General features: G+C 39.9%; 1 long non-coding RNA gene across 1 annotated transcript; it reads left to right on the top strand.

Annotated features, from left to right (window-relative positions):
• Positions 1-34,546: 34,546 nt before the first annotated feature.
• LOC134296167 (uncharacterized) lies at positions 34,547-59,039 on the top strand. Its single transcript, XR_010002748.1, has 3 exons — positions 34,547-34,961; positions 38,022-38,151; positions 58,753-59,039. It is a non-coding gene; the product is annotated as an uncharacterized LOC134296167 (long non-coding RNA).
• Positions 59,040-72,089: the final 13,050 nt, after the last annotated feature.

Raw genomic sequence — 72,089 nt, 5'->3', positions numbered from 1 at the left:
GCACCAACGCACCCTGTCAATGAGGTTGTTTATAGCTCTTGAAATTCTTTAAGTAATGATATCAGAGGCAGAGGTTTAGAGCAAATGTGGAAAATTTTTGCTTACAATAACTGGCCAAAATAGATGATCCCTAGTTACTCAAGGCAAAAGGCTCTGGAAAATCTAAATGTGTTAGATTTTCTTTTTGCTATTTCACTGATAAAACCTGTTTAAAAACATAAACCATATTTTGATAATTTAATTAGATTTTAAACTTTGCTACATGGTGATTTTTTTTAGCTATGTTTATTTTAACTGTTGCAAGCCAACTTCACTCCTGAACAAGAAAAAGGGTAAGCTTATAAGCAATGGAGAAAGAGATGGATCATGCCTGTGTCACTGTCACTACCAATCCTAGCAGGCCACAAAGCTCCGTCTGAGCTCCTGGCTGTTGCAGGCACCTCTGCTGATGTCAGAGCAGGGTACTGGTGCCAACTTCTTTGCTATTTGTGTGGGCGCTGATTCTGATATTTGCAGAGGTGTCCACAACAGCCAGGATGTTAGACAGACCTCTGGAGCAGACTGAGTGGTATCAGCAGAGGCACAGACCAGCACCTTTCCTTGTATCAGGGAAAGGGTTGTGGTACTAGTGTCCTGTCTGGACATTGGATCTGTCTAAACTGGACCCATTTCCACTATCCCGACTGCTTTGAAGCTCCAGGGCACTCTGGAGTTTCCAGTATACTCTGGATATCCTCCGACTTTGCTAAAAGTGGAATAAAGTAATGTGTTGTCAAAGGCTTTCATGGCCAGGATCACAGGGTTTTTGTGTGTTTTCCGGGCTGTATGGCCATGTTCCAGAAGTATTCACTCCTGATGTTTCACCCATATCTATGGCAGGCATCTTCACAACCCAGAGGTTGTGAGGATGCCTGCCATAGATGTGGGCAAAACGTGAGGAGAGAATACTTCTGGAATATGGCCATACAGCTTGGAAAACACACAACAACCCTGGAAGAAAGTTTAAACCCAAAAAAAAATCACTCCACAATACTCACTGAAATATACTGTGTGTCATGAAGACAGCTAGCAGTCTATTTGGGTGAGTTCAGGATTTTGGGTCATGTAGACAACATTTGAGTCTCTTTCAGATGGGAGATGAATTGGTTTCAAGACTTCTTGAGTGATTTCTCATTGTGATCTGTAGGGCTCTTTATCTTATCTTGTTGACCAAGAGGCCAGTCTTGGACACTACACACAAACATTAGCTACCAGACGTCATCATCTAGTACTTCAGCACAGATATGTCAATTTACAGAGAATGTAGAGCTGCCTGCTATTGACCTCTATTTCATACAGTTTCAGTTCGAAAGACATTTCACCTAAGTGTGCCCTTTCTGTACGATGGGTGTAACTGAAGTCAGTGGTGTGCTGCTGTCATTTCAGTCAATAAACAAGATGTTTGGGCAGACTGACCTGCAACACTTTAGAGGCAAACAAGTGTATCTAGAGAAGCACAAGGGCAGGGAAAGTTTACAGACAATAACAACAAAGACTGGCATGTGATGACTGAATCTGTCTGTACTGGTGCACATGGATGTATGGAACTGCCTTGTATTGAATCAGGCTGCAAGTCCACTTAACTAAACAATGTCTCCTTTTGACCAGCAGAGATTACTCAGAGCCTTTGATTACAGTATTTCCATAGCATGGTATTTGAAATCACTTTAATTCAAAAGTTCAGTTAGAGATTGAACTAGAACACTGATGTGCAAAAAAGCCCTTCCTTATTCATCTTCCCTTTCTTTCAGATTGCTACTCTTGTCAGTTCAGACTAATTCAAAACTAGATGAGCATGTCCATTTTGCACCAGCATTGGGTAGTAGTTTGAGCACTTGACTATGATTGTGGAGACCAAGGTTCAACTTTCAGTTCATCTGTAGAGACCTGCTAAGTGATGTGGGACACCCTTTCAGCTTCAGGGGAACACAAAGGCAAATCTTTCCAAGAACCTTCATCTTTGGGTTTTCATATATCATAGTTTATTTGAACACACAACAACAATGTCCATTTTCAGACTGGTTCAAATCTAGATAGATATGTCAATTTTCAACCTGATTGATTTGTTTATGTTTTATGGGGCAATGAGGACAATTCTAGTTGGTTTTCCTCAAGTTCTACAAGTAATTTATCTATAGCTCCTTGCTGGCACTCTTGGATTCACACAGCAAGGACAGCAGTGACATATTAACTGGCCCCATCTCCACTGTCACATTTACATCCCCATGCCCTTTTCGGGCATCAGAGAAGTAAGTCACAAAAGCAGAAGAGCCATGATGGACCAATCCAGCATTGTGTTCTCACAGTGACCAAGAAGCTGCCTATGGGAAACTCTCAAGAAAGACATGAACACAACAGCTTCCTCCCACTAATGCTTCTCAACCCCTGGTAGGCAAAGGCATATTGTTTATAGTACTGAAGGGAATATATTTCCACCAGGATTTAGAGACTGGACATGTAGTGTTGATTCATCACTGGGAACCTTCAAACTGTGAAGGGCACCAGGGCCAGATGACAGAAACAGAACAAGGGAAACCAAGTATTATATCCTTGTGCAATTCTAATCGTGTGACAATTTTAAAGCTTTTTTGTGCATGTTATACAATAAATTCCTTTTTTCAAAAAAACCAACCAAATATAAGAGTATATTGCTAAATGGTTAGAAAATTATAAATGAAGACAGAGAAAGTCCTTTTGGTATATGAGAGTCACAGGTGTATAAGAAGGATGCCATTTTAAACATGAGCTGAATGAGAAACTGTGTGATCTCCTATTTTAGATCCAAAGTATTCCTTGCCCTGCTTCAATCTGTCATAAAGGGGGAAACACAAATTATATTCATCACAATATTGACCAAACACTTATTTATTACGATATCTACTGGTAGCTGAAAGTGCCCCTTCCCAAAAAAAGAAAGAAACGCTTTTCCAGAGTGCAGTATCGTGCTATACTCTAAATTATAAAATTCCATTTTATGCAATACTGCAGGAAAAAAGTGGACAATGAAAAATTATCTGACTGGGAGCTTAGCAATAGAAAGCCATAAATCTTCCTGGCAGTTATACAGTTTTATTGTGAGGTGATGCTTATGGGAGCTGCTGTTAAGTAACAGATGCATACGTTTGGCATGGCAGGTTTGAGAATCTTGCATCTGTAGGTGTGCCATGATTCCACAGCATTACAATCTTGAGTTTAGAGTCTCTTGTGTGGAAAAAAGACACTGATTTAAACAACAGCCATTCCAATGTCAATCTAGGACTCAACCAAGGATTTAAAAGATATGTCCCATGTGCTCAAAAAAGAAGCAGCCAAAGACAGCAAGGACACAGAGAAATATCATTCTGTTAATTAAAGCATGTGTTGCAAGCCAGTGAGAAAAGTATAAGAAATGAATTCACAGAACTTCACTGCACAGAAATATAATGGGTGATTTTTTTTTTCTTTCTCTCTCTAGAAATTTTATGAAGCAGGAAATGAGAACACATTCTGAGATCCTTTAAACTCCATTAGGCTACACAATTAAAATTTTTATGTAAAAAGAAATAAACCTGTTTTCTCTCTACCTTGGTTATGCTGCAGTTTTGCTTGCTTAAATCCAACACTGCCCAAAACAAAAAACAAAAAAATAATTAGCTATACAGGATTTTAATGAATATACACGTGTACCTACAAACAAATGCATTACAATAAATTTAAGGAGAAACTCTCAAGGGTGTGCTATTAAAAGTGATTGCTTTTCAGTAACCCATGAATTAGGAGCAGAGGGTTCCAAGGGGACCTAGACCTAGATTCTATATATGGAAATACACTGTCATGAATAGATTCATTTCCTGGCTCTGGACCAGTACATATAAAAGAGTTCTATAAGATGAAAAAGCCCATATACAGGAAACAGGGTTATGATGTTTTAAGGACCAGAAGCTGGCTAGAGGAATGAGAGATTTCTTTGCAGCTAACTTCATGCCAAAGTAACTTCAAACTGTCCTGAACAATAATGGATAGCTTTTTGGTAACTGCCCATAACGTGTCTTCAAACTCATGTTTAAAATTCTTCCCAATACTAAGGGAGTGTCACTACATTATAAATTCTAAAATTACAAGGATTATTCTTTCAATGTTTCTTCTGTTTCGATACTGAAAATCAACTGCAATAATTATATGCAGAGGTTAGATTGCTTCTTTTCCTCTTTTCCAATCTATCTATCATAAGAACATAACGACACTAGCTGACCCTGGATCATATCAAGATGGCAGCTGATTTTGGACTGGGTGGAGCAGTGCCGGGGACTGCCTAGGAAATACTGCCCCGCATCCAGTTCCTGCCTGGCGTCACCACCCTACAAACTAGGTAACTTCTTCATCTGGGCAAAGCTTCCTGTGCTCAGCTCAGCTTCTCTAGCCTTGCCTCCAGTCTGAAATCTCTGCTTAACAGTAGACGTGGCAATGACCATGTCTCAGTCACAAAGTGGGCAGAACAAGGCTGATGGTCCAGTGCTGGAAGCCTATAATGCACAAAGGGAGACCGAAATCAAGAAGGTTAAATGAAAAAAGGAAAAAAAAATAGTGGTCAAGTGAGTGAGGGAGATATAGAAGAACCATAATAGATAATAATAATATAACAATAACACTTTATTTGTATTCCGCCCTATCTCCTCAAGGGAACTCAGGGTGGATTCCAGCATACAATGGCAAACATTCAATGGGACATAAAGTCCCAGAGAAACCCCGCATATGAAAATAACATTAAAATCTAACATAAATTTAACATCAAATTAAAGCCTAACATCAATAAGCTAAACTACACATAATCAAACAAAATTATATAATAGCATAAAATCTAAACAAACATCCACATCAATTTACAACAGCCAACTAGAGTTCACAAAAGAGTGCGGGTTGGTTGTGCAGTCAAATGATTATCATTGGGCCGGCGTGGACTAAGAAGGTCCAAATATGATATAGTTCTCAGCCAGGAGCCCGGTCGTGATCTCTCATTATCTAATCCTCCTCCTCTACATATGTTAGTGAGAATAAATAGGTCTTCAGTTGTTTTTTGAAGGAGAGGAGGGATGGGGCCAGCTTTATTTCTTTAGGGAGGGAGTTCCAGATAAGGGGGGTGACCACGGAGAAGGCCCTTTCTCTTGTTTCCACAGATGGAAGGAAACAGGATGGCAAAGGAGAAATAGAACCTGAAGAACTGAACACAGAGTAAGAGGATGGAAAGGGTGGGCAGAGTGGTGAAAGAATGGGACAGAAATAGCAAAAAGGATCTAGGGGGAAAAAGTGTTGCACGTCATGGGAGTTCCAGATACTAATAAGCTTCAGTCCAATTATTTACATTCCTTTATGGTGAGAACTTTGCTTATTTGTAGTCTCTTTTTAAAAGCCAATATAGTGTAGTGATTAGAACATTGGATTATGACTCTGAAAACCAAGGTTTAAATTATGCTTGTGCATGGAAATCTACTGGGTGATCTTGAACAAGTCAAACTTTGTCTTTCTTGGAGAAAGGCAAAACTCCCTCTGAACAAATTTTGCCATGGTTCACCATAGGATTGCCATAAGTCAGAAACAACTTGAAGGGACACAGAAATAGTATGCAGCAGATTTCTGTATACTCTTACAGTTACCAGTAATCCATCCTCTTGCTCCATTAGTGCCAACTCTACTCTTGAACTTTTTGCTAAGAGACTGTATGAAAAGATTTTTAAAATTCAAACTCTAGAAAGAGGCTGCATGCTAACAGAAAAAAACATTTCTGTTATTTTAAGTTGCCATACAATTTTGGTCTATTCTTCTTCCCTCTGCAGCTACCCTATGCCAAATCTGCATCCTTCTAAACCTTGAAGGCTGAGGTTGTGATAAAGGACTAGTGATGGTGAAAAAGTTAGAAACACCTTCATATAGCATGTTATGACATTATAGATACTTGGCTGTAAAAACTCTACAATTCCACAGCAGTAATATAACTGATAAACATTAAAATGAAAGCATATGCATTTTTATTGATAAAACACAGTTTATACTCTAAGATGATATGTTGCTGCAACCAACATTTCTGCTGAATTTGCATCCTTTCAGACCAAGTGCTTTCTGTGCCACAGAAACCAAAATACTGACACACCAAACAAGCAGCTTAATGATTCTCTTCTCTTTCTGATCAGAGGCTTCTAAAAAGGAAATGATAGCTCTTTGATCTCTTTCCTATTTTACAGACCCTTAGCCTTTGATTTCAGTAGCATAGCTGACAAGATCCACCCTATTACTAGCAATGGGCATAGGTGAAGACATCAAATTACAGACCACTCATTGTACCTTTGACAAAAGTACAGTGCATTACTGCAGATAAATACAGTGCATCCAGATACCCAGTGACCTCTTGAAGAATACAATTAGAATGATGGCCATGTTCTGTTCCAGCAGAGGTGTTTGGCAAAGGGTCTGGTATTTCCTTCCTTTCTTCCTTTCTTCCTTTCTTCCTTCCTTTCTTTCTTTCATTCAAGGTTAAATATAATATTCCATACTGCATACATTCAACCTATATTAGATTTCCTTTGCATTGCATTTTGACAGATTGATGCAGGTTTCCCACTTCAAACACATTTATTCAATATGCTGTGTATCTCCCCCCCCCCCCAACATATACACACATGCACACGCATACACACACACATTAAGGAAAGTAGTTTATTTGGTCACATAGATAGTAGTTTCTTTGCCTATTCATCAAGATTATTTTTCAGATTCTTAAAAAAAAATCATTATTTCATCCTATATCACCCACACACAATTCTTTATTAGTTTATACTCTAATGATATTGGCCTTTCCTTAAGAGTGACATTTCCTTGAATATGAACTGATGCCGTGCTATACCAGTGATGTTTGTAACTGGGCTGGGTACATCTTGTGAAAAAGTCTGAGATTATATCTATGGGTCCCCAGAAAGAGCTGACAGGGACACGACAGAGCTTTTTTTACATGATTCCATCATTCAAATATTTCCTTTGTGGTGTGGGATTCAGCCACAAGCAAGCTGCAGTCATGAAACATTGGTAACATTTAGATCAAGATTCATGGTCTTCCCACATGGCTGCTTTTTATATCCTGTAACTCTCACAACCTCTCAGTGCATTGGTGGCATTTTCAAGAGCACACTTTCTTTCTATTAAATCTGTCACATTTCCTTGCAATACTATTTTCATCTTTGCATTATGGGTCTTCATAATTCCAAGCCTGGAGGGTAACAACAGAAAATCATTGCCACTTTCAAAAGCAGTATTTATACCAAACCATTTTGGAAGTCTGGAGTAGATAATAAATTGGTGAGTTTCTGTTTTCATCTGTAGGCTAAATCCCACAGGTATAATTACTTGTGAAATACATTTTAAAATAATTAAGTATGCTTCTCATGCTAATTCACAAACAAAAGTGAGAGAGAAATTCTGTGCTTGATGTGGTGTATATAGCCTAAGGGCCTGCCTATAGATTATAATAGGAGCTTCACAATATAGACAGCTTTAACTGGCCTTGAGACTAAAAAAATATCCCTAGTTTCTTAATTTGCCTTGAAACTGAAGACTAGTACTAACCTACTCTAAATCCTAACATTTCGCTGTCAGTTGCCAAAAGTTGTGCTCATATCAAACTGGAGGATAATATGGCTTCATGTATTCCTGTAGCACATGTTGGGAACTTTGACTACCAAATACTAATGATTACAATAGACAAAAGTGTATTGTATATAAATTAGCAAGGATGTATCCACACTACACAGCACTGTAGTTCAACGTTGCCACACCACCATCCAGTGTGTTCTTGGACATGAAGTTTGGCGAAGTGCTTAGAAATCTATTGTGCTTGCACTCTACTAGAGAGTTATAAGTTTCTATATGATATTTCTAAATCTGTAAATGGTGCCATGGCATTGTAGTACTATAAATGTATAATATAAATACATCCCAGTTGCCTCATAATAGGATTTTCCGACACATAGTTGCTTGGTCATCCATGTTATAACTTCATCTGAACTATATTTTTCTAGTACGCATGCTCTTTATTGGTGAATTGTAGGGTGTCTGTTAAGAGGCAAGGTTCCCCAACTGGTTATCTGTCTCTTTAAAATAAATATGGATATCATGAATGGTTGTACAGTGCTCTCTCAGGGTCAAGCGGGGAGAAAGTAAACATCAATCATTTGTCCCGCTGTAATTCTTTTCTCACTACCTGTATCTGTCAAATTATAAATCTCGTCTTCAGGTGTTCCACAGTTGAGGTCTACCTGGGCAAACTGAAAGTGCACCAACCAAGTCCTTCCTATTCATCATGTTCTGGCATGAAGTCTCTTGATGGTTTCTGTTCATTTGTCTGTGGGCTCTGAAGACGTGGAGAGTCTGAAAGGCAGAGTGAGAAAGGTTAATTGGTTTTGCTGACCATCTGTTGGTGCTGGGAGTAAATGCTGAAAATAATGTGTAATAAATGGCATCTACAAAAATTAAATAAATCAGTTCTAGAGATTAGCCTATGGATTGTGTTAGTGGAGAAAGAGTCTGTGTAACAAAAATCAGTCTTAGTTAGCTGGGAAGGCATTGACCCTGGAAGACGATATCAAATTAGACTTTCCTGGGAGTACCAAGGTTACTTTTTATGTTGCTTTATTTACACTTCATGCCTATCATTTTATACTTCCTTTAATGAGAGATTGCACATCTATAACTAATAACAATAATCCACAGACATGAGTTGCTAGAGTTACACAAGAAAAGCATTTCCTAAAAGCTTATGTGTGGGTCAGAACCCAAATATCCTTTTGATTCTGTGGTGCTCAAAATTTTAAAATGCAATTATATGTTTTAAACATGTTTATACAGTTATGTGTTTTATGACAAAATGTGTAGAAAGGGGGCACTTGTGATTAAATGGGACAAAATAAAGTTAAAAATAAACATATGCAGAAATGGCATAGACTGAAAATAGTCTGATCTATCTGTATCTCATTTAAAAATTGATATACTAGATTTTGTCTGATCTTGGAGACTATGAATGGTCAGCAGGAGACAGACCATCAATAAATACCAGGTGCTGTAGGCTATATTTCAGGAGAAGGAACTGGCAAAACTGCCTCTAAATAATTCTTGCCATAAAAACTCTATCATATTAATGGATTTACCATAAGTTGATAGTTGACTTAAAGGCACATACACACAAATATATTAAATGCATTTGCCAAAATGTATATCAAGCAATTATGCAGTTTATGCAAACATAGTAAAGGTAAAGGTTTTCCCCTGACATTAAGTCCAGTCGTGTCCGACTCTGGGGATTGGTGCTCATCTCCATTTCTAAGCCGAAGAGCCAGCGTTGTAAATAGACACTCCAAGATCATTTGGCCGGCATGACTGCATGGAGCGCCGTTACCTTCTTGCCAGTGTGGTACCTATTGATCTACTCACATTTGCATGTTTTTTAACTGCTAGGTTGGCAGAAGCTGAGGATAAAAGTGGGCGCTCACTCCGCTCCCCAGATTTGAACCTGTGACCTTTCTGTCTGCAGGTTCAGCAGCTCAGCACTTTAACACACTGCGCCACTGGGGGCTCATCATATGCAAACATAATGGGGAATAATCTTTGTCTTTCTGAAAAGAAATCCCTTTGATCTGATACACCGCTAATTGCTTTCAAAATACCTACAAGTTATAAAAGTGCCCTGTAGTAGTGGAGAAGGGAAAGAAGGGAGAAGAAAAAAGGTGCTGATGCAAATTATGACTTTTTCCAGATAAAGACCTAATGAAATTAATAAATGAACCTAGTTTTAACATTTATTAAATAGGTGCAATTTTGTGTGGAGTGGTGTGTGTATAATGTTTCCACAGGGCTAGGGGCATATTGCACGGGCAAAGGAAAACTCCATCCTTTTACAAAAGCAGCCACTTTTCAAAGCAAATATATTTATTTATTTACAATATTTATATCCTGCCCTTCTCACCCCGAAGGGGACTCAGAGTGGATCACAATGCACATATAATGGCAAAAATTCAATGTCATTGAATAAACGACATATATAGACAACCATATATAGACAGAGACACAGAGGCAATTTAACACTCCAGCTTTTGGCTTTGTGAGGATATCCTCGATTCCGGCCACAGGGGAAGCTGCTGCTTCATCATCACCTTTGACACTGAGTCCTTTGATGGAAACGTCTTCCCCTTTCCACATACTGCTGGAGATTTTATGGCGTCATAAATTAGTTAAATCTCAAATCTCATAAATTAGTTTATCTCAATTACCTGACATGACTCACCAGTTTCCTCTCATTTCATTGGATCGATTCCAGCAGGAAGGGCCTCAATACACTAAAGCAGAGTTTCTCAAACTATGCTCATCCAGATGTTTTGGACTTCAGCCCCCACAATACCTAACAGCTGCTAAGCTGGCTGGGATTTCTGGAAGTTGAAGTACAAAACATCTAAAGGAACACAATTTGAGAAACACTGCTCTAAAGACATGAGATCATATCAGATCTTGGAAGCTAGGCAATGTCACCCTGGTTAGTATTTGCATGGAAGATTGCTAAGGAATGTTAGGTAAGGTAGTGTATATTTCAAAGAAAGGAACTGGAAAAACCACCTCTGAGTATTCATTGACTAAGGACCTCATCACATGGGGCTTTTGCCCCATTGTAGGATGCTTTCAACACAGATCCTGCTAGAGCCTATCACATGATGTAGTGCTACTTCCAGCAGGGCTTCGTGCTGAATTTGTGTTGAAAGCATTCTGGGAGGAAGAATTTCAGAGCACAGGTGACTGCCCATGTTCTGACTGAGCAAGTGGGGGAGAGTGTGGGGGAAAGCTGGGCAGCAATGGCTTCTCCCAAGTGATGGGGAAGGGAGCGATGCAGGTAATGAAGAGTGACGGTTTCCTCCACTGCTCCACAGATTCACCACACTGCCCCATGGAATTCCCCCACTGTTGCCTGGCTTCAGGACCTCAATGCAATGAGTTCCTAGGAAAACCCTATGGAACTAATGGGGACACCACAAGTCAACAAGTAACTTGAAGACACATACACACTAGGCATGTGCGATTGATAGGAAAAAAATGTTTCAAAAGTCATTACAAAATTAGGGGGCACTGGCATTTCATTTCTAAAGTGCTTCTAAAGTATAGTTAGTAAAAATTTCATTACTATAATAAAAGTAATGAAATTTTTGTTACTTTTTGTTATAGTAATTGTGCATAATTACTATAATGAGGAAGCTTTAGGGGCTCCTTTCTCCCTCATTTTTACAGCTATTGAGGTGAAGCTTGGTAGAACAATGGTAGAGCCCCTGGTGGTACAATGGGTTAAACCCCTGTGCTGGCAGAACTGCTGCCTTGAACGTTGGGTTGCTGACCTGAAGTTGCCAGTTTGAATCCGGGGAGAGCACCAATGAGCTTCCTCTGTCAACTCCAGCTCCCCATGCAGGGACATGAGAGAAGCCTCCCATAAGGATGGTCAAAACAGGAAACAACGGGCAACGTCCTTGCAGACAGCCAATTCTCTCACAACAGAAGCAACTTTCAGTTTCTCAAGTCACACCTGACATGAAAAAAATGGTAGAATACATTTACCACTGTTATAACACATGGTAGAACACATTTACCACTGTTACCACCATCAGGTTTCAGAACGTTTTGCTTATCCTTGGATTTTTGGGGAATTTTCAAAGTTTTTATAAACAACATTTTATAAAAACTACAAGAGCTATCTCCTTGAGTTTTCTATACAGTGACACAAGATAACAGGGGATCATTCCCCCAACTTTCAAAAATAGTTACTAATTTCAATTTTTTTAAAGTTTTGACAAAAACATTTTTCTAAAAAGCCACAACAGCTATCGCATTGAATGTCTCTCATATTAACCAATAGAAACCAGTCTTAACCAATTCTACATTTTCATAGAATCCCAAAGTTGGAATAGACCCCCACGGGCTATCTAGTCCAACCTCCTTCTTCTAGGCAAAAAGACACCATCAAAACTCTCCTGACAGATGGCCATCCCACCTCTAAACTAATTCTATGACTCTAATTAAATATGCTTCCCCTATTGAGTTGGAAGGGAACCCCAAGGGCCATCCAATTAGGGATTTCTTCCCAGCCCAGCACAGAAATTTACTTACTAGAAGTATCAGTCAGTCCTCCTCTTTGCAGATTCAACAATTTATTGGAACTCTAGCTGGCTGCTGCTACAGAGGAAAAATAGCTCTCCCCTATCCTGATTGGGGTTTCTCAAGCGAGCAAAATTCTTGGAAATTGTGATGCCTCATGGGCCTTGTAGTCCTGCTCCCAGTGCCATTGTGGCTAATGAAGACGAAAACATGGGGTTTTCGCCGGTTCAGCAAGAGCCGGAATCTTTCCAGATGCCTGATGTTGATGTTTTTGCCCAAGAACCCATTAAAACAGACCTTGAACAGCTCTCACCCCCTTTTGCTAGGAGACAGTCCTATGCTGCAGACAGGGGAGTGAAGGAACAGATTCGCAGGAGTTTGAGAATTGCAGCTAAACAAGACACTGATTAGCCATGCTTCCCTTGGGAAAATCTAGGGAGTCTCACATCTGGAGAAAGCTGGGTTTCGTTTCCTGTTCTCTAGGGAAAGAGAAAGCTGGACACCTGCTTGGCAGGAAAACGAGACCCAGATATAGGTGCCTGGCATGGTAGGTTCCGTGCGGAGTCAACGGAGCAGCTTCAGGAGTGAATTCATGTTTCCAGCCTAGTGTGGACTTCGCAAAGTCCACAAACCCAGTTACTTTGCCTTGCCTATCCAAGTATTCAGGATTTGCCTTGCCTTGTTCCTAGCCACGGACCTTGTTCATAGAATCAAGTTTTGATTCCAGCCTTGTTGTGAAGTTACCTTGGACCTTGAAAGACTGAACATTTTCCCCACACTATTGCTTGGCAATAGTGTGTGTTTCGGTTTATTGGATTCTACTTTGAACTCTAATATCATTTATTGGACAAAACATTTCTGGACTATAATTGACCTCATTTGATAGGTCTGCTTCTGGACTACATTTTCTACTTGTTTTTATTATTCTTATATATTTCCTTAATAAAGATATTAGATAGATATTGGCCTCCGTGTCTGGTTCTTGGTGCTCCGTTGCCACGGGCGTGACAGAAATGTAGTTTACGGCAGGATCTTTTGAATTCTCTGGCATAGGGGTCCTCGCCTTCCCAAACTACATTTCCCAGAGTTCTGTGCTTTCTCAGTCTTTTCTCCAGTGAATCCTTCTCCCTGCTTTCCCTCTCCTAATGGTGAAAGGCCAAAAATTTTAAAAGGAAAGGCAGCCATTTTGGCTTTGCCTTGCTTCCTTGCGCTGAAATTAAGCTCACTTTAGGAGGCTTCCAAGATTTACAAAACGCAAATGAAAAAGTTTTTCGCACGGGTCGCGCCCACATGTCGGATATTGCCTCATAAGTATAAATTTAATGAATTTGATCTGACTCCCAAGGACTAATGAAAAATTGCACACCTCTAATACACACCCATAGTAGGAACTACCACAGTAGAGACTACCAAGTGGACTGACACCAATGCTAACAACAAAACAAGGAGTAGGGCTAGCAGTCATATACCTATTTTAATTCCTCACATATAGAGCTTAAATGGAAGGAGAAGGATTGGATGGATTTCTAACACTAATAATCATTCTGTTCTAGGAGGCTTGAATTGTATTACTTTTCCTAATCAAAGCAGACCTATTGAATTACTGTGATTCCCCTACATGTTGATTCTTGGGGGGGGGGGGGCTGATTCAATGGCTCTATTCTAATTAGGACTAACCAATAGAATTCAAGCTATTTCTTCTTTCTTTCAATATTCTGTTGTGGTGGTGATTATTATTATTACTATTTGGCTTTTGACAACAGTTTGGGGTACAGAAATGTTCCTGAAAATGATTTCATAGCATGGGAAATAAGTATTTTTTATTGTTTGCATATAAAAGACATTGGAGCAAAGTGTTATTTTAAAAGTTGACAACAGCTGATGACCACAAATATTTCAAATTTTCCACATATTTCCATTTTGCTTACATTTTTTTAAAAGAAAAAAATTAAAATTAAACTTTCATACATAGTGTTTTAGTACAAATTCTTAGCTTCAGAATTCTAATTTTGGTGGCATCTTTGGATTGTTTGATAATAAGTAAATAATTGAATCTTACCAACTGTCTTGTCAAATACTAACTATCATTGTATGTTGTCTATTAAGAGGTATCAAAGACTAAATGCCTGTACAAGTTGTTATCATATAGTGTTAGATTAAAAACAGATTCTACAAAACACAACAAAAGAAAATATGGGGAGCATTCCAAGATATATTTAAAGTTTACAATGGGAGAGAGGAGGATGTTACTTGAACTGAATGTGAATCCTGTAATATACCTGTCATGCAGGAAATCAGTTAATAACAAGGGATGGGGTGTTATAAATACAATTTAAAATTGTATCACACTATTAATTGCAATTCATTATTACTGCTTTTCGGGGGGGGGGGGAATGCTAACAACTCATAGTAATGTAGCCCTATGAATAGAGAGCCCTCCAAGTTGCCCTGCTAGCAATAGCCCTGCTCAGATCTTGCAGAGGTTGTGACATCTTTGATCTATTCAATCCAACTGTAGTGTACTCTCCTGCTTTTCCTACTGTCTTCTACATTTTTTAAGCATTGTCATATTTTCCAATAATGTCTTGTGATGTGTCCAGAGTACAACAGCATTATTTCAATCATCTTGGATTCAAGGGAGAGGTCAGTCCTGATCGGATCATGGACCCATTTGCTTTTTCTTTTTAGCAATCCATGGTATCCACAGAATTCTTTTCCAGTACCCTATTTCCAATTATCTGATATTCTTCCTGTTCACTTTTATCACTGTCCAGGTTTCATACCCATACAAAAGATCTGGAAATACAACATCCTGCAAAATACTGACTTTAGTATTTAATGATACTTCAGCAATGTATAGATTTTAAAAATTACACATCTAAAAAAACAGTTAAAGCTGAACCCATAATCGCATTAAAAGTGAGTAGTGGTAACATGAAAAAATACTCATCTTAATAACCAGGGATCATGAAATAGAGCAATACTGTAAGAACAGCATACCAAGTCAAATATTTACGATAACAAAAAGGCAGTCAGCAGTCAGCTAGTACATTTTCAACACTTTCTGTATTTGTCAGCATCATCCAAAAAGAAATACTGTTGTATAGCAGGTATCAAATATTGATATTGTAATATCAAGGAAATTAAAATGCACAGTCAAATATTCAGGCAACAAATATTCATACAGTGAAGGATATCTAGAAAATATTAAAAACCAAGATTCATAGGAAAGAATTCTGAGAAGGACTTTAGAAAGCAAAAAAAAAATCCATTTTAGTTCTACAAAGGCAAACTGGCAATGGGATTGGAGCCCTACCTGCCATTCTGCTCCTCTGTCTTTAAGAGAGAGAAATTAAACAGAGTGGAGATTTTTCTCACTGCTTAAACACAGACCAAGAAAACACTATCTTCTAAATTCCTGTATAAAGTAGGGGAGCCGTGGCTTAGTGGTCTACGCAAGAAAAGAAAGACTAGCAAGCCTACCTACCAGCCACCTATGACTTCACCAAGAGTTTCTAATGTACAGTGTTCCCTCTCTTATCGTGGGGGTTACATTCCATTACCACCTGCAATAAATGAAAATCCACGAAGTAGGACACTATATTTATTTTAATATTTATACCTTATTTTAGTAGTTAGGTGTCATGGGACCGATTCCAAGAGCTGAGTCTGCAAGCTCTTGAATCGGAGCCATAACAATTCGCACTCCTCTGTAGTTCCTACGGACACCTGGCAGCAAAGCATGGGAAATTCTGGAGTGAGAATCAAAACAATTTTAATGAGTAGTTTGTGTTGTAGTGATGATAATGATTCATGGGGTGGGGTTTGGGTGATGATATTTACGTGTGGTGTGACGTTGTAGCAAAGGTAATAAAGATGATTGTATGTAAACATTATGTCATTCTCAACTTTTCCAAGTCGTGTGTTCTTCAATAAAGATTGGTTTTGATAGCAGCTGCCTTTGGTCTGTGTTCATGCTGATCGTTTGAAGTAAGCGCGACATTAAGTCGAGAATCCTATTCTCACCCTCCTGCGGAGCCGCAGTGAAGTGAAAATGAGTGGAGGGGGCGATCGGAGCCCGAGGGGGGCAGAGGGCCCCTTACCAGATGTCCGGCCGCTGGGAGAGGAAACGCTACAGGCCATCGCTTCCTCCACCGGCTACCCCAGACCGAATGGAGTGACCCAGAGGATCCCCAGAGGAGGGAGAGGAGTCTCAGCGGCCGCGGAGACCAGTTGGGGGTCCGGGGGAAGTATGCCGGAGACCGTGGCGCTACAGTTGTCCATCTTAGAGACCAACTTGTCACGGCTGTCGGAAACCGTGGGACGATTGGTGCCGTTGTTGGAAGAGAATCTCCAGAGGGAGCCCACCCAGTACGGCACCGAAAGAGGACCGGGCAAGGATGAAGCCTGGAGCCAGAGGGGCCAGCGCGCGTCAACGCAGAGCCCAACGGCAGTAGGCGGTGATGGAGACGAGGAGTATTGGCAGGAACTGGAGTTCCGAGAAAGGATGGCGCGGGAGGTGGATCGCCAGCGAACCTTGGGAACTCTGAGGCCGCCAACCCCAACAGGACTCCCAACCCCCCGAATTGGTATCGGAGTCGAAATACCGCTAGGACCCGGGATCGGGTCCAGTGGGTTGGTAGAGGAGGGCGGAGAGGAACCGGAGACTCACGGGGACGGAGAGGATGCGCCATCCGACGACGGAAGACGGAACGAAGGGGCTACAGCAGGGCCTACCTTTAGGTGGATGGAAGGGCCGACGGCAGCGGCGGATTTCCGAGGACCGTGGGGGGCGACCGCCGGACTGGGGCGCGGCGTGGTCAAAGGGCCAGTTCAGGGGAACCTGATGCAACCCCTCCCCATGCCACCCGTTCAAAGGCAACGTACCGCAGAATGGATGCCTAGGAGAGAGGAGCTTAAACTGGAATACGGAGGGGAATCATCCGAACTGAACTTTTTCCTCATTGGCATCAGAGGATACATGGAGGATAACGCGCATACATTCCCCTCCGAAGGAAGCATGGTTCGGGCCATCGGAAATACCCTCAAAAGGGGGGCGGCCAGCTGGTATGTACAATTACACGCCAGGCACGACCCGTGCTTGAGATCAGTGCCCCAATTTCTAGCCGCGCTGGAGAACCGTTTCAGAGACCCGCTGGAGCAATTAAGAGCTCGCGACCAATTAAAAGTCATAAAGCAAAGGGACAAGACGGTACCCGAGTATGCAGAAGAATTCCTCCATCTTGCAGAAAAGGTACCAGAGTGGTCCGAAGTGACCAAAGTGGAGATATTTAAAGAAGGACTGCGCCCTGAGATATTTAGCTGGGCGGCGCACAGAGATGATCCAGAGACGTTACAGGGTTGGATTCAGCTAGCAGGGCACGTCGAATCTACCCTGTCCCAAGTAAAGCGCTTTCGGAGTGGCGGCGCCCAGCAGCGACCGGCAGCGAGAGGTCGTGGAGAAACAAGGAAGCAAGAGCGACCGGGGGGGGGCGGCCCGGGATCCCCTCCAAAGGCGAAGACAACAGAACCAAGCCAGGATGCTTTGTGTGTGGGAAGACGGGCCATCGGGCGGCAGAATGTTGGGCCCGGAAGGGAGAACCGCCCAAAACCACGAAACCCACGCCCGCAGCCGGGAGACGAGCAGAGGAGGAGATGCAAGCCCCAGAGCATCCGGAGCAGCTGGTGAGTCAAGACAAACGCATGATGGTAGTGCCAATCTGCTTATCGGGACTAGAGAATCGAGCCACCTGTAGAGCATTCGTGGATTGCGGTTGCTCTAGGAACATTATAACTCCAGAATTAGCGGAGGCGCTAAAATGCCAGCAGACTGCACTTAAAGTTCCGATTGCGTTCTCACAATTGGATGGATCGGTTGCTGCTGGGGAAGTATCCACGAAGGAAATACAGGGGATCCCATGTAAAATAGGCAAATGGGAGGGAAAAATACCCTTTGTAATAGCCCCTATCGCCACGTATAATGTCATACTGGGGATCCCGTGGTTAGAGCAGGCAAACCCCGAAGTAGATTGGAGGGGAAAGAGCATGTCTTTTAAAGAACAACAAACGGAATGGGAGATAGGCAAGATAGCAGAGGAAGAGAGTGAGGGAGATGAGTCGGAAGAAATAAGCCAAGAACTATTGCCCCCGGAATACAGGGACTTTGTGGATGTGTTCAATCAGAAAGAAGCAAGCAAATTACCTCCCAAAAGGAATCTAGAAGTGGGAATCGAAATAACCCCAGGGGCAAACTTACCAAAACCCAAAGTTTACCCCATGTCTGTTCAGGAAAAAGAGGAATTGAGGAAATATATTGATAAAAATCTGGCACGGGGATTCATTAAGCCCTCCAGCTCCCCTTTGGGGGCCCCCGTGTTATTTAGGAGGAAGAAAGACAATTCATTCAGACTATGCATTGACTATCGAAATTTGAATGCAATTACGAAGGATAACAAATACCCTATGCCCTTAGTAAAGGACCTAATTACCGTGTTGAAGAAAGGGAGCATATTTACCAAGCTTGATTTGATCGAAGCTTATCATAAATTGAGAATCAAGCCCGAGGATACTTGGAAAACTGCATTTTCCTGCGCTTTCGGACTTTTTGAATATTTAGTTTTGCCTTTCGGATTAAAAAACGGCGGCTCCTGCTTCATGCAGCTCATAAACGAGATCCTACGCCCACTGTTATATCGGGGAGTATTTGTATTTTTAGACGATATCCTTATTGTGAGCGAGGATAGAAAACAGCACACTGAATTGGTCCGGGAAGTCTTACAAAAACTAAGGGAAGCTAAACTATATGCAAAATTTTCCAAATGTGAATTCAACAAGACACAAATTGACTTTTTGGGGTATCGAATATCTTCGGATGGATTAGCTATGGACCCGTCCAAAGTATCGGACGTAAGGGAATGGGGAGTCCCTCAAACAAGGAGACAATTGCAATCGTTCCTAGGATTCGCGAATTTCTATAGATCGTTCATAAAGGACTTTGCCCAACTGGCTGCACCCCTTACCGAACTTTTGAAAACAAAAGGGAAAGGGGAAACGGCAAAAGTAAAAGCCCCTGGCGCTAAACTAATTTGGACGCCAGAATGCCAAAAAGCTTTTGAGACTCTAAAAGGACGCTTTACGGAAGAACCCGTCCTAAAGCACCCAGACATGCAGAGTCCTTTCATAATACATTGCGATGCTTCGGACTGTGCCTATGGGGCAGTATTATTACAAAAGGACCAAAACGGGAATTTGAAACCATGTGGGTATTTATCACGGAAGTTTAGTGAAACTGAAAAATGTTGGCCCATATGGGAAAAGGAAGCGTTAGCTATACTGAAGGCATTAGAATGCTGGAGGCACTTCCTCGAAGGAAGCAAAATCCCATTCGAAGTCTGGTCTGATCATAGAAATCTCCAGTACTTGAAGTCCCCACGAAAACTATCTCCCAAACAAATTAGATGGGCACAGTACTTCAGTAGGTTTAATTTCCAATTGAAGTTTTTCCAAGGGAAACAAAACATTCTGGCCGATGCCCTTTCTCGCATGCCTCAACATGAGAATATAACCGCAGCAAAGGAAGGAACTGTATTTTCCGAAAAACAATGGGGGTTAGCAGTCAGCACGAGGGCACAAACGGAAAGAGAGAACTCTGCTGCAGTCAAAATTAGCGAAGGAGGCATTTGGGAAAAAGAACTGGCGCAATCATACGAAGGGGACCAATGGATTTTATCCAACGCAGAAAAAGGGGAACAAAAGGGGGGATTATGGTTTGTGAAAAGGAAATTGTACATTCCTGCGATACTAAGGACCAAGATTTTGCATCGTTTTCATAATAACCAGAGCGCAGGACACATGGGGATTACAAAAACGACGAAATCCGTAGCGAAACATTGTTGGTGGCCAGGGATGAGAAAGGACATAAAAAAATTATGTTACCCAATGTGACGATTGTGCCATGAATAAATCGCGGGGAGGGAGACCAATGGGACTATTGCAACCTGTGGCAGAACCTACCAGACCTTGGGAATGTGTAGCCATGGACTTTGTGGGGGAATTACCTGTCAGCAAGGGGCATCGTTATATATGGACTGTATTAGACTTGTTTTCCAAACAAGCTCACTTTAAAGCACTTGCAAAGCTACCATCAGCAGAGAAACTAGCTGAATTATACATAAACCACATTTACAAGCTACACGGATGTCCTAGCCGGGTGGTCAGTGACAGGGGTGTCCAATTCACAGCAAGATTCTGGGAGAAATTCTTAGAAATATTAGGAGCAGAACGGAGCATGAGTTCCGCTTTCCACCCTATGACAAACGGTGCGGTAGAACGTACCCAACAGACACTTGGGCAGTTCCTTCGCATATACTCTAATAAAAGACAAAACGATTGGTCTAGGTGGCTAGCATTTGCTGAACTAGCGTTTAATTCTGCAATCCACTCCGCAACTAACAAATCTCCATTTGAAGTAATTTATGGGTACGAAATTCAGCCTTTACCCCAATTGCCAAAGTGGCCGGAGAATGGAGAAACAGGGGCGGGGAAATGGAAAACTCAGATGCAAGAATGTTGGGACCAAGTAACTGCGTCCTTAAAGGAAGCGCACAAAAAATACAAAACCTTCGCAGATCGGAAAAGAATGGAGGGCGATAAATTGGAAAAGGGGGACTTAGTATGGCTAAGCACAAAAAACATAAAACTAGGTCTGCCCTCAAAAAAGCTGAGCCCCAAGTTCATCGGACCCTTCAGAATACAGGAAATCATAAACGAAGTGACATTCAAATTACAATTGCCAAAAAATCTAGGGAAAATACACCCTGTGTTCCATCGCAGCTTATTAAAAAAGTATATGGGTACTTTGGATAAAATGGATACATAGTGTTCATGTCTATTTTGTTTCAGAGTCAAGGCGACCGAGGTACAGGAGAAGAGATCGGCGAAAGGGGGAGCACCATGTCATGGGACCGATTCCAAGAGCTGAGTCTGCAAGCCCTTGAATCGGAGCCATAACAATTCGCACTCCTCTGTAGTTCCTACGGACACCTGGCAGCAAAGCATGGGAAATTCTGGAGTGAGAATCAAAACAATTTTAATGAGTAGTTTGTGTTGTAGTGATGATAATGATTCATGGGGTGGGGTTTGGGTGATGATATTTACGTGTGGTGTGACGTTGTAGCAAAGGTAATAAAGACGATTGTATGTAAACATTATGTCATTCTCGACTTTTCCAAGTCGTGTGTTCTTCAATAAAGATTGGTTTTGATAGCAGCTGCCTTTGGTCTGTGTTCATGCTGATCGTTTGAAGTAAGCGTGACAGTTAGGTGGCCTTTCTCTCCTTCGCAAGCCCATTTTGCACTGTAGTTGTTTTAATTTGGCGAGGCAGGCAGCAATTTGGCAGAGAAGGCTGTAAACCTGCAACTCCCAGGATTCCCGGGGAGCCAGTGAAGCCTTCCTGGAAGAGGGAGCGGGGCAAGAGTGCATGTGCAAAAGGCAGGTGCCACTGCAGCCGAGTCCTCTGTGAGTTGCTTTGTGTTGTTTAATTGGTTAGTTTGATAGATACTACTTTGTGAACCGCGAAGTAGCGAGGGAACACTGTATTTGCAGAAGGAGTAGTCTGCCATTATTTCAAACTTGCATGCAGCGTGGCTGATAAAAATCTGTTGATTTTACTTTCTTGTGCCTTCAGGTTTGGATTTTTAAACATTTCAAACATAAAAGCATATGTAACATTACTTTTTCTTAGAAACAAATGGAAAGGAAATGCACTTTTGCACTGATCAAGTTCAATAGGTATAACTTGGAAAAACATGTTGTATAATAATTATGCTGTATTTATGTTAAGGATAAAGAGCCTCCCAGGAAAAAAGTAAAAAACCTCATTTAGCACTAACATCATCGAATGTGCAAGAATTTAAAGCACAGACATTTAAGAACGAAACAGTCAAAGCCCTGCATTTGAATGTGTAAATCTGTCAGATTTGAGCCATTCTATATTTGAAGACCTTTAAACTTTCAAATACTTACCATCCTACATGTGAAAAATTTTGATGATTCTCGCCAAAAGTGAAGCAAAATTCTCCCGTATCGCTCACTTCTTTTCAAATAATGTGCAGAAGGAACAGGTGAGGATTTCATTATTATGATTTCATCCCAGGGCCCTTCTACACAGACGGATATCCCAAGATGAATTACAGATTTACCTGAGGTGTTCAAATGATGCCTCAGGTAAACCAGGATTAATCTGAAGAAAACTGGGATATCCCAGTTTTTTCCAGATTAATTTGCCAGCTGCAGAAATCCGGGCCTTAAACTAAGGTCCAGATCTTTGCAGGTGCTGGATCTGTGGGGATTGACTCCAGAGACTGTTTCCGCAATCCCAGGGGTCAATCTCCACAGCCATCCTGGTTCTTTGGGATCCTGGAGCCCAAAGGAGCAGGATGGCACCCACCCCTCTCCCCCAGCCACCCAAGAACTGGGTTAAAATAACTACCAGTGTAAAAGGGCCTCCAGTTAAATTGTCCTAATTAATGGGGAAATACTCAGGCTATTGCTTAACAGGTCAAAATATTATTGTCATCATCATCACCATGCACTTTAGGAATGCAGGACACTACATAACTATTAATCCTCTCTACAGTCCTATATGATAGGGTTATTGTATGTCCTTCTTTTCCTGAGCAATTCCTCTTTTTTCAGAGCTATATTTTCTGTTCATATAATTTTCTTTTAATGTCTGCTCCTGCTCCCTAACACTGTCTTCATATCGGCAGCTCCAGTAAGAACTCCACTTGGAGAAGAAATTAATATTGACCTGGCACATTGACACAGAGAGAGGAAAAATATTGACAGAGAGAAAGGGAGGGAGAGTGGGGGAGGAGAAGAGGCACCGATCTAAAGGGGGAAGATGAGTTCAACTTTATCTGAACAAAAGCAATGGAACAGGGTATCTTGGTGAAATGGATGAGGCAGCTCTCAAAAAAGGCGGGAAGAAGAGGGCAAAATTTTTATTTAAATACAACAAAGCTTAGGAATATTTCTCATAGCAATTATCACAATTTCAATGGTAGAGGTTTTTACAGTGAGGGCTATCATAGTGACTAGTGATTTGAAGCAGTCAGTTCATATATGTGCTCTCTTTTTCACATTTCAAAAAAAAGTAACCCTTCTACAAGGCAGTTTTACTAAAAGAGAGAGAAATGGCTCAAGAATAAATTCCAAGATCAAGAAAGATTTGAACTTTGGCCTTTATATTTTAATTCTAGCACTTTAAATAATACATTAAATAAATGGTATCAAATCTGAAACATTTTGACAGAAAAATATAGCGATTCATATAGTTAATTTGTGTAACTGGGATGCATAATTAGATTGGGATCTTTAAAATGAACATAATCATAATAATTTGCATAATATGCAGATTATATGCATAGATTTGAGGAGCGGGAATAGGGCAACCCTAGATAGTTATCAAGATTACTGACTGAATCGTCTTATCAGTATATATATAGAAAGCATACAGTGGAGTACCAGCGTGGTTTGAGCATTGGACTATAACTCTGGAGTCCAGGGTTTAAATGCTCTTAAAGACATGGAAATCCATTGGGTGACCTTGGGCAAGCCATACTCTTTCAGTCTCAGAAGAATGCAAAATCTGAGAAAAATCTTACCAAGAAAATCGCTTCTTATTTTGCCTTAGGGTCTCCATAACTTTAAAATGATTGAAAGCCTCCATAAAAACAGTAGTAAGGTGGCTGCTTTGGCCAAAAATCATTGGTTTAATGTGAGTTTCCATCAGCATGTTTAGTAGCACATGGAAGATTCTCTGGCTATACCTTCCCGAGGAGGAAAGACCTCTATGGCTTACATCAATTGGGCAGACACAAGGGAAACTTTATAAGCCAATAATAGCTTTCAGGGTTAACAAAGTCTGACAAGTTTAAGCTAAAAATTAATGTAAAACACATACACTCCATGCATAGCTAAATCATATACACTTCACATCTAACTATAATAGGAGCCCTTCAGAAGCAAAACATCTGTTAACAAATCTCATGCTGCACTTGATGAAAGGAACCCCCACCAAAACAAAACTTCTGTGCCCTACTAAATTAATTGGGTTGCCAACTTACACTACTGAATATGTTAACTATATGTGACATTGTAGGCAGACTTATTGAAAAGAGTTGTCAGGTTAAATTCTGCTGTGGCAAAGTAATGAAAGAAAAGTGCATAATCAGAGCTGATGGGATTTTTCCAGAGGCTGACAAAAATAATAATTATGGGAAACACCAACCAGCTGTACGTATAGCAGAGCTTATTTTGCAAATTAACATGATTACTATTCAGAGCAAATGTAATTTTTTATTTAAAAGCTCAGTTTCATGATATGGTTTGAAGCTTGTATCTTGTTCTTGAATTTTTCTAGGCCATTTGTTGTTTTTAAATACTATGCATAGCACCTTGAAATCTTGAATACTGAATGCTCCATGATATTGATGCATTAATGTAGACATCAAACTCATATTGTAACCCATTGGAAGTTCAAATCATCCCCACAAAATCTAGCAATATTTTAAGGTATGTTTTCCCAAGGAAATCCTATTGTTCATCATCTTAGTTTCAATCCCTTCCCAATCTTAAACACATAGCAACACATCTCAATCCACAGAATCATAGAGTTGAATGTAGTCTTATCAGCCATGTTGTCCAAACATTTGTTCAGTGTTGGATTTTCAGAGTTAAAACATCCTCATAAGGCTGACAGCTGCCCAGTCTCTGCTTGAACACTTCCAATGAGGGAGAATCTAGCCTCTTTCTGCCAGGTAATTGAATCCATTGTTTAACAACTCATACAATTAAAATATTTTTCCTAAATATTCCACTGAAACCTCATCTCTTCTAGAGCATGCATCTGCTAGACCTTTACATGTTGAGTCCCAAGGTCTGAAGGAAGTCTGTAATCTTACGCAGCTGAAAGTGGTTACAAAGCTCCTGTCAGTGAGAACTCTTTCATGATTGGGTTCCCTATGTATTCATGTTCAGTTGAACATAGTTGCAGCAATCACTTTGTACCTTTTGCATTCAACACAAGAATGTCAAACTTACATCTGGGTGATTGAGACATTGGATGTAGGGTTTATATCATATATTGTTATTTTTGGTTTCCAATATTAGCTTTACACATGATCAGGCAAATGTATGAAGACCTGACAAAGTCTCTTTTCAGGCAAACTTCAGGTAATTTCCCCAAACCAATTTTTTGATCACTGAAGATCAGACTGTAGACCATAGACGAAAATACCATAGCCACCGATCCCTATGAGACTGGAGTCGCCACTGGTTTACACAGTTGAACGTTTGTATTTACATAAATACATTTTAAAAAATATTTATTTATTATTAATAATAATAGTAATAATAATAATAATAAATTTATTTTATACTCCGCCACCATCTCCCCAAAGGGACTCGGGGCGGCTTACATGGGGTCATGTGTCAGAGTTTTATATTATTTGGGTCATTTCTTAAGTGAAAATGAATAAGTGTTTGCAGGAATCATGTCCCATCTGTGTTTGACCAGCAGCAATTAAGTCACCTGCTTTAGATTGAGGGCTATTAATAGAGTCTGAGTAAGTCTTATTTTAGTGTTGTGGTGTGTTGTATGGTGTGTCGTAAAGTGCAGTGTTGTAGTGTGTGCTGTGATGGTGGCAAAGATGGTATTGCTGCTGAAGAGCTACTGAAGTGGAACCGAAGAGAGGTTTGAAGACTGAGAGTCCAGAAACCGGAGAGGTTAAAGCTTCAAGATAAGAAAGCTTTGTGTTTGCTGCTGATAAAAGCAAAGGACTGTGTTTTGTATGTTTTGTTTATATAAATCTTTCTTTACCAAAGGACAGTTTTGTTTTTGGAGTTATTCTCCTTGGACGAGGATGCAACTTCCGCAGAAGGGGTTGAGAGTTTGGAACCCAATTGGCTAGCTGCGACATCATGCCCAGGTAAAAACAATAACAGAGTAAAACACATCAAATAAAAAAGTGCAATTATACAATTTTAAACATCAACATATAGAAATAAAATAGCAACTTAATAAAACATGATTGAAACACAAAACTTTAAAAACGTACTGGGTAAAGTGCACCGTATAAATTTGTAGACATAAGGTAGCTGACAAAGTGCTGTAGATTCGTGAGAGAGCAAATTGGGATGGGAATAGGCCCTATGGCTATATCAAATTGACAAGGTCAGAAAAGTGCAATTGATGAGGAAATGGTCACAGATGCAAGATGCAAGATTTATCATGGAGATGGGCAATCCTTAACCAAAGGTCTGTGTGAAGAGCCAGGTTTTCAAGCTCTTCCTGAATGCTGCCAAGGTAGGAGCCTGCCTAATCTCCCTGCGGAGATTTCTATCCTGCCTTTCTCTACCCTGGAGGAGACTGAAAGTGGCTTTACATAAAAAGGCAGCTATTCGATGCCTTAACAGCAATACAGCGTTAAAAGACATTTAGCAAATCATAAAATTCAAGTTTTTAAAATTCAAATTCAATTTAAAATCACAGTCATAATTAATCACATGATCCATAAGCATAAACCAGGCTGCAAGGATCATTCAGACAAAAACAAACAAGACACACGAGTGGCTTCTCAAACAGGCAGGGGGAAATCTCTCTTTCAAAATCCCAACCACTGCCACCATTAAATGTGGGACACCTTGCCCAAAGCCCCTTTTCATTTAGGCTAAGGGAATCTTTTCTCAATATCCCACACCTTTGCCACGCCTTTTTAATATGGGATCTCTCAAATCCCACTATGACAGGGGGCAATCCTTCTTTCAGGATCCCAGCCACTGCCAGCTATAAAACTTGAGTCTGTGCGTATGTATGAGAGGATGTGACACACAGAAGTCTTTCTTCTAGCTCCCCTTGCTAGAACCTGAACATACAGACGTCTTCTTCCTAGCTCACCGGCTAGAGAACTACCATAACTGAACCCCAGACACACACGTCTTTCCTCTAGTTTCCCTCACTAGAAACATGAACATAACTCCTCAGACTCACACAAATCTCTCCTCTAGTTTCCCTCACTAGAAACAAGAACATAACTGAACTCTTTTTAAAACATTTCCTCCTTTTTTCATCCAGCTAGCTCCGCCCCTTTCATGCTAGCTTCGAAATGGTTACATTTCTAGAGAAGCAGCTACGTTACCATGGTGACACATAGCCAATCATCAGTATCTAACTCCTGCCCACCTTTATCTCTGAATCAACATTAAATAACATAGACAAAAATCACCAATAAAATAAGGCTTTCCATTACATAGGCCATTCCTATAGTATAACATATCAATCCATATATGTTTGTTTATTGCACAGGTTCTCTAAAGGCTTGGTCACAAAGCCACGTTTTTACTTTCTTGCAGGAGATCAAAAAGGAGGAGGCTGATCTAATGTCTCTGAGGAGGGAGTTCCAAATCCGAGGGGCCACCACTGAGAAGGACCTGTCTCTCATCCCCACCAGTTGCGCCTGCAAGGAAGGTGGGACCAAGAGCAGGGCCTCCGGAGATGATCTTAAACTACGAGATGGTTCATAGAGGGAGATACGTTCAGACAGGTAAGCTGGGCCAGAACCGTTCAGGGCTTTATAGGCTAAAACCAGCACTGTGAATTGTGCTCAGCAGCAGACTGGCAGCCAGTGGAGCTGACACAATAAGGGGGTTGTATGCTCCCTATACACCACTCTGGTGAGCAATCTGGCTGCCGCTCGTTGGACTATTGGAGTTTCCAGGCAGTCTTCAAAGGCAACCCCATGTAGAGTGTGTTGCAGTCATCTATTTGGGATGTAACTAGAGCATGGACTACCATGACCAAGTCAGACTTCCCAAGGTATGGGCACAACTGGCACACAAGTTTTAATTGTGCAAAAGCTCCCCTAGCCACCCCCAAAACCTGGGGTTTCAGGCTCAACAATGAATCCAGGATCACTCCCAAGCTGTGAACCTGTGTCTTCAGGGGGAGTGCAACCCCGTCCAACACAGGCTGTAACCCTATGCCCTGTTTGGCCTTGCGACTGACAAGGAGTGCCTCTGTCTTGTCTGGATTCAGTTTCAAATAAACAATATTTCTGTGAAAGCAGATATTTTTAAATGGAAGCACACTAAAATCTACTGGTTTCCATCTTACCTGCAGCACATGCATTCATTCAGAAAGAGTTTCCATGTTTTCCAGTGCCATGGCAACGAGGATTATGTCAATCCATTTCACAATATTTTAACTAATTTGCACCCATCTACCTCACATCATCTTTTCAAATCCCATGAGACTGATGAAGCATTGACAAAGCTCTAAAGTCACAAAATTTAAGGTGTGTTATAATGCTAGAGCTATGACTAACACATTCATGCAACAAAGCTTCTAAATGGCACTACAAAAATCATCATGGAATTCTGTGGTGTAATTCAGTGCTTCACTAGCTGTCTAATGGAGGGACAAGAAATTATTGTTCCCCAATGTAAAATAATTTCGTTCTGTATCTTTTAATATCATTTAATGTTATCTGTTTATCAGTAATATAGAACCAGTATGGCATCATGATTTGAGCATTGGGCTATGTCTCTGGAGAACAAGATTCAAATCCTCACTCAGCCATGAAAAATCCACTGGGTGACCTTACCTTAGGCAGCTACATACTCTTCTCCTCAGAAAACCCCATGATAAGTTCCCCCTGAGTCAGAAATGACTTAAGAGCAAACAGCAACAACAACAACAACAACAACAACAACACAAACTACACATGTTCTTAGGTAAAGGTTTTCCCCTGACATTGTCAATTCATGTCCAACTCTGGGGGTTGGTGCTCATCTCCATTTTTAAGCTGTAGAGCCAGCATTGTCCAAGGTCATGTGGCCAGCATGACTGCATAGAGCACCATTACCTTCCCACTGGAGTGGTACCTATTGATCTACTCACATTTATTCAAACTGCTAGGTTGGCAGAAGCTGGGGCTAATAGCGGGAGCTCACCCTGCTCCCTGGATTTGAACCACTGACCTTTTGGTCAGCAAGTTCAGCAGCTCAGCAGTTTAATCCGCTGCGCCACCAGGGGCTCCACACATTTCCCCAAATAAAAACAGTTTGACTTATACAGTAGAGTCTCACTTATTCAACATAAACGGGCTGGCAGAATGTTGGATAAGTGAATATGTTGGATAATAAGTAGAGATTAAGAAAAAAACCTATTAAACATCAAAATAGGTTATGATTTTACAAATTAAGCACCAAAACATCATATTATACAACAAATTTGACAGAAAAAGTAGTTCATTACATATTAATGCTATGTAGTAATTACTGTATTTACGAATTTAGCACCAAAATATCATGATATATTGAAAACATTGACTACAAAAATGCATTGGATAATCCAGAACGTTGGATAAGTGAGTGTTGGATAAGTGAGACTCTACTGTATCATTATATGTCTGTGTCTGGTTGTTAAGTTTATCTGCAAAACAGAAAATAAATAAGCCAGCAAAGTTAGTGGAGATCACCCAGCCAGCTTCTGTTTCTCTAGCTAAGCCAGAAGACTGCAAAGTAATACAAGCACCTCTGTTCCCTTGCAACCATGTATCCCTTCCCTTGCTATTGTGTATTCCTCCATGTTTTGTTGTTTTTCTTATTCTTTCTTCTGTGAATGTGTGCATGAGTGAAGGAGCCAAAATATAACAAATCGCGCCAATGGCCCTTCCAGCTGCTGTGTGACTATGGCAAAACCCCTCTTCCTCACCCCTTTCTTTCCCCCTCTATGAATTATCAACACAAAGCAACATGCCAAGTCTATTTTCTATTTCTATTTTTTATCCGTTGTTTAAACCTTTCTATAAAATGAAGGCAAATGGACATGAATCGGTGAACTCTAGTAACCACTTCTGAGTCGCTCCAGATTCCACCTTCCGCACCCAGCCTAAGAACCTGAGATGGGACATAATCTCTGTGACAAGGGCCTTCCCCGACCTCAATGGGGGTCCCGATACCAGCTGCCTGTCAGTTCCTCTTTGGATCTCCCTGCCATCCCATGAGACAAAGGTCCAAGGCAACACTGTGATTATGATCCCATCACCAAAAATACATCTTGGAGACTCCTTCTTTGTCATGGGACAATGTCTGGAACAATAACTCCCACTGTGACATCTACATAATCCTGTCAAGTAGGCTCTGGGACATCCCTTTGTTTACCACATTCCATCATTGCCCTGGAGCTCCCTCCCTCCCTTGGACTGCCTCTCCAGGACCATTGGGAGCCTCGAGGCTTTCCTGCCCAGCAGGAGGAGATACCCAGCCATGTCATCAGCGCTCCCACCAATCAGAGCAGAAGCCAGCTTGACCCTGCCTCCCACCCAATCAGAGACCGAAGGGGCGATGACCAGCTTATTGGAGCTGGCCAATCAGGGGTGAGGGAAGGAAATTTTGGAACTAGACCATAGTGGTGAATGGAAACGTATGTTTATAAAAATGTCTATTTTACAAACATGCTTTACATTTTGTACTTTGGATCACCTCTGCTGTATGAGTGTCTTTTTTGCACAAATACAATAAAGCCTCTGTCATTTGTCTTCATCCTGGTAAGACTCTCCGTTTTTGTTTTCTGATGGATTTTCCTCCGTGGTTAGCAAAGCTTTCTATGGGACATAGAAATCCTCCAAATTTGGCATCAATAACAGCACCACTTTGCTTGCTGGTGGTTTTTAAAATATATTTTTACAGAAAGCTCCAAACTAGCAATATAAAGGGAATGGGAAATTGTTCCCCATCCCCAGTAAAGTTTCCTCCAATGAAGATTACCTTAATGTGAAATAAAAGGGTACAATTTAGAACAGATTTGGGCATCGGTGGACTTAACCTTCCCTTTTCACTCAACACTTCTGCCTTGCAAACATCAATACTATCTACTTTGCCCCCAGATGAAAATCTAGTTGGGATGGACAATCTGGGGGTTCTATGCAAGCCTCAGTTAGTTGTCAGCAAACCCTGAAATACTGCTGTTATCACTGCCACCAAATTTCAGCTGTCTTGCCAAAAAATAATAAATAACATTTCTTTGGCAAAATAGTGCCTTAGTTTGGAGCAATTCTCTAAAACAAGGTGTGAATCATTGTTGAGTAGAGATGTGCAATTCAGCCAAAAAGCATGCTGTTTTGGGGTCCATTGTTCGCTGACCCCTCATTCTGTTTACTGGGAACTTACTTAAAAGGGGAGGGATTTTGCTGTTTTTATCCAGCAATGATTCTGCCCATTAGCTACAATGGAAAACTTTAAAAGCCGAATACTCAGCCATTTTAAGGCCTATCTGGATGAAACCTAACTCAGTTTTAGAGTTACAACTACAGGCCTGCCAAGTTTCAAAACAATTCACCAACCTACTAATTTCTTAGAATTATTTTAAGTTTTAACCATAGCATTTTTTAAAATAAGACAAACTGCAAGAGAGGATTCTGGGAATTGAAGTTGCCGGTTGTGTCCATTCTCAGCCAGTCAGAGCATGGACACTACCAGGCTTTTTTATTGGCTTAGAAACAGAAAGAGAGAGGTAGAAACTTCAACTCCCATCATGCTCTCAATGCCCACCCTATGCAAGTGCTGCTGGGAAAGCTCCTCTGGAGGAGGAGCCTAGGGAACTTCAAAAAGAAATAGATGCTGCTGCTGCTGCCGGAAGAGGAGGGAGAAAAGAGGGAGAAAAGATGCATAGCTCCTCTTCACTGTACAAACCGATATAATCTGGCTTCCTCAATCCGTTTTGCCAGGCTTTTCATCTCCCTCCACCCCATTCTGTTTTTGGAAACTAAACAAAATGACCCACCAAAAACTACAAATCATTTTCATTCAAACTGATTTGGGCCCAAGTCTATTGTTGACTAACCATAAGTGAGTTCTCTTCCTGATTCCTGTTGCTATAAGACTGCAAAAGGCCACCGTAACAGCAGGAAATAGGCCTCCTGACCAAGGAAAATTGTCTCTCCCTGTTCTAAAGCTTGCTTGCTGAAGTCTGAAACCCAAGTTGGGCAGCATTGTTAATAGCATTCTCAATGCAGTGAAACACTGGGAAAGCTTATTCAGGATGCACCACTTGTAGTGTTAGAACAGTCAAAAAGCAAATTCTATGTAAGGATTCTAATCCTCTTTTATCTTCTGCAGAACTTGCTGTCTAGCAATCAAGCTATTCATTCCCATGGCATTGAGTATACTTTCAACACTTTCTATGATGACTTGCTAACTACTTTCTCTAAACCCAGTTCTGAGTCACATAAGTGTTACAATTTTGTGGAAATGACTGTGCAGCTCAAGATATTTTACATCAGATATATACAAGCTAATCAAATCACTGCCAATCCTCTATGCCTCTTTTGAAAGCAGCTGCCATTGCCATTCATCACTAAGTCCAGTTAATTCAGGCAGTCTTTTTGATCCATGGCCTTGCAGACCCAATTTTGATATTTCATATGCTGTCGGATTATTTCCCTCTAATAATGGCTTCATCCACTGAACATTTGGAGAAGAGGAGATACATACATTTTTCAATAATTGGAGTTTCCCCCATTCAATTAACTCCTCTCCCCACCATCAATGAGAACTGCTACTCTGGAAATACAATCATCTCTTGATGCATCACAGGAAGGATGAGGGATTTCATTCAACTCATGTTTCCCTGAATGGCCTTATTCGTAGCTTTTCTACACACACACACACACACACACACACACACACACACACACACACACATGTTCAGGAAAAACCAAGAGTGGAAAGGTGTGAGAAAGTGTTTGAAGACCTTCCTTCTTTGCCCAACCCAGAAAATGTAACACCCTCAAATATATCTACATCTTAAATATAAAGTTTCATCATCCATTCGCCATTTCATTTATTTCCTTTTTTTATTTTGTGGGCCCAAAACAGACCACCAAGAGGTGAAACTGTAGTTAAACTACCTTCATGTCCCCTAGAAAAACTTTTCAAAAATATGTTGGGGCTGGATACTGTAGCCCCCTAGCTCTGAATATTTGTCTACCCCTGTGCCTGGGCAACTTAAATCCCATGTTTAATAGGAAATAAACTGAAGAAAAGCTCTCTCAATTCACTTGGATTGGCCAACCTTTAGTAGTTGCATGCAGCCTACAGCTTATGAAAAGACAGCATAGAAGCATTGACTGACTGTTGTTTTCAGCAGATTTCCCCTCTCATATGCAACTGCCAACCTAGCAGTTCAAAAACATGCAAATGTGAGTAGATCAATAGGTACCGCTCCGGCAGGAAGGTAACGTCGCTCCATGCAGTCATGCTGGCCATATGACCTTGGAGGTGTCTACGGACAACGCTGGCTCTTCAGCTTAGAAATGGAGATGAGCACCAACCCCCAGAGTCAGACATGACTGGACTTAACATCAGGGGAAAGCTTTACCTTTTTTACCTATGCAAATACAAATCAATTGCATACCTGCTCACTGTTTTCTAAAAGAATTTATTAATAGATCACCTAAGGTAACAGATAGTTAGAAGAAAGAAATTACTCTTCCTCTTTCAAAAAGTAGTAGGAAGGTAGCTAGTATAGAACAAGCTCAAACTGCATGAAACAAGTCTGTTTTCCAAAGTCTTTTCATCATTATTTCACAGTATAGTTGGGTTCAAACCTCTGTGATCACAGGTCAATGGGCTACATATTTCCCCTCCGAGCCTGCAATAGGTTCTGCCTCACTCAATGGCAATTCTGTGTAATATGATTCAAATCATGAAATATCCTGTTAACATGGCAAAAAGCATGTTTGTGAGGTAATCTAGACAGACAGAGAGACAGACAGACAGATACAGATAGATAGATAGATAGATAGATAGATAGATAGATAGATAGATAGATAGATAGATTTTTTTTCGTATCAGGAGCAACTTGAGTCACTTCTGGAATGAGAGAATTGGCCATCTGCAAGGATGTTGCCCAGGGGATGCCCGGATGTTTTGATGTTTTTACCATCCTTGTGGGAGGCTTCTCTCATGTCCCGCATGGAGCTGGAGCTGATAGAAGGAGCTCATCTGCACTCTCCCCGGGTGGGATTCGAACCTGGAAGCTTTCAGGTCAGCAACCCAACCTTCAAGTCACTTAGTCCACTACACCATCGGGGGGCTCCGATAGATAGATAGATAGATAGATAGATAGATAGATAGATAGATAGATAGATAGATAGATAGATAGATAGATAGATGATAGAGGGTCTTTTCGTACACTTGAAGTGATTTCAGCTAAGACCAAGGATAAGGAGGTCCATGCTCGGCAAGCTTCTGCTAAAACAGATCACCCAGGACAGAGAACAAGCACTCTGGGTTGAAGACAAACTGAAGAGCTTCATTAGAGTTTGGCCAAAAGGTATGCAAGTACCATCCAATGCTCGAAATATACAAGTATAACTCTATAGACAAACAGAAGGCATTTTATACACTGTTAACAGCTATTCAGACTTCTTGTACCTCCTCCTGATTGGCTGAGAAACCATGCCGGCAAGGATCCATGCAGGGATTGGCCAGAGGTTTCCCTGGTGTCACTGACAGGAGGAAGAGAGCCTCGTAGCAGGAAGAGAAACTGCTGACTATTGGTGGGTTTAAAGGTCCGGTTTATTGCAGAGATGCCACATTGGAGGGTGTGAAACTGGGGGAAATGATTACTTGGGTATTCAGATGATTTCCTGATTGACTTAAGTGTCCAGTTCCATGGAGACAAAGGTGCAAGACTCAGGAAACAAAAGGTAAAAATCTTGGATAACCAGAGGCTTGCCTACCCATTCAGAAGGTTAATGTATTTATATCTGTTTTAGTCTTATTTTCTGTGAAAATGGTAATCTTTCAGTCTTAGTCAAACAGGTAAATATCCTGAGCTCATCTTGGTTACAAAGAGATTATCTGTCATATATAGATAGATAGATAGATAGATAGATAGATAGATAGATAGATAGATAGATAGATAGATAGATAGATAGATAGATATACACACACACATACACACACACACACACAAAGATGTGATATTAACTGGCTTGGGACATCACTGGAGGGACCTTTCTTTAATTCTGTAGCAATCTCAGTTCCCGGGAGCTTATGTAAATAGGGGGCACGGAGGAAACAGATGTCTTCAGGATACATTTGTTACAAGTTTATACATTTAGAAATTGATACAGTATACAAGAAATACCATTTTCATAAGAAAAATAATTTTATACCTTTATTAAAGGGTTTAGCTTTGATATAGTTTGGGGTGCAGTTGCTACTGGGTCCTCCTGGAGCTCCAGCAGCTTTGACATTGCAAAACTTTGAAAGAGCAGAAAAATGTTTTTTTAAAAAAGAAAAAACATAACTCTTGCTTGAAGTCTCATTGAAGTTCATAAACCTTTGATAGGGGGTGCTGTCGCTCGACAAAACATTGAGATATCATCACCACCCCGAACCACCACCACCAGAAACATTTGATACACAGTATAAGCTTGATCACCTTACTTTAATATGCCTTTTTAAAATGGTTTTTGCCTGATAAAAGAAGCCAATGGAGCGTCAAACCTTGCTAGCTGTATTATGTGCATTTTGGTTAGACTTCTTTCTCTTTTTTTGTGAATTTTGGCTTTTGTTGTATTTGTCTGTGTATGTATCTGCTGCTGAGATAAGAAACTTCCTCTCTCCTATGAGGATTGTCTTTTTTGATCTGGGGAATGGTGGCATCAGGGACACTGCTCTGGATTTACTTCCCACATGGCAAGGAGAACCCATAGCTGTGTACACCAATGCGAATCCCAATAGTTCACAGCAGATTGGCTGATATCTGGATCCAGGGTAATAAAACTGCTCCACGTCTCTTACATGTGTTACCAGTAAAGTTGTGGCCAGTACAATTCCAGTTATGGGTGATATGCTGCCTGATCTTTCTCATTTCCTGCCCCAACCTCTCACACCTACCCTTGTCACTAGTCCAGCAACTCTGTGATAAAGCCTAAATAGTAATTTAAATTCATAATTTTCACAAAGAAGCAAGGCTTTTTATTATTACCCACTAGACAGGCTGTCCAATGCAATTCTTTGGTGCAGGAAAAGTGAAGGCTAATTATTGAGGTTAAGAGAAGACAGAAACGAAATAGTGAAAGAAATGAAACAGCTAGAATTCTACAGAAATGGTAGTATACAATTTTAGTTGGAAACAAGCACTTATGGAAGGCGTGAACATCAGCCATTTATCAACCTATTACAATTCATCAACTGTATTTTATTTTGATGGTTAAGATCAAGTTAATGCCACTCTTACTGACTGAAGAGATATGGTGTGCAGAAACCATGGTTATGATTCAAGCATGGCTCAGTGCTTTTAATCTGAGGTTCATGTCACTGGTTCTCAAACTGGATTAAAATAGGACTGAAGGGGGCTTTATTTTCAATGGGACAAGATTCCAATTTTCCTTGTTCCATATTATTTAACTTGAGAACAATGAACTTGGCTATCATTAGGATCAGTAGAAATAAATTCGTAATATACACTGGAATTTATCTGGTCACTTACAAATCTGTAACCTGAATAATTAAACATCAATTATTGATAATCTGAGGTTGGTGAGTAAGTCTTATTGTTACTATTGTCTTTTGTAAATTCCAATCTTATTTCTTTTTTATTATTTTATGGTTTCATAATTGATTTGTTTATATATTTCAGAACTATAATTTGAAAATTATCTGAGTAGGTTTTTATCCTAAAGGCCACTCATAAATATTTGAAATTTTTGTAAGAATGTATCATAAATGTATTATTTGGTACATAATGTACTGTATATAGTGTTTGTATTTGTAACGTAGTTGTCTTGTGTGGTCTGAAAGTATAGAAAACCATATACAGTAGAGTCTCACTTATCCAACATAAACGGGCTGGCAGAATGTTGGATAAGTGAATATGTTGGATAATAAAGAGAGATTAAGAAAAAGCCTGTTAAACATCAAAATAGGTTATGATTTTACAAATTAAGCACCAAAACATCATGTTAGACAACAAATTTGACAGAAAAAGTAGTTCATTACACATTAATGCTATGTAGTAATTACTGTATTTACGAATTTAGCACCAAAATATCATGATATATTGAAAACCTTGACTACAAAAATGCGCTGGATAATCCAGAACGTTGGATAAGTCAGTGTTGGATAAGTGAGACTCTACTGTATAAAATAAATAGCAAACATTTGAAATTAACCAATAAATAACCAAATAGACGTAAGGAAATAAAGCTCATTTGCATTTAGAAATGCATCCTACTAGTCACTTTTTCCAATTATGTAGCCTTCACTGTCTATAAAGGTAACTACAATAATAATAATAATAATAATAATAATAATAATAATAATAATAACTTTAGTCTTGTACCCCACCTCCATCTCCTTGAAGGGACTTGGGGAGGCTTACATAATAAACCAGTCCATAAATTTAAAACACAATATAATAACATAGTTATAAAACAACATAACACAACAATTATTAAAACCAAGACATCAATTGCTATGTACAGAGGGTGATTAGTACAAAACTCTGAGTAGAGTCCATGAGTAAAATCGAGACGGGCGGGGGAGGACAAAGAACTGTTACAACACTATAACCTATAAAATGGGGGGGCAATATTAAAGTGCAGCACCATTTAAAAACAAGATACATGGCTGGTGGCCTCTTCACTCAAAAGTGCACCGGAATAATGTATGATCTGAAATATTTTGTGAAAGGACCTTTTTGTTTAGGACATTCAACTGGAATGCTCATCTTTGTTGACTCTCTTTTCTTTCTCCAGAATCATCCCCAAAATCAAGTTGCTGGTCGTTTTTCCTTGATGTATTACATTTAATTCATTTTATCATAGAATAATCAGCAGAAGGGCTATATTAGGACATCAACTGAGTATCCTGTCCAGCTATGACACTGTAAGTGCAGCCCATAATTAAAATATAATTCTCTATGAGAGGAAATTCCAGATAGAAGCTTTCCATTTATTTCCACAGTCATCATCCATTATGCTCACTGGATTTTAATCTTCCACAAGCATCCTTTGCTATAATGCAGAGAAAGTGAAATTCCACTTATATATTAGCATTTCATCCTAAAACATTCACTTCCATTAGTCTGAATAATCTGTTGCAAGAATTTTTAGGTTTAAGTTCCTTTACTATTTGATAGTCTTGCATCCTCCTGCATTAACAGCATCCCCGGACACCATTAAGCCAATGCTATCTGTAAAATATATGAGATTTCATTTTATGAGCATGAGAAAAGAAACAAAAGCCTACACCAAGCTATAAAACTGGAGGTTTATCTTCTGGACTAAAATCTATTCTTGGCTACATCGGTACACAATCCATGATAAAGCTTTTGAAGTCAGAGAATCTGCTGGGTCAAATCTGGAGTAATAAAGTATAAAATATAATCAGGCTGACTGCATTAGAAATGAGATCTATTGAGCAACATTCCTTTGAGGACTGACAGTATAGCCAGACCTTTAGAAAGGGATTTCATTCATCAGTACAGTTGTGTGCCATTTAACTAATTAGACAGCATAAAGATGCAGAAGAGAGGGTAGGGAGTTTTAAAGCAACTGGAAAAATCGCACAAATTATTGTGGCAATGTTTTGTGAGCTCCCATTATAAACAAGCAAGCACCTGCTTAAAAGACCCTCAAAGGTAAAGCATTCTAAACCTCTTTTTAACTTGCAAAGTTTCTGTATTGTTCCGATTCTCCTAGAATTTCTTTATGTGTACCTTTTCAAGGCTTCAATCTGACAAGAGTTGGAAAAAAAATATTAGAGCTGGATGTTTCTCCTTGCTAGGTCTGTGGGATTTGGTGCTGCTGTCAAATGGGGAAGTGCACATCATGAACATTTTCAGCATGAATGAAATGCCGCCCTTTGGGGTGATTTCTTTCCATGCTCCACTAGACAACAGTGCCTCAATAGAAGTGGTAGACATCAAGGAGAAGAAAAACTCTGACCTTGATGCTCAAGAAACAGTAATGTGTGGGTAGATGACATTGCGATCAGGCATCATATCCTAGTGTGAATGCCATCACTTAACACTATATTTCTATGCATTTGGATCCATTTTCAACTATATGTTTCCATGAAAGGAATTCTTGCAGCAGGGAGGCCCTGCTTGGGTTGACGCCTCACCCGTTATCTGGGCCTGAGAGCCATGAAAAAACCGGGAAGGTTTTTTTTTCCAGTGGCTCCATGTATTTCCTAGACACGGCAGGTCCACCTCTTCCTCCTGACAGTGGTGCTGTGTGCAGTGGCACCAAATAAAGCCTTTTCCAACTTGGGAGGAGGCATAGTGAGAGTTCCCCAGGAAAGACTGTGGAAGAGGGGGGCAATTGGGCCATGATGCCAGCCAATTCTCCCCAAAGGTCACTTCGCCTCTGTTTCCCAAGAGGGCCTTGGCCATCAACAGCAGGGCCTCCTCTACCAGGGAGGACTGTGAAACAGAGAGTAGGATCCTCTGGCTGGGCCGGGGGGGCTGGGAGCCATAGGAAGACCACCGGGGGCCACCTTTGTCCACAGCATTGGCTATCTTAGGGGGGCCTCGCCTCTGCCTCCATCTCTATTTCCAAAAGACAGGGTTTCTTGGTGTAACAAATTTACTAACAACTGCCACCAACCTAAGAACGACTAAGGTTCTTTCAGGCAGGGGGAATCTTTTTATCCCACCACTGCCACCAATTTGCTAAGATGCAACCACCAAAGACTCAGAGAGGAGACCTTTTAAATTTATTTTTTCTTCTTATTATTCACTTTAGATGGTAACGCAACTTGGTTTATAATATATGCGACAGAGGCTTAGATGTTGAAGGAACAATAACAAGTTTATTCAGGCACAGAGCTTAGTGGTTACAATGTTGTTTCTCACTTAGAGGCACTTTTATTAACAGTTACAATACTAGAATGAGGTGAGTTAAACTCCCTAAAGTGTCATCTCTTTTACTTAAAGTAGTTAGAACTTCTTCCTCTGCTACTTTTAAACCACAGTCACCCTGTGATATATGATCACAGATTCTCTATTCCTTACCAGGACACAGACTACATTAAATAAGTCACCAAATTTATTTTAAACCGACTCAAAAATGAACAATTGAGTCTCCTTGATCCCCTCAACCTAGGATCAATCTTCCCTGTGCCTCATCAAAGCACAGACTGAATCCCTTTTTTAAACTCTGCACTTCTTCAACAAAAAGGCAGTTGGCTCCGCCTACTTCTCCATGGCAACCAGCCTCTGAGTGCTGAGATGCAATAACTGTAATACTTACCCTTTTAAAACACAAACACACAATTAAACGTAACATCTGTAAACCAAAAATTCATACTTCTTTACACTTGGTATACCCAGGGATATCCCTTAGGGCCAGTGGAGAATTGTTAATATCATCTAACATCTGAGACACTTTACAACTGAAGAGTGCTAGAGAGAGGTCCTTTTCAGGAGTGGCTCCCTCCCTCCGGAATGCCCAGTCAGATGATATTAGTTCTGTCTCCTCTCTCCTAACATTTAGAAAGTGCCTTTAAAACTTCCTGTTCAAAAAAGCCTTTGGGGGATCATAATTCAAGGGTACTAAATGGCTAGGAAGGTCTATGGGTTTGTTTTATACTATTGGGTTAGTAAAATTTATTTATTGAACTTTATTAGAGATTACAGCACATCTAATATTTATGGTTTTTATTGTAGTTTTTATTAAAGTATCCAAGTAAATATATAGTAAAAGTGTGGGAACAATAACATGATAGGAAAGATGGATAAAAAAAAGAGTAAAGAAATAAAGGAAAGGGGGAAACCGGGAAAAAGGGAAGGACAACAAAAAGAGAGAAGAAAAGAGAAAAGAAGAAAAAAGACAAAAAAAAATAGAAAAAATAATTAAATAATTTAAAAAAATGACTTCCTTTTAATCCTTAGCAGTTTGGTTCTTCTTTCTTTCCTCTAACAATACTCATTGTCCTTCTGGCCCTAGTTCTTCTTTAGTTGATAATAATCTATTAATTCTTCATTCTTCTAAAATAATTCTCTACCGATTTCCAGTTGGTTTGCCTTTTAGGGTTTCCCGAGTTCTTTTTCAATAAAAAAAAGTCAATTGGTCCATGTCTTTTACTTCCCTTACTTTATTTCTCCAATGGTCCAACTTTGGTGTTTTTTGTGATTTCCAGGTTTTTGCATAGACGATCCTAGTGGCAGTCATCAAATATTTAATCAAAATGTCCTCATTCTTTGTCAAAATCAGATCCTTGTCTAGTAAATCTAAAAGTTAATATTCTGGATTTTTTGGAAAAGATCTTTGAAATATATTTTGAAACTCTTCATGAATCTTCATCCAGTAACTAGAAGTTTTCTTACAAGTTCACCACATATAGAAGAAACTTCCATCATGTTCGTGGCTTTTCCAACAGTTTTTTCCAGCATTCTTATACATCTTAGTTAGTTTTACCAGTGTCATATACCATCGATGAAACATCTTGAGCCAGTTTTCTTTGAGGTCCATCACATAGGTATATTTTAGCTTTTTATTCCAGATTAGTTCCCATTTGTTTAGATTAATTGGGTTTTTTATATTTTCTGCCCATTTAATCATACATTTTTTCACTCCTTCCTTCTCTGTCTCCCAATCCAATAGTTTATGATATATTTTTGTAATTAATTTCTTTTGTGTTTGGAGAATTTTATCCCAAAAAGGTTCATTTGTGTTAAATCCTATCTTTTTATCTAAATTATAGTGGTCTCTAATTTGTAGATAATGGAGCCATGATATGTAACTGAAATTTTGTTTCAGTTTTTGGCATGGTTGTAGATCTGTTGTATTCCGTATTAAAATGTCTTTATATATTGGCCATCTAGTCCAACCCAGGAGTCTCCATTGATTTGCTTCCAAGGTCGATACCCACATCGGAGTTTTATTGTAAAAGTATCTTTTATACTTGTCCCAAACTTTCAATAGAGAGGATCTTACAAAATGATTTCCGAAACCTTTTTCTTTCTTCACCCTGTCGTACCAGGTGTACGCATGCCAGCCCACCCTGAGGTCATGTCCTTCTAAAATTAAAATCTTTTCCTTTTCCAAAGTCATCAAGTCTTTTACCCAGATTGGGGCACAGGCCTCATAATAAATTTTCAGGTCGGGGAATCCAAATCCTCCTCTATTTTTTTTATCAGTCAAAATCAAGTAATTTCTTCTAGGTTTTTTTCCTTTCCAGACAAATTTTAACAAACCTTTAGTCCGTTCTTTAATTTTTTTAACATTACATATAATGGGTAAGTTTTGGAACAAAAACAATAATTTAGGTAGAATGTTCATCTTTACTAAAGATATTCTTCCCAATAATGAGAGATTTAGATGCCTCCATTTAATCAAGTCCACTTTGACTTCTTTCTAAAGTTTCTCATAGCTATTTGTTAGTAATTGCGAATTCTTTGCCGTAACCCAGATTCCTAGATATTTGATTTTTGAGGTTATTTGTATTCCAGTCTTTTCATTTAATTCTTCTTGCTTTTTTCTTTCTATATTTTTGGTAAGAATCATCATTGTCTTCCTATTTAGTTTAAAACCTGCCACTTTCCCAAATTCCTCTACTTTTTATAGCAATTATATATGTTTTCACTTGGATCTTCTATAATTCCAATTACGTCGTCTGCAAACACCCATATTTTATATTCTTGTTTCCCAATCTTTGTACCTTTAATTTTACTATCTTCCCTTATGCTTTTCATCAAAATTTCTAGGGCTATTATAAATATTAATGGGGATAAAGGGCATCCCTGATGGGTGCCCTTTTCAATCGTGATTTCATCTGATTTCTGGCCATTGATGATAATTCTTGTGGACTGATTTTGCGTAAATTGCATTAATTTGTGTGTGTGTGTGTGTGTGTGTATATATATATATATATATATATATATATATATATATATATTGATTTTATATAAAATAGAAAATAGAAAACAGAAATTAATTAGAATGTATCCCCGCTAATTATGTCCTTGTATGAGTGGTGTAATTTGATCAACTTATTTATTAATAATTAAATAAATCCCTCTTATACTTGCAAAGTTTCCTGTCTTTCCAGCCTCTTTTGCTTGGATCTCTTTCCCATTGGTATTCTTAACTGACTCCTTCCAGGGATGGTTTTTCCGTTTGCTCCCTCCTATACTTTAAATCCACTGTATTTGTCTTGCTTCTTGTCCCGTCACGCCTTCTCTTGTATTGTCCTGTCCGTTCATCAGGCTCCTCTGGCCCTCGTTGTTCCTCACCGTCCCGACGATCATCCTGGCCCTCTTCTTCCCGTCTATCTCCTCTTCTTTCCTGAAGCATAAGTCTCCGATTCAGTCGCCCTCCTCTTTCCCCTCAATAGAATGGATCCTCCTTCCTGAAATCACCACTTCTCCCCTTCTCTCTTTGATCGATTTTCCTTGGTTTGGGCTATTCCTCCCATCCTGCAATTTACCTTCAACAAAGATGTTGTCCTGGGTGTTTCCCTCATTTCCTCTTATAAGTCGACTTCCACCCTTACTCTGCCCTTGGATCCTCTCTCAGGGCGCCAAGTCACTTCCTCCGGGCAGTGATTTGCCTTCAACAAAGATGTCCTCTCTGCCGTTTTTCCCCACTTCCTCTTTAGAGCAACTTCCGCCCTTCCTCTACCATTGGATCCTCTCTCAGGGCGCTATGTCACTTCCTCCGTGGGTTGGATTTGGGGGATGTTTATGAAGATAGTTTACAAAGACTCCTTATGTAGACTAAACAATATGTCACCAAGGTCATCCAACCATTTTAGAAGGTAATTGATTTTTAATTTTCTTGAGTTTCTCATCCCTCGGTCTCCCTTTAATAGTATTTGGAGTCCCAATTCAAAAGGGGAAAAATTTCAGCTGTATGTAAGTAGATTGAAATTTCTGTTAATTGTAGAGACTATAGATAGTTGTTGATTGAATTCGTTGCTTAATCAAGGGCAGATCACACCCTCCCACTTCAGATTAAATTTCTTACAGAAACTTCCATTCCCTCCAGCCAGTCACTGTACTGGTTTCTTCTTTGTTGTCTTTTCTTTTGAAATGGGGTAAGGCTGGCAGTTACTGCAGGCTTGCGCTTGCTTCCCACGAGGTGGTCCACTTGTTCACGGGTCTCCAGACCCACTCAATCTCCCTCCCTTGGGGGGATCTTTGGGGTATTCAGAGGGTCCCTGTTGAACTTTGCGACACCCCAGGTCTCGATCCATCTGGGATGGGGAGCTACAGGCTCAACTGACCTCTCTATGTGGTTCCTTCCCGGAGCAAGCTCTTAGGAAGGTGATCCTGCTGCCATGTCCCCACCAAAAGTCCTAATATTTATGGTTTTAACTTGGTTTTAACTTGCATATTGTATGTTTTATTGGCTACTAGCTTGGGGGCCCGGCGGTGCCCGGGTTATTTGAGAATGAAATTGTTTGCCTTTGTTCCAAGTTTAGTCTCGATCCAGTGTCAGTTGTCTTCAATTGGTATGGGTGAACTACAACTCCCATATGTAAGTCCATGGTCCATCCCCCTTCAAATAGCGCCAGGATGTAAAGTAGGTCATGGGGACGCAATGTGTCAAGTTTGATCTTGATCAGTCATTGGTGTGGGTTGCAGTGGTCTGAGGAAGTGAGTGAAGGTACTGTAAATCCCATCTTCCCTGGTCAGTTGTTTCCTCAAACGGCAGGAGGACTTAAAGCTGGCCACATTGCACTTGTGTGTCAAGTTTGGTACAGTTTCATCATTCATGGGCATCACAGTGGTCTGTGGGAGGTGAATTGGATGAAGGTACTGGAAATCCCATCATCCTTGGTGCATTCTCCTGCAAACCACACCAGGACATAAATTGTGTCACATTGCACCTGTGTGTCAAGTATGGTACTGTTTCATCTTTCATGGGTATCACAGTGGTCCATGGGAGGTGAATTGGGTGAGGGTACTGCAAATCCCATCATCCATGGCCCACCCTGCGCCAAATAGGACCAGGGCGTAAAGGGGGGCCACATTGCACCTGTGTGTCAAGTATGGTACAGTTTCATCATTCATGGGAATCACAGTGGCCTGTGGGAGGTGAATTGGATGAAGGTACTGCAAATCCCATCGTCCTTGGTCCATCCTCCCCCAAACTGCTGCAACATATAAAGTGTGTCATTTGGGATATATATACCAGATTTGGTTCAGTTCTGTCATATGTAGCAGTTGCTGTGGTCTCAAGAAGCGAGTGAAGGTACTGCATGTCCCATCTGTGTGCCAAGTTTGGTCCAGTTCCATCACTGGTGGGCATCGCAGTGGTCTGTGGGAATCGTAGCGATTGAAAGTACTACATATCCCATCACCCATGGCCCATCATCCTGCAAACGGCACCAGGACATAAAGCGCATCATGGGGTAGGCTCTCTGGAATTGTGGGAGTTGGAGTCCAAAACACCTGCCCAAGTTGGCCCATGCCTGGTTTAAAGGCTTCCATACAATCCTAGAGTTAGAAGGGGGCCCCAAAGGCCATCTAGTCGAACCCCTTTCTGCCATGGAGGAAGACACCATCCAAGCCTTCCCGACAGATGGCCATCCAGTCATAAATACGATTGGGAGATAGAGAGAGTCCTAGATTTGAAAGGGGTCTCTGAAGGTCATCCAGTCCAGCCCCTTCTGCTGTAAAGGAAGACACCATCCAAGCACTCCTGACAGATGGCCATCCAGTCATACATACGATTGGGAGATAGATAGAGTCCTAGATTTGAAAGGGGTCTTTGAAGGTCATCCAGTCCAGCCCCTTCTGCCACAAAGGAAGAGACCATTCAAGCCCTCCCGACAGAAGGTCATTCCAACCATACATACCATTGAGACATTTATTTATTTATGTATTTATTTAATTCTGATATTTCTCCCCCGCCTTTCTGCAATGGACCCAAAGTGGCTTGCAAGGTCATTAAGGCACGTGCTAACATCCACCATATAAATAAAACATAAAAGTAATGTCAAGCAATAGTAGTATAAATAAGAAATAGCAGGGTTCAGTGGGGGCAGGTGAACTACAACTCCCATATGCAAGTCCATCATCCATGGTCCATCCCACTCCAAACAGGGCCCGGATGTATAGTAGGCCATGGGGACTGTATGTGTCAGGCCTGTTAGAGTGAGTAGGCCAAAGCCTGCTCTGTGGTAGTTTTTTGCCTCAGTAAAAACTGGGGGGGGGGGGGGGGGAAGTAAACGATCCTTAAAAGGAAAGAATAAAAAGATAGTCATTATTTTCTCTTTAGTCTGCTGTGAATAGTATTTACGTACTGCCGCCTTACCTTGTTGAAGGAGAGTGCTGTATCCAAAAGACACAGGCAAAAGCTGCTCTGTTTGGAACCATGGGGAACAGTGAAGATGGCTGCCTCTTTTGCGGCCTAGCACAATGGAGCCAGGCTGCAAGGCCTGAAACATGTTAGCAAAATGATCAAAGGAGGCTTGGATTGGGGCTTTGGGGGCTAGAAGTGTTCATAAGCATATCGTTAAAAAGATAATAACAATGTTCTCTGCTGTCTTTTGAGGCAAGTAGGGCCTTACAAAGAAGTTGAAAGCTGAGGCAAGATGGCGTCTTCCTTTTCGGCCTAGCAGCGAGGGGCCAGCCTGGAAGGCCTTAAACATGTCAGCAGAGGGGCCAAAGGGGGCCATCCGTTGTCAGTGGGTTCATGGGGTGATGTGTGTCAAGTTTGGTCCAGGTCCGGCCTTTCTGGTGGTGGCAGTGGTGTTTTGGATTACCAAAGTGTAGGCCAAGGCTGTTAACTCTCCCAAAGCTAGCATCGTTCTGAGGAGAGAAGTAGGCCGAACGAAGCCAGTTGGTAGTAGTTTTTCCCTCAGCGATCCCAGTGGCCTGTGAAAGTGGCGGCCAATCAGAGCTGGTCCATATTCCGGCTGGCCAATTAGAAAGCTGATCCATATTCTGCGAGGCCAATCAAAACGCGAGCACATATTCCGCCAGGCCAATCAAAACGCTGATACATACTCCGATTTCACTTTTATTATATACTAGCTGTGCCCGGCCACGCGTTGCTGTGGCGAAGTATGGTGGTCTGGGAAATAAAGTATTGAGGAATTGGTGGTAGTTAAGGTCAAGGGTAAAGGTTTTCCCCAGACATTAAGTCCAGTCGTGTCTTACTCTGGAGGTTGGGGCTCATCTCCATTTCTAAGCCGAAGAGCCAGCGTTGTCCGTAGACTCCTCCAAGGTCATGTGGGATGACTACATGGAGCGGCGTTACCTTCCCGCCGAAGCAGTACCTATTGATGCACTCACATTTGCATGTTTTCGAACTTCTGGGTTGGCAGAAGCTGGAGCTAACAGTGGGGGCTCTCTCCGCTCCCCCAATTCAAACCTGTGGCCTTTCGGTCCAGAAGTTCAGCAGCTCAGCGCTTTAACACGCTGCGCCATCAGGGGATATTATTTCCTAAAGGTTGTGAATATACAATATTTCTGATTGGTTTTTTTGTTTGTTGGAGGCAAGTATGAATGCTGCAATTAGGAAAAATGATTAGGATGTAATGGCCTTGCAGCTTTAAAGCCTGGCTGTTTCCTCCCTGAGTGAATTTTTTGTTGGGAGGTGTTAGCTGGCCCTGATTGTTTCCTGTCTGGAATTCCCTTGTTTTCAGAGTGGTGTTGTTTGCGATATTTTATGTGCTTCTACTGTCTGTGGCCCTGAGAAAACAGAGGATTTTCCAGACTTTGATGATGGGAATACTTTGTTGGGAGGTGTTAGCTGGCCCTGATTGTTTCCTGTGTGGAATTCCCCTGTTTATTTACTGTCCTGGTTTTAGAGATTATATTGTTCTGCATTATTCTATCCCAGTAATTATTTCATATTAAAGAAGAATCTCACTTATCCAACATTCGCTTATACAATGTTCTGGATTATCCAACGCAGTCTGCCTTTTCATAATCAATGTTTTTGTAGTCAGTGTTTTAAATTCATTGTGATATTTTAGTGGTAAATTTGTAAATACAGTACAGTAGAGTCTCACTTATCCAACATAAATGGGCCAGCAGAATGTTGGATAAGCGAATATGATGGATAATGAGGAATTAAGGATAACCCTATTAAACATCAAATTAAGTTATGATTTTACAAATTAAGCACCAAAACATCATGTTAGACAACAAATTTGTCAGAAAAAGTAGTTCAGTACACAGTAATGCTATATAGTAATTACTGTATTTATGAATTTAGCACCAAAATATCACGATATATTGAAAGCATTGACTACAAAAATGCGTTGGATAATCCAGAACGTTGGATAAGTGAGACTCTACTGTAAATACTACATAGCATTACTGCGCATGGAACTACTTTTTCTGTCAAATTTGTTGTATAATATGATGTTTTGGTGCTTAATTTGTATAACGATTACCTAATTTGATGTTTAATTGGCTTTTCCTGAATACCTTCTTATTATCCAACATATTCACTTATCCTGCCAGCCTGTTTACGTTGGATAAGTGAGACTCTACTGTATATTTCTAATCTTATATTATCTGCTCAGAACTGGATTATCTGAGGCCCCTTCTTCACAGCTGTATAAAATGCACACTGAAGTGGATTATATGGTAGTGCGGAGTCAAGATAATCCAGTGCAAAGCAGATAATATAAGATTATAAATGGGTTATATAGCTGTGTGGAAGGGCCTTGAGTCTACACTGCCATATAATCCAGTGCAAATTAGATAATCTGTGGAAGAAGTCTAAGTGAGGCCTAAATCTGCCTGTCCCCTAACTGAAACCTGGCTGTCCCTTGTGGGCAGAGATTAGCCCTCTAAACTGGCAGCAATTGGATAAAAAAAATTATTGCTCTCCCTCTAATTAGGACTTTATTTTTCTTTTCTTTTTGTTGTATCAACCTTGAGGCGTGGATGATGGGTTGTGTTGTCAAATTTTGAGGTTGGGGGGCCTGTACTTTTGTTGTTTTGTGAATTGCCGTGATGCCATCACTCTTTTATATATATAGATATAGATAAGATGCCTTTGACCCTTGAGTGGGGAAAGGTGGTATATACATTTCTTAATTAATTAATTAATTCATTCATTCATGGTGGGAAACTAAGGGCCCTTCTACACTGTCATATAATCCAAAATATCAAGGCAGATAATCCACTGTATCTGATTTAAACTGGATTATCTGAGTCTACACTGCCAGATAATCCACTTCAAAGCAGATAAACTGGACTTTATAAAGCTGTGTAGAAGGGGCTAAAAGACAGAAGTGTAACATTTCTGCAGACAGGGGTCCAAGACTGCATCAGCAAGTGTAACAGTTTTAATATTGGACTGTGACTCTAGTCACAAAGAGCAAGATTCAGATCTCAGCTCCGTCATGGAAACCCAGTGGGTGGCCTTGGGCCAGTCATACTGTCTCAGCTTCAGAGGAAGGCAAAGGCAACCCCCCTCTGAACAAAATTTGCACACACAAAAAGAAAAAAAACTCTGAAGTAGGTTCACCTTAGGACAGCCAAAAATTGAAGATTATGAACAACAACAAAAACAAGGCCTATCCTCCTCTTCCCGCTCAACACCCCTTACAAAGGAAATCCCCCAATTCAAGTTACTATTGTTATTATCTGAGGGACTGCATTCTATTAAACCCCTTTTGTAAAACTGAAAGGTATGCTTCCAAGCTTATCTTATTTATTTGAATCAAACAGATTCTTCTCAAAATGCAAAATCTCTGTGAGAGCTGCATTGAATTCTAAATGATAGTTTGTAGGAAATTTAATAAAAGACACAGATTTTTTGAAAAGAACAAACACGCACATAAGCAGCATGGTCTGTTGTAGGCAATAGTGCATTACAAAGACTGTCAAAGACAATAAATATACAAAACCTGAAGAATGCATATTTTTCATATATTAATGCACTTCAGGGTTGTTTGTCAAGGCTTTAGGAAAAGTGAGATCAAAAAACAGGGGAACCGTTAAGCCTTTTTTATGGTAATACTAATAAATCTTCCATACATAAGATTAAGCTGCACTCTTTTCTATTTCCCAATAAATCCTGCCCCATCATTTTAGTTTAGTTCAAATCAAATTGAAGGAGGAAATGAGCTACTTAGATCAAGAATAAATAAAGAACCCCTCCCTTTCTGGGGCCAACCTTTTATCCTTAATTTATGCTACTTTTTATTTTGTCTCAGTATGAAAAATAAGGTCCATTTATCCAGTTTTTGTAGTGCTTCCTTTTTTTCTTTTTAAAAACATTTCCACTCACCTGTGCCACCATTTATCTATCATTTCCATTTTCATTTTAAATTCAGCTTATCCTTCCATCAGTTATTTATTTAGGCCCTTCAGTAAATTGATTTCTCTCCTTATGTTTACAGTGACCCAGATAAACAGATTAATAAGTATGAACTTCATTTCTTCATTTGTCTTATTTTCATCTTTTCTGTTGTTGTTTAGTTTACAAAATTCCACTTATAGAGTCAAGAAACCTAAATGAGGGCTTTATGTTGAGAATGAATGGGAGAGTTTGGCCCATTAAGCTCTGATGCTGCATATCTCAATAAAGCTTTATTAACTGATATTGCTGATTTGGTATAATGACAATATGAGGTTACTGTGAAAGAGATTCCTTTTCTCAAATGTAAATAGTAGAAGTAGACTTGAAAGGATGTTTATTGAAATGCTTGCCTAATCCATACAAACCAGTTCACCATTCTTTCCAACATTCCATCACATTCTGCGTTCCTAAAAACTTGATTCATTAAAACATGTCACTGATTTCTGTGTTAATCGGGAATTCTAGAAAGGTAAGACACAGCTCAGGAAAAATCTAGTGACTTAATGATTTAATAAACTAATTAACTAACGGTTTCCAAGCCAGAACCAGAAATTGAAATGATCAGGAACAGGTCAAGCATCCCTTATCTGGAATTCCAAAATCCAAAAGACTCCAAAATCCAAAATTATCCACATGGATGGCTGGAAAAGTAATCTTTTCTTTCTGATAGTTCATGTAAAGGAGGGGGAGGAGGAGGAGGAGGAGGAGGAGGAGGAGGAGGAGGAGGAGGAGGAGGAGGAGGAGGAGGAGGGGGAGGAGGAGGAGGAGGAGGAGGACAACGACGACAACAACAACAACAACAACAACAACAACAACAACAACTTTATTCTTATAACCCGCCTCCATCTCCCCGAAGGGACTTGGCACAGCTTACATAGGGACCAAGCCCAGAAAACAATGAATTCAAAATACAAGGATTAAAATATAGTCAGACCAACATAATTAAAACCATTAAGCAGTTTAAGGAATAAAACATATTAAAATACATCTAAAAACATCAAAGACTGAAGGTGGGACTATTGAGAATTGTAAGGGGAGGGCAGGGCTTGTGCAAAACACCGGACAATAAGACCAGGAGTGGGAATAAAGTGCTGGAATAATGATGGATTCTGTTTCATGGACAAATTTTTTAATATATTGTACGAAATTACCTTCAGGCCATGTCTTTAAAATGTATGTAACCAAAATGAATTGTGTGTTGAGACTTATATTCCATCACAGAGATATCTCATTATGCACATATATGCAAATACAGGTATACCAAAATTTTCAAAAATCCAAAATCCCAAACACTTCAGGTCCCAAGCATTTCAGATACAGGATACTCACTGTACTGTTGTAACTCAGTGCCATTTCAAACTGTCTAATGGAAACTGACATTTTCTTCCCAATGTGCCAGAGACCACAATGGCATGTTCCAATTGTTTACAACAGTTTTGTTCATAGAAACAGATTTGCAATCGATGGCTTGCACACCACCAGTTTATGAACCATGACTTTAAGCAGCACTCTCGACATGATCTTAAAGAAAGTTCTACTTGCTAAATAGATTTGAGAAATAATACAAGGAGAATAAATATGTCAACACCTTATCTGCAAAATTTTATTCTTTATTTTAAAAGAAAACACTTCATAATCCATTAAACTTCATATTATAATGGAGAGGGACCCAACCCCCTCCCCCCTATTTTTTCCTTTTTTTCTCTGGGTCTTCACATCTCCACTTCTGCTACATTAGGTTTCACTATTAATATCATCCAATGTCTTCTTGGATTTTCATTTGCAGAGTAAAGCAGTATGTAATTATCATATTGACAATGTCCCATTCCTGTCCACTTTAGCTTGTTTATCAAACTGATTTTTTTTCAAATAAATTGTCCAAAAATCCAAAAGAAAATGCGTAGGAGGTATTAACTACTGTCACGGTACTAACACTTGTGCTGTTAATAAACATGTGGAATCTCGGTGTAAAAGGAATGGGCATCCAAGATTATTAAACATGATTGAAAATCCACTTGTACATTTTCTATTTTCTGTAAAAAAAATTGAGCTGTGTCTTTAATATATGATAAAGACCAAGTATCAAAGGGTTAAGAAGGTCAAATGTTTAACAAGAGGCTCCAAACTGGAACCAGAACCTGAAACAAAAGGCCTTCCAGTGGGAACAAATTCTGATTCGTGAAACTTAGGTAAGATGTAAAAGAAAACAGAGGTATATACTGAAAGGGTTATTTAAAAAATCAACAATGGTGGAATGCATATATCCCAATGATAATGCTTCCTGTACTGTGATTTTAATGTTTTTATTTTTATTTTGTTCACATTACATATGCATTTCAATTCTTCTTTTACAGTTTCTAGCTTCCCCAGATTTAGGTATCTAAGGGTGCTTCCAGACAGCCCCTTTAAAGCAGGAGTTTCCGTACTTTACAGTGGGATGTCCAGATGATGCTGCACAAAAAAAAACAAATTCATTCACCACAAAACAAGAAAACCCTGGTTTGTCGGGAATTAATTTGTTAATAGGTTTATTCTGCGCCTTCTTGGAAGGCGCAAACCAAAGCCACTACTTCCACTGTCTGGAATGCTCTCTCAAAAGTTCTGGACTTTTGAGGGGGCAGTTCAGACAGTAGTCCCACATTCTTCCAAATTAAATTAGCTCGGAAAATGGCAAAGACACCAAGCCCCTCCCCAAACCCCCCAAACCCTTTTTGAAACTAAAATAACTTACCCAGCCTCCATTAAAGTGGTGCTGGAGCTCTCCTGCCACATAGGAATGATGTGAAAAGGAGAAACTGGGGAGGAAAATTGCTCCTGCCCCTCTTCTCTTGGCGTGTCATTCCTATGTGCCAGGAAAGCTCCAGCACCACTTTAATGGATTCTGGATAAGTTATTTTAGTTTTAAAGGGGGTTTGGAGGTTCTCTGGGGGTTCTCCTGGAAGGATCCGGGAGCACATCTGTTCACCTGCCTCAGAAAGCACGAACTTTCGGAGGTGTGTGTGGATTAGGAATGTTCAACAAATGCAAATGTTCCTGGTTTAAAAGGCTGTCTGGATGCATCCTAAGATTCCATATTCCTTTTATATGAAATGGGCAGCTTCAGATTTTTCTGATACCTACATTTAGTATCATGCCTAAGCCCAGAAGCACATATAGGTCCCGCCCTCCATCCCAACTGCCGCTATCCTGTCTACAGAAGGAAAGTAGAAAAGGCCATATCTGCTGTCCTAATCCCTTCTCCCACTGCCATCTCATTGCCCTTTTGTATCATGTCTTAATAAGATTGTAAGCCTATGGACATGGAACTGTTTCATTGTTCTTTTACTTAAAGTGCAATATACAATGATGACAGCATATAAATAAATGATGACAATGATGAAAATGGTAATAGAGTATATCTGCAACTGAAGTCCTTTCAGCTTGATTCCAGTTGTGTCATAGTGCTCTTCATACTCATCTTTTTCTTTTCCCAAATAGTGAGTGGAGTGCCATTCAATTTCCCATCTTCTAACACTATCTCTTTTTTTCCTTTTGGATTGTCTCATCATAGGGTTTCAAGGTAACAGACATTCAAACTTGGTTTCCATTATTTTTTTATACTCAGTACTAAAAAGAATCACTGCCATTTTCTCTGAAAGATCTTCCTCCTGTGTCATTACCTGCTACTACTGCAGCCTACTACTTTCTCCTCACAATAGTAAGGTGTTTGGTACATTTAACAAAAGCTTGCTTGACTTGGGTGACCCTATCTGTACCATTGCTCCCAACAGCTTCTTGCCCCATGTTGCTGCTGCTCAGTCGTTTAGTTGTCTCCGACTCTTTGTGACCTCATGGACCAGTCCACGGCGGAGCTCTCTGTTGGCCGTCACCGCCCGCCCCCAATTCCTTTAAGGTCAAGCCAGTCATTTCAAGGATACCGTCCATCCATCTTGCCCTTGATCGGCCTCCCTTCCTTTTTCCTTTCATTTTCCCCAGCATCGTGACCTTTTCCAAGCTTTCCTATCTCCTCATGATGTGGCCAAAATACTTCAGCTTTGCCTCTAATATCCTTCCCTCCAGCGAGCATTATTTCCTGGAGTATGGAATGGTTGGATCTTCTTGCGGTCCAAGGCACTCTCAGGATTTTCCTCCAGCACCAGAGTTCAAAAGCGTCTATCTTCCTTTGCTCAGCCTTCCTTATGGTCCAGCTCTCGCATCCATAGGCTACTATGGGGAATACCATTGCTTTGACTATGCGGACCTTCGTTACCAGTGTGATGTCTCTGCTCTTCACTATTTTGTCAAGGTTGGCCATTGCTCTCCTCCCTCCCAAGAAGTAAACGTCTTCTGATTTCCTGGCTGCAGTCTGCATCTGCAGTGATCTTCACGCCTAGAAATATAAAGTCTGTCACTGCCTCCACATTTTCGCCCTCTATTTGCCAGTTATCAATAGGTGTAGTTCCCATGATCTTGGTTTTCTTGACATTTAACTGCAACCCAGCTTTTGCACTTTCTTCTTTCACCTTGGTGATAAGGCTCCTCAGCTCTTCCTCACTTTCTGCCATCAGAGTGGTATCATTTGCATACCTAAGGTTGTTAATGTTTCTTCCTGCAATTTTAACTCCGGCCTTGGATTCCTCAAGCCCCACATGTCGCATGATGTGTTCTGCATACAAGTTGAATAGGGAGGGTCAAAGTATGCAGTCCTGCCGCACTCCTTTCCCAATCTTGAACCAGTCTGTTGTTCCATGATCTGTTCTTACTGTGGCTACTTGGTCTTTATACAGATTTCTCAGGAGACAGACAAGGTGACTAGGTATCCCCATACCAACAAGAACATGCCATGGTTTATTATGATCCACACAGTCGAAGGCTTTAAAATAGTCAATAAAGCAGAAGTAGATGTTTTTCTGAAACTCCCTGACTTCCTCCATTATCCAGCGGATATTGGCAATTTGGTCTCTCGTTCCTTTGCCTTTTCTGAACCCAGCTTGGACATCTGGCAACTCTCGCTCCATGTATTGCTGGAGACTTCCTTGCAGGATCTTGAGCATTACCTTACTGGCATGGGAAATAAGTGCCACTGTACGGAAGTTTGAGTATTCTTTAGCGTTTCCTTTTTTTGGTATGGGGATATAAATTGATTTTTTCCAATCTGATGGCCAATCTTGTGTTTTCAATATTTGCTGGCATATGGCATGCATCACCTTGACAGCTTCACCTTCCAAGATTTTAAACAGCTCAGCTGGGATCCCATCATCTCCTGCTGCATTGTTGTTAGCAATGCTTCTTAAGGCCCATTCAACCTCACTCCTCAGGATGTCTGGTTTTAATTCACTCACCACACCGTCAAAGCTATCCTCTATATTATTATCCTTCCTGTACAGATCTTCTGTATATTCTCGCCACCTTTTCTTGATCTCTTCAGCTTCTGTTAGGTCCCTGCCATCTTTGTTTTGATCATGCCCATTTTTGCCTGAAATTTGCCTCCGATGTTTCTGATTTTCTGGAAGAGGTCTCTTGTCCTTCCTATTCTGTTGTCTTCTTTCACTTCCATGCATTGCTTGTTCAAAAATAGTTCCTTGTCTCTCCTGGCTAACCTCTGGAATTGTGCATTTAATTGGGCGTATCTCCCCCTATCTCTGTTTCCTTTCGCCTTCCTTCTTTCTTGGACTACTTCCAGTGTCTCAACAAACAACCATCTTGCTTTCTTGGTTTTCTTTTTCTTTGGGACGTACTTTGTTGCTGCCTCCTGAACAATGTTGTGGACTTCTGTCCATAGTTCTTCTGGGACTCTATTAAATCTAGCCCCTGAAATCTATTCTTCACCTCCACTGCATATTCACTGGGAATATTTGTGAGATCATATCTAATTGGTCTGTGTATTTTCCCCATTCTCTTTAGTCTGATTCTAAATTTTGTAATAAGAAGTTCGTGATCTGAACTACAGTCAGCTCCAGGTCTTGTTTTCACCTACCGGATGGATATCCGCCACCTTTGGCTGCAAAGGATGTAGTCAATCTGATTTCGGTGTTGACCATCTGGTGAAGTCCATGTGTAAAGCTGTCTTTTAGGTAGTTGGAAGAGAGTGTTTGTTATGCACATTGAGTTTTCCTGGCAAAATTCTATCAGCCTACGTCCTGCTTCATTTTGTTGTCCCAGACCATGCTTACCTGTGATCCCAGTTATCATTTGACTGCCCACCTTACCATTCCAATCTCCTATAATGAGAATAATGTCTCTTTTTGGTGTATTATTAGATCCTCATAGAACTTATCTAATTCTGCCTCTTCAGCAGCTGTGGTTGGGATCACTGTGATGTTAAATGGCTTGCCTTGAACTCGAGATCATTCTATCATTTTTTGGGTTGTATCCAATCACTGCTTTCGCAACTTTATTATTAACTATGAAGGCTACTCCATTTCTTCGGTGTTCCTCTTGTCTGCAGTAGTAGATCTGGTGGTCATCTTTTGTGAAGTGGCCCATTCCAGTCCATTTCAGTTCACTGACTCCCAGAATGTCTATTTTTAATCTTGACATCCCACCAATAACCACATCCAGTTTGCCCTGGCTCATAGATCTTACAGTCCAGGTTCCTATAGTGTGGTGATCTCTAGAACATCGGATTTGTCCTTCACCTCCAGCACCGTCGACCGTTAGCCTTCCTTCCGGCTTTGAGCTAACTGCGTCATCATATCTGGCGCTCCTTGGACTAGTCCTCTGCTCCTTCCCAGTAGCATTTTGACCATCATCCGACCTGGGGGTCCTATCTTCCGATGGTATACCGACATTTCTCTGGTTGTACTGATCCATGTAGTTTTAATGGCAAGAATACTGGGGTGGGTTGCCATTACCTTCCCCAGGGATCGTGCTTGGTCTGACCTCTCTGCCATGACCTTCCCGTCTTGGGTGGCCCTGCACAGTATAGCTCATGGTTTCATCAAGGCACTCAAGCCCCAGTACCACGGCAAGGTAACAATCCATCACACGGGGATAGGAGCATGTAATCTAACCCACATAGAAAGGTAGTGTCACAGGTATAGTACTTGCAGAAAATAGAGTCCCGCATTGAATTTGTTGGTCCTTATGTAAAAACAAATAAAATGTATTACACCTTTAGGAGAAAAAAAACCTGTAAAGTTAGACTGGTATACAATCAATTTCTCAAGCAACATTGAACTGAAGAAACATGGAAATCGTTCACACAAGAATACCTTAACAAACTTGTATAAATAAATAGAATATCTGAACACATTTTATTTGACTATTTTGGAGATACTGCTTTGGGACCACTGAACCTCTTAAAGTGAAATTTATTAACTCCAACCATGTTCAGTTCCAAATATTTGTGTAGTTCTTTCACACTCTCCCTACAAATACAGCTGAAGCAAAGCGGTCACTCGGCACTCTAGTTCATAATGAAAAATTGTCTGAGGACAGCTTTCTGTAATCAAGTTGAACAATGCATCAAGAGCACCTCACAGATTTGTAAACCATGACCATTGTATCTAAACTTGCAAAGCAATGTTAGATATAATATTGAAACATTTGCTAATTTTAAAATCCCAGAAATCTCTTTTAAAGTTGTTGACATCTAGGCATAGATTGGTTTTGAGCAATGACTAGGATTCTATTGATGACATCATACATTAGGGTTATATATGTGTTGTGTATGCTTTGTTTTGGATGTAGTGCCAGGAAGTATTGATTAACTCTCCACGAAACATCCAACTTCACCCCCGCCCCTCATTCAACTGCCAAGCTTTGGAAAGTGCTGCTCTGGTCATGTACTGCCAGAGAGAAGGGAGTGGGAAATACATGAGCTTCTCCCCACTCCAGGACCTCCCGTACAGTGACTTTATTGTACTCCACACAGCTGCTTATGTTCCCTTTACCCTCTCTCCCCCATCCATTCAGCAAATGGCTTCAGCATCAGAATACTCCCACCTCATTGCTTGACAGGTACTGGGAGCATAGGTGGGGGGGGGGGGTGGCATGTGTACGAGCATTATACTCCATGCGCTCTGATCTGGGATATTAATATATTAATACCACTACTAAAGTAGTTTAATAATGTACCTTTACTTAGAATGCACATTTGTTTTCATTTGGGTTTGTAAACAGTGTTATTTTTAATAACCCTATTAGCTATCTTGTTGTGATTAATATTTTTTCATTTATTTTCAATCTTCCCCAACTTCTATTAAACCTTAAAACTTTTTTACAGAAAGAAGCAGCATTAGGACTGAAGAAAGATTTAAGGAGACTGAGCCTTTTCTGTGTTCAAGAGTCCTGGTTTCAGAAGCCCTGGGCAGCTTTCAGGAGCCCTGACTAGAGAACTCAGCTACTTTAAACAAACATGAAGGACTGCACACTAAAATAAAATATAATAAAGTAAGGCCAGTGGTTCTCTACAATCTGACTCACTGGGGGGTTTCTGCTCTTTCTGCTCAATTTGACCATATGAGAAAATCTGTAGGATGAGATAATAAACGTTGAGACCCAGGGAATATGGCCTGTAGTCAGCTACCAATTCTCTGTTGCTAAAATGTTTCCCAATTTCAACCCAGTGTGCCAAAGACAAAAGTTTTCATCTCTTCAATAGCATTGCTGTTGTTTTATCATTTGAAGTCATAGAGAAACCATCAGCTTAGTTCTGCAGTGATTGAAAGAAACAGAGAATGTTTTTCAGTCCGTGTTTCCAAGAATACAGACCCAAAGGACAGCTGCTGGTAACTATTATGAATAAAATCAACTTGTCCCTGCCTCCCGCCCTCCCCACACCCTTGTTTTTAAAAGAGTACGAGCACTTATTTGTTCAGAGATTTGTGCAACTCACCCTCTGGCACATGAACTGAAATTGTATGACTGAAAGTCACTAGGGTGTAATTCAGGCAGTTTTAAATGGGCTGACTTTGGAGATGAGTTTGGAGGACCAATATCCAAAGCTCATTAAATAAATGTACCAGAAGATATGATACATTTCCCACAGCCATCACTCATCAGACACACTCTACATGAGTATGGTAGCCTCCCACTAGAGTTGTGAAGGTCAACAAAAGATGACCTTCAAGAAAACAGATGAAGCAAATATCTGAACACAGGCCTGCACAAGGAATGTCTCTCTTCCTCTGTCTCCAAGCTACCTGAAAGTGGAAGGCAAATTCTGTTTTTTGTTGTTACAAAGGCTTTTTAAGAGCAGCTATGGCAAAGAGAGACCAAAAGAGCTCAGGGCACATCAACATTCTATCTTGAAACTGAATTGAATGGTACCTGTTTTACCCAGACTTTACCCATGGCTTTCCCTAAAGTACTGCAGGAACTCTGGGCTCACAGTAGTGCTAAGAATTTTTAACTAGAGATCCAAAGCCCTGTAGGAACAAAGGGTCAGCTCTACAGATTTATGGAGGTGATGTTGAAAAAGAAAGGTTTTGAAAAACGTTTCTTCATCAATAAAAGATTTGTCTTCAAAATGTGTGAAATATCAACAGACAGCAAGACTCCCCCAAACTACAGCACAAAAATATATTTAGAAATACATTTGTTGTAGAATTATAACATACATTATTACATATAATCTAAAACAAAATATTTGAGATTAATAAAATATTTGAAATATGTTATAAAACCTATATGAAAAATGGAAGAAAAACCTAGGGATAAAAATTTATTCCTATGAGTGCTTTCTAGCTGATTCCAATCAGAGCTGTAGCCAAGGGATACAGAATGGGGGATGACTGGCTCGACAGCAGTACGTGTGAAAAAGACCTTGGAGTCCTCGTGGACAACAAGTTAAGCATGAGCCAACAATGTCATGCAGCAACTAAAAAATCCAATGGGATTTTGGCCTGCATAAATAGGAGTATAAGTGTCTAGATCCAGGGAAGTCATGCTACCCCTCTTTTTGGCCTTGGTCAGACCACACCTAGAATACTGTGTCCAATTCTGGGCACCGCAATTGAAAGGAGATGTTGACAAGCTGGAAGGTGTCCAGAGTAGAGCGATTAAAATGATCACGGCTCTGGAGAACAAGCCCTATGAGGAGCGGCTGAAAGAGCTGGGTTTGTTTAGCCTGCAGAAGAGAAGGTTGAGAGGAGACATGATAGCCACGTGAGGGGAAGTCATAGGGAGGAGAGAGCAAGCTTGTTTTCTGCTGCCCTGGAGACTAGAAAGTGGAACAATGGCTTTAAACTACAGGAAAGGAGATTCCACCTGAACATGAGGAAGAACTTCCTCACTGTGAGAGCTGTTCAGCAGTGGAATTCTCTGCCTCGAAGTGTGGTGGAGGCTCATTCTTTGGAGGCTTTTAAGCAGAAGCTGGATGGCCATCTGTCGGGGTGCATTGAATGCGATTTCCTACTTCTCAGCAGAGGGTTGGACTGGATGGATCGTGAGGTCTCTTCGAACTTCATGATTCTGGGGGAGGGGGGGAGGGGTTCAACCCCTGAAAGATGTGAAATGGAGCCCACCCCCTTCTCAAACCCCCACCCCAAAAAGCCTTAAAAATAAATTCAACCTTACCGGGACACCATTAGGCCTCTCTGTAGCTTCCTAGAACATACCACTGATGCACCAGGAAGTGGGGGGGGGGGGCAAATCAATCCCTCCCCTTCCCCCTGTCTCCTCACATGTCATTGGTATGTTCCAGGAAGCTCCAGAGAGGTTTAATGGCAGTCCGGTAAGGTTTTACTTTTTTTTTGCTTGGGGGGGGTCACCTCATTCCAGTGCAGTAGTTACCATGCTGGTTACTGGGCTAATTTAGCCTGGAAGAACGCAGAACTACTGTCTGGACTGCCCCCTCAAAAGTCCAGAACTTTTACGGGAACATTCTAGACAACTGAAGTAGTGGCTTTGTCCTGTGGCTACCAAGAAGGTGTGGAATAAGCCCACTAACAAAGTTTCCCAGTTCAACACATGTTCTAGTAAAGTTTGGAAGTGCCCTCCATCTGTTTCCCTTTACACAAACAGAAATAGGGGCAACACTAGCATGCTACTGGCAATTTAGAATGACAGGATTGTGCAAGCTGGTAGCAAACATGTAAGAATGATAGTCCTCTACATATAAAAAGTTAAGATAAATATAAAGCTCTTTTCAAGCATTTCAAAATGGAGGTGTAGAAAAAGATGTGGTTTTATTATCAGGCCCTCCCACCTCTAATCTCCCTATTTCTTTGGATCTAACTTAAAGCGCCATTACAGGACTTAGAGAATGTAACGCAATGTATCAGTTCCAAACAGCTACAATAAAAATGAAAGCAAACACGAATTTAAACAATGATCTGCCCATCTAGATACATTTAATTACCAGAACACTGGCCAATTTTAATAGATGTGTGGTTGCTAAGCATGATATTTCATGCACATGTTGAAATTCTGAGCTCCCAATTTATGTGCTAGGGCTGGGTCTAGGACACATATGTCACAGCTTTTTTGGAGTGTGTTATACATGCTAGAAACTGTTGTGCAAATCTGTTATTTACATTATAACATTTCCTCAGCACCTTTCTTTATGCTAGTTGTTGAACAAATGTGTATTTTGTGACCTTTAATTGCAGCAGCAAATACAAAAAGTATTACAATAAGGTTGTGGTGGGATCTTGGATTACTAAAAACTGCCTTCTCTATTTAACCCTGGCTGTCAAAGAGATGTCTGCTTGAAATCCATAAAAGAATTGTGCAAGGGGAAGTCAATGCCTCAATACACAACTCTTCAGATTGCATTGCAGATATCTTGGAAAAGAACAGTAACCCAGAAACTGTGTCCCTGTCAAATGACAAATACTGTGTTGTTCAGCAACTGTCAAAATAGCTAATGGATCACACTACTTCAAACTATTCCACTGGAGACTATAATGGATTCCTACACACACAGCACAGCAGAACAGAAATTTTAGGAAAGTGTCCATATAACTGATATTTTGCAGTTTTTACAAGGCAAAGAGAGCCATTAGCCAAATGTTCAGTAGTTTTTCAGAGGAAAAACATGGTTTTTCTTAAAATCTCCAAAGGAGGCAGAACTAGATTAGTATTTTTGTTTACATCTCTTTTCCTTATGTCTAGAAATATATGGTATTACTGATGGTTGCTATATAAAAGCAAAGCAGCCTTGAGCTCATGAAATCTTAGTACATCTTTCAAGTTGTAAGACTTTCCACATGTTCAGGGACTTTATTTTATACATCACATATTTTGCTGGTGATAAATTCATGTCAAATTTCTGGGGATATTTGTATTCAGGATATATAAAACATGCTTTTTCTGATTAAATTAAAAACATTTTAAGAAATCCTTCATTTAGGAGTACTATGGTTAAATGACAGAAGCTGGATGGCCATCTGTCAGGTTACTTTGGTTTTGCTTTTCCTGCATGGCAGGGGGTTGGATTAGATGGCCTATGTGGTCTCTTCCGACTCTATTATTCTATGATTCTATAACACTTCTGTTCAGTTTCTATTTTTCAAAAAAGGCTTCTCCTGAGCCTGAAAACAAAATGAAAACGCTCTCATGCCCATTGGAGGGCACTGGGGGGAGCTAATTTTTTTTCAAGGGGTACTATAGAGAGGAAGAAGACAATAGAACAGGAAGGACAAGAGACCTCTTTCAGAAAATTAGAAACATTGGAGGTAAATTTCAGGCAAAAATGGGCATGATCAAAAACAAAGATGGCAAGGACATAACAGTAATGTAGCAGCTCTTGAATATTTTATTTAAAGACCCTAAAAATCTCTTACCTAGATGACCCTTGCTCAGAAACCAATTAAATTATGACAGCATTATTACCCCTATCTAAGTATTCTTCTTGGGTCTTTAAACAACCTGAGGGGCTTGATGAGGAAGACCATATTCGTTTTTTGGGGAGGGAAAATATTTTCTTATAACATCTAAAATATAGATGCTGTGACCAGGGCATTGTCCCTCTTTCCCTCAGATACTTTTTTTACCACCTTTGCCTGATGAAGAAGACTATGAAGCTTGCAAAGCTAGCATTTTATGTTTATCCCTGTAAAGTATACCTAAACAGAATCTCATTTAAGACCCATAGGTTATCAAAGTTCAGTATTTGCTGGTTCTTTGTTGTAAAGTCAGAATAATGAAAAGAACTTGGGGGTTGTGTCTTGTCATGGAGAGAATCTGATAAAATAATAGAAACTAGCTGAAGGTACACTGCAAGACCTTCACTGAGAAATAGAGATGAAGAATTGGAAATAGAGCTCAAACTAGAGACAGAATTCAAGTGACAAAAGGGATAACATGTGGCAATCACCTCCTGGCAATGTACATGTGTGAGTGTGTATGTGTGTGTGAGAGAGAAAGAGAGAAAGAGGGAGGGAGGGAGGGAGGGAGGGGAGAGTTACTTCTTCTCATATTAAACTAACAGAACCCATTTTCACCCTAATAAGAAAAATTATGTCTGTATATCCAAAATCCCAAATACTTCTGGTCCCAAGCATTTCGGATATGCAACCTCGGGCTCGGGCTGTGGCGCAGGCTGGAGAGCAGCTGCAATCAATCACTGCAATGAATCACTCTGACCAGGAGGTCATGAGTTCGAGGCCCGGCTCAGAGCCTATGTTTGTTTGTCTTTGTTCTATGTTAAAAGGCATTGAATGTTTGCCTATATGTGTAATGTGATCCGCCCTGAGTCCCCTTCGGGGTGAGAAGGGCGGAATATAAATGCTGTAAATAAATAAATAAATAATAATAAACCTGTATAAGTAACATTATATGTACTGAATGTTTTACACTTGGAAGGAAGGAAGAAATTGAGGAAGAGTGTTTGGTAAAAATGATAGCATGACCAAATATTCAGAAAGGATAAAGTAGTAATGAGATAATCAAATTATGCCAAGAATGCAAGGTACAACAAATTCCTTACTTGCCTCGCTGTCAATTATTGTCAGAAAGTGGAAGAAACAAAAGAGTGATGGGCTGATATTGGACCCAGTTTCAGCTAATAGGGAAATGTTAGCCAACTACCATATATGAATGTGGTGGGAATCGTAAACCGAAGAGATCACATCCTCCTGCGATTCTTTATACAAAGCAAAGGAAGAGTTATGGACTTTAAGTGAATAAGTTTTAACACATTTGAGGAAATATGGTGAGAGCTCCTTTAGACTGAAGTACTCAAAGAGGCAGAGGTTCATGATGGACGGGAGTTTCTTAAATGCAAAATATATAAAGTATAGTTGCAAACTGTTCCAATGAAAAGGAGAAGAAGAAGATAGTTAAAGAAATTGGAAGGAATGAGATTTTGTATGAGCTAATATTTAAATTTGCCCTCCCCAAAGCACCTTAAAATGAAAACAATCTAAATGCAATAAAATGAAGAGCAGAATGAAACAGCCAGAGCTTGATCAACAGGGGAGATGAATGTTTCAGACTTTATTAGATGGCATGGGAACGTGAGACTGCATAATGAGAGGTGCTGTTCGAACAATGCATGGGAGTAACAAAACATAGGAAGGAATATTAGGTAAGCAGAGGTCAGTGAGGTGCCCACATTGAAATCGCTATGGGGCAAAATAAGGAGGAGACGAATAAAAGCCTACTATCCAGATTGCCATTATAACAAAGCATCTTTTTGAAATATCTTTTTCACAATGTGGTAGAATTACACATTCTTTTTCATGCCTTCTATAAATTTCGTTGCCTACGGTTCTAAGTAATATTTTGTAATTAGCATGAAATTTTAATTCAGAGAGGGAGAAAAGGAAGCTCCTTTAACAGCTTGGTTGCTTGTCATTTTCTAAGGCAATAGCCCTTCACCATAATGCAAAAGCAAGCAATATGACTACAAAGAATTTTTACTTTTACAATGTAGTATTCAATTAAATCCTTGCTGTATTTGTTAATAAAAACATTTTCTTAAATTGTTTCACATTTTAACTAGCATCTGCATAACCATCTGTAAAATATGCAAATACTTATGATTAATATTCCTTATAACCTTACTGCGACCATTTTTCTTCAAGAATGTATGCATTTTCTAGAGGCCTAGTTTATACTGAAAGCACATTTGCATTTTATTATCTCTAAACGCTTAACTACCATAACTAATGCTTGATTAATAAACAGCTATCTCGTGCTTCTACTTTAAACTTCACAATTTATGTGCATTTCTTCCTCGATGTTGACGATGGTTCATCTTAAAACAGTTGTATAGAATGATAAAAGGTCAAAATAAAACAGATTTAATTCACATTGTCCCATAAGGTACAATTTATTATCTCACCAAACCTAATTAAATCCTGGGCAAAGTCATAAAGTTTATTGGCCTTATTAAAAATAGAATTGGGATACAAGATCTTAATGTGTTGTGGACAGTAATCTGACTTGCAAATCTCTACTGGACATGCTTATTTTGGAGATGTCCAACAATGACATGGTAAATTGGTAATATAAAAAAGTATGTCTTTAACTCACTTTTCGAAGAGCTCATCAGCAGACTCTCGCACAGAACAATGCCCTTTAAAACTTGTATTCAAATGAAAAATGACAGTTTTATGTGAAAATCAGATGAAACATTTTGTTCTTTTTATTTTATTATTTCATAAAATATGCTTCACACCATTGTAGTTACTGAAGCATTACATATTTTAAGTTACTATGAGTTAAATGGGAATAATATTGATAACAATAGCTGCTACCAAAACAAAATACTGGGGGTGAAAGAGGATAGCAAAAGCCATTCAGAAGTGTTATAAAACAAATTGCTCTACTCCACTGGGGACTATAAGAATATAATATCTTTCTCTGGCATCCTATCTTCAGTTATTAATAATATGGTAGCTTCACCACTAAGCCTGGTCTAATCCATCTGTTTGCAACTTTTTGAAACCAAAATATAGAAAGTTGAGTGAAGGAGATAGGGACAAAGAGAGATTGCTCTTGGTGGCTGCTTTTTCCCAGTGTTACATGTATTAAAACAGGGATGGACAACTGTAGTGGTCCCAGAGTGAATTTTCTAACTCCACAAACTGTAATTGAGGGTTAAAAATGCTGGAAATAGAAGCATGAAAAATATAGTCCTGAGGTGCAGCTACACTATCAAATATATGCTGTTCAATATTATTTTAACTGCCATGGTTCAGTGCTATGGAATCATTGTAGTTTTACAAGGCTTTGAGCCTTCTGCCTCAAAGTGATGGTGCTTCACCAAATTACAACTCCTATGACCCTATAGTATTGAGCCATGGCAATCAGAACAATGTCAAACTGCATTAAATTGCAGTGGGGGTCCTGAAGCATTGGGATCTGCAGAAAGAGTCTTAAGTGAGGGTTACAGCTTCAAGGCCATACTTCGCCCATCCTTGTAGCAAAGTCCCTATGTTACCCAGGTTCTATGTTTCGGCATAAGCCAACAGATAGAGCAAAATAGGTATTTGTTAATGCCTTATAGTCGATAACATCTGTCGGTTCCACCAAATGAACAAAAAACTATAAACATGAGAAAGAAAAACCAGCAGGGAAAGCATACTGACTAGTCTTCTCTGCTAGAATTTTAAAAAATTAGAATAGATGATTACCTAGCATGATACAAATAATATGCTATCAGATTTGTTGTTAATTGCCATAATCTTATTGCTATATCATCAACATACCTGCTAATTTTTATCTTAATATTGTGAGTAAATAAAGAGAGACTTAATTAGTTACTCTAACAAAGAAGATTTCTTCGGATGGATATGACTGAAGAAAATCTTATAAATTCTTTAGAACTCTCCTGAAGGTGAAACTGAAGGCACTCTGTGTTCTGGGTGGGAAATTAATGGAATAAAAGTGCCATAGACCACAAATATATTTAATAGCTGAGGATATATTAAAATTAGAAATTAATAAGAAAGTATTTTTGACTAAGTCACAAACATCAACTGCCCAGGCAGATAAGTGGGAGAGCTGATGTATGATAAGGTGGATACACTCAAAGTCTGGTTAGACTGCTGAGAGTTGCTTATGTTAAAGTATGTAAGGCAGTTCCTTTAAATAATATGCTTTTAGTTTTCAAATGTTGTCATTACATGAAACATGAATCAGGTAAGAAATGGAAATTGAATAGTTATGAAGTTTATCACTTTCTGTCAAATGTTTTGAATGTGCTGAAATTGTAAGATTATTTGGAAATGTGTACCTGAGAAAAGGAAATGTCTATTATGCTGCCATGGATCTATTCCCCAGACACAAATATAAAATTCTTTTTAAAATTCATTTTGAATCAAATTTGGCGTTTTAAAGTGAATTGAATTCAGTAGTCTGACAAAGGAAGGCTCTAAATATGTTTTTCCTGTTTCAGTTCACAGCAGTGGTGAGAAGGCACTGTCTCATTTGTGTTGACTATGAAACAAACAATTACTCATAATAAACAGATGTGTTTAAAACACAGTTTGCTAAAGTAATTACCCTTATATTTAAAGGCACCTTTCCAAGGTTAAAAAGACACCTTGTACCACTATACGCAACCCACGCATTTTCAATCATCATTGTTATAATAATAGGGACCATTCATTTTACATAGACAGGTGTCCAAAGCCAAGGTGTCTAATCATTTAATTGAAATTATAGCCGGGATTAATTATATGATTAACCATTCCCTAAAGGGAAATGATGGTGCACGACCCAAAGTAAAATAAAGGTTCAGTAATAAGGTGTAAAGGTCGTAAGAGGGCTGATTAGAATGGCAATTTCAATAAAAGAGTGCAAATGATGTTCTTTGAATTCAAAAGAATTGAAAATACATGTATATATCAGAAATACACAAACAAATAGATGCAAACACTGGGATAAATAGATGACAGCTAGATAATATCCTGAAAGTAAATATATCATAAAATCTAAGGTTGTACTGGAAATATTTTGATGAGTTATAGAAAGTTAATAACTGTATTCTTCATAGTATACAAGAATTGCTTAGCATCATCTAAGATGAATTGCACTACAAAAACGTCACAGTAATAGTTTTCAGCTATTCTATGTGAAATCTTTAAGTAATTCTCCTTCTCTTCCCCCCCCCTCCTTTTTTTTTGGTGTAATCCATTCTTCTAATATGCACTTCACAGTAAGAGATTTTAAAAATGTAATCGTTATCACCCTTTTTTCTGCAATTATGTAAATGCTTTTTGAACTTCACCAACAGTAGGAAAATCAAACTGGTTAAACTTGGGAAGCTCTGTGGACATTATCCCATATAGCCCCTCCACTTCAATTTCTAAACAATTGTAATACAGAAATTTAACAATGTATAACAAAGCCCATCACACACACAGGGGGACTTCCCCCGTGCATCCATCATGTCTCATTAAGAAAGTGTTTCTGAAATGTCTGGAAACAGGAGGTGGGGGCAGAGAAGATGCACAGAGATCAACTTCTGAGCTCAGGAATGGTTGTACAACTGGAGAAAATGTGGAAAAACAAGTGGGATGGGATCTGTCAAATTTGCCTGTGTTAAATCACTTCAGCCCGTGGTGGTGTAGTGGGTTAAAGCCTTATGACTTGAAAGTTTGGTTGCTGACCTGAAGGCTGCCAGGTTCGAATCTAATCGGGAGAGAGCGTGGATGAGCTCCTTCTATCAGCTCCAGCTCCATGCAGGGACATGAGAGAAGCCTCCCACAAGGATAGTAAAAACATCAAAACATCCAGGCGTCCCCTGGACAATGTCCTTCTAATCAGCCAATTCTCTCACACCAGAAGTGACTTGCAGTTTCTTTTTTTAAAAAAAAAAATCCATTTAATTTATAGTTATTACAGTGCATTAAAAGAAAGATGAAAAAAAGAAAAATCTAAGGGAAAAAAAAGATTTTTTAAAAAGTATATACCCAAAGCAATACCCCTGTCCCCAAAACCAACCCTCCTCTGTGTGTTGCCTTCCAGCTCCACTGCTCTGCAATTTACTTCTTATTTTTCCACTTTTTTTCCAAGCCTGTTATCCTAGAATCTGAGAGTGACTATTCTTACACCCTAATTTCTTCTATGTTTCCAGATTCCTTTTTTCCCTTAAGTGTTTATTTAGATTGCTCCAGTCCGTTTTTGTCCTTATTTGAAATTTTTGTGAGATTAGCTGCGTTAGCGTGTCCATATTTTTTATGTCTATCAATTTCAGTGTCTATTGTTCTAATGACAGTATTTCCGGTGTCTTCCATAGCTTCGCAATTACAATTCTTGCTGCGCTTATCATATATATATATAAAGCTTTTCATTGTTTAAGTCCGTAGGAAAGTTCATTAAACCTAGTAATAAATATTCCAGTTTTAACATGATTTTTTTTGTAATATAATCTCCATCTCCTTATGTATTATCCTCCAGAACCTTTTGATCTTCTTGCACCCCACCACATGTGGAAAAAATCCCTTTTTTCTTTCCTACATTTCACTTGCAGTTTCTCAAGTTGCTCCTGACATGAAAAAAGTGACATAGAATAAGGGCTGCTCCTGTGGGCAGTCTCCTATCAAGCACTGACATGTTGTATCCTAGCCACAGGCTGGCCAGATTCTAGATGAAGATGAAGGGGATTCTGGTTTTGGGATTCAAGATCAGCAGTCTGAGGCCGAAGTCAGCTCAGACATGCAGTTTCGGTTTGAGCAGGATGAGTTGCTGATTCCAGGAGAAACAGATAACGGTCAAGCTGACATGAGAAATATTGAGGGAGAGACTTCAGCCTTGGAAAATAATGAGGATGACGGTTTAGCTTCTGACCAGGTGCAAGATAACACTGAGTTATCTAGAGAGGACCGTTTGTCTTGGATGGGTTCCCAGGTCCGTAGAAGTGAGCGTTTGGCGTGCAAACGTGAATCTAGCTGTGGGAAGAGGAATGCATTCATAAGTTGTTATTAAAGTGTGCTTTCACAGACTATTCTTTGTCAGTGCAATTTCATCGCTTCATCTGTGTGGATGTTTTACCTTGCCAGCGTTCTTGGATCCTTGGGCCTTGTTCTTTGGACTCTATGGACTAATATCTTGCCTTGTGGATTATCTTGGATTCTTGGACCTTGTGCTTTGGACTCTATGGACTATCCTTTGCCTTATGGATTATTGTTCTTGCTATGCTCTTTTGAACCTATGGACCTAGCCCTTTTGGATTATTAGACGTTCATGTACTTTGTGAATCTCTTGGAACTATTGACTCTTTCACTACAACTTTGAATTATCTTTTGATTGATTGCTTGATTTATATTCTGCTTTGCTTAATAAAAACCTCAAAAGACTACCTGTGTGTCTGACTGGGTATCTATAGCAAGGTGAACTTAGCCTGAGGTGCGACATGACATTGGGGAGACCGGGGGGGGAGGGGGGGAATGCAGATCAATGCCTCCTGTCAGAATTGGATATTAAGTCTATTTCCCCAGAGGTTTTTTTTCTCAAGGTTTTTTTTTTAAATAGAGTAGGTGGGAACTGTACTTTATCATGTGATAAATCTGAAAATGGGTGATTTCAGGAGAAAAGGCAAAAAAGAACATGTGATGGGATCTGAGAAATGATACCATTTGCTTTCTAATGCAACAGGACATAATGCTATGAATATATTACACTACACCCACCACACCCCCATGGGATAACATCCTGTGTGAGAGCCTTTAAGCCACCTTTTGACTTATGGTTTTCTTAGGCAAGGAACACTCAGAAATGGTTTGCTAGTTCATCCCCCAAAATATAGCTTAGAGCACCTAGTATTCACTGGCAGTCTCCCATCCAAGTACTAAACAGAGCTAACCCTTGGTTAGCTTCCAAGATCGGATGAGATCTGATGTATTTCAAGTATTAATACCTCACAAAAACAATAAAAGATGGAAGTACTTGTGTGGGGGCATATGCATAGTCTGAATGTCAAGATAATTAGTTTGATCTGAAAAAAAATGAACATGAACACTGCAATATTATTTCGATTTTATTTTAAAAAAATAAAGCACTAACTTTCAACAAGGGTTACAATAAAGTTAATATGTCCCAGTGAAAAGCTGGGATCGTGTTTCTGAATGCCTTATGCTCTGTGATCGCACATTCAAAATATAGTATGGCTGGCTACACACAACTCCTCATTAATCTATCTCAGGGTAGGCAACATCGTGATCTCCACATATTTTGTACACCTTAAAAGCCCCATGGCCTATGACCTGGGTTATGATATTTGTTATGCAAATATATATCTAGGAAATCCAGAAATTTAATAATCTATTATCAGATTATTATGCTTGGTCATACACAACAAGGCCATTTTGGCTGAACTATGTGAAAATTGCAATCTGTATAATATTTTTTTTAAATAATTTTTATTGATAGCTTTTGTTACAGGATCGTAATCTGTGAAAATCAGTTCTGTTATAAAAGAAGAGTAGGGGATAAAACTTAAAGTAACTTGAGGGGGGGGTGGAAGGGGGGCATGCAGGGAAGATGGGGAGTGCAGGTACTTGTGGGAGAAATAGTGAAATATTGGTTTTGTGGTAACATGTTGTCTCTTGATGATCCCTGTAGTTAATTGTTTGTTGTGGGGAATCTTTGGTTGTCTCAGGTGAGGGGAGTCCTCTTTTCTTTTGGTATTATTTTGCTGAGTTATTATCTTCTTCTTCTTCTTCT

This window comes from Anolis carolinensis, chromosome 2, assembly GCF_035594765.1.
Source record: "Anolis carolinensis isolate JA03-04 chromosome 2, rAnoCar3.1.pri, whole genome shotgun sequence".
In the NCBI taxonomy this organism is placed as follows: domain Eukaryota; kingdom Metazoa; phylum Chordata; class Lepidosauria; order Squamata; family Dactyloidae; genus Anolis; species Anolis carolinensis.
This window is presented reverse-complemented; position numbering and strand designations above follow the sequence as displayed.